General features: G+C 35.0%; 1 protein-coding gene across 1 annotated transcript; it reads left to right on the top strand.

The window, feature by feature from the left end:
- The first annotated feature begins 22,631 nt into the window (after positions 1–22,631).
- LOC124642895 (irregular chiasm C-roughest protein-like) lies at positions 22,632–64,665 on the top strand. Its single transcript, XM_047181642.1, has 5 exons — positions 22,632–22,824; positions 37,258–37,479; positions 58,514–58,663; positions 64,129–64,308; positions 64,637–64,665. Exons 2-5 carry the CDS (start codon positions 37,440–37,442, stop codon positions 64,663–64,665), a joined length of 399 nt encoding a protein of 132 aa, XP_047037598.1. The 5' UTR covers positions 22,632–22,824; positions 37,258–37,439.
- The last annotated feature ends 7,424 nt before the right edge of the window (positions 64,666–72,089 follow it).

Below are 72,089 nucleotides of genomic sequence, written 5' to 3'. Positions count from 1 at the left end.
AGGTTGGTTCTTTACCTAATAGGGCACTCATTAAATCTACATATCTATACTAATATTATAAAGCTGAAGAGTTTGTTTGTTTGAACGCGCTAATCTCAGGAACTACTGGTCCGATTTGAAAATTTCTTGCAGTGTTAGATAGCCTATTTATCGAGGAAGGCTATAGGCTACTTTTTATCCCGGTACGGGAAGTAGTTCCTACGGGATGCGGGTGAAACCGCTGGCAGAAGTTAGTTTACAAATAATTAATTAATTGATCATTGGGGTACATGTACTATATTTCAATCAATAGCAGCTTGACAACCAAGAGGTCAGATAGGCAGTCGCTCCTTGTAAAACTGTGCCTAGCTATCCAGTTACACAAGAAGAGACACAATTCTAGCTAGGAAAAGGCTAGGCAGATGATGATCATTCACCTTACACTTATTAAGTACAAAACTGAACCTGACCTCGAAAGATCAGAACCCTGTAATGGTAAGTAAGTAGAACTTAGTATTATGTGGTCATTTCCTCTCGGTCCGATCAACCGGATGTCCTATAACATAAACCTTTTTGTTGTTCTGTACGTTGAAGAGAAAATTAAAATGTAAGCAGATTTCATAATGTTGGTGTCGGGTTCTGTTTTCTGATTGCCAATGTTTTAGAGGTGAATTTAAGGGTTAAAAGTGGACGTCCTCAAGCTTTAAAATTGGCTTATTTGCTTGACGAATTTAATTTGATTGAGCTAACCACACAAACTATGTAGGTATATTAAGAAGTACATAACAGCTGAATATTATTTAAAATTATCGTAATAGTGCTTAATAGAACTCATTCAATAGTCAGCCATTTCATACCCCGCGTGGCGAAGTAGTGATTTGTTTATTTCGACTACCGTCAAGTCACTACAGCTAACTTAACAGACAAGAACTGGGTAGAATTTTCCCTTCTTACAGTTTTTTCTAATAAAATGCTACAAATAGCACTTAATTACTTTTATCAAGAAATCACGTACACATGACTAACACACCTTTCATTCAAGACAACCAAACAAAGCCTTCTACATAAGATTCTCACGCAACCCTAAAAAAGGCGCCAAAATAAAAAAACATGGCGGATTCTAGGAGCGCACTTACAACTCCCGCGCAAAGCGTGAGCGAGAGGCAGCTATATAGCCGCGCATGAGTGTAAAAGAGACAGAAGTAGGTCGTTTGGCTCCCACAGCGGATCTTAAAAAGAGGAAATTATGAATGAAACTAGTTTTGTGTAGGATTGGTTAATGACTTACGTGTCGATACAATCTTGTTTGAAATACTTGTAATATACTAGCCTTATTTTAATACTAATTAGTAGTTTAGTAATATAATACACGACCAGTTATGTTCACAGGCCTGACAGAAAATTGTGTTGAAGTAAAAATATTGAGTCCTACATCCTTTTTGAGAAGTTGGTTAAAAATTAAAATGTCATCAAGTTATTTACCAATCCATCATGCACAGTTTTACCTTGATGGTTTATGAATGGACCTACTTGTAAGACCTTAGGAATCCTGCCAGGGGCTGCGGGATTGTTCGTGCGAGTTACCGCTGCCCTGGTACATAAAGGGCTCCAGAAGAAACATGATGGGTTTTAGTCAGTAAGAGTCTGACACTCCCTCACGCTGCATCCACAGCGGGAGGGGTCATCTGATGATTTTCAAACTCAAAGCCAAGGTTTTTCAAAGGTTGCTATCCCTTGGTTGATAGAGGTTTCTATGTATAAACCTGTTATTAAACAAACCGTTGATTGAAATTCCTCGCTAATTAGAGTGTGTGGGCGCGTATTAATTGTTAAAAATCTATTTTTAGACCGGACTTGTCTCCTTATTGGACTTTTGCGTAGCTAATATTACAAATGGAAAAGTACTTAACTGGATAGAATACTGAATTTGTTCACATAAAGTTTAGTAGCTTCTGGGTGAAAACACAAGAGATGTGGTGGGCCATGTCTTCTGCAATCATTATAATTTCTACCAAACTATTATATTTATCTAAGTTGGCAATCACATTTACCTATCTACCTTTTTTATAATACGCTTAGGTACTGCGAGACTTCGTTAAAGCTATGGAAGAATACAAAATAAAATATTTTTACAATATAATCACTAAAAACATGCTGTTTTCATTAACAACTAATTAGCACAGGATTAAAACTAAGCTATCCCAATTTAAGGTCTTCAGTATGTGAGAAAATACAAGACAAATGAGGTGTGATCCAAACCAATAAGCTTATCACAGGAAACTGACAATTAGTCAACAAAAACACTATGATTAACACTCAATAGGTTCCCATTAACCTGGGAAGACGTGGAAGTCGGAAGTTCTTCCATGGGAATTGGGTTGTACAGTAATAGTCTTAGAGCGTTTAACTAACTGGAACCGCTCAGCACAAAGCGCTATGCGAAAGGCTGCCAATTTACATCGTTACGCACACACACAACTAAAAGTCTAAAACAGGTATAAACTTCACTCACACCTGTTTAGAGAACTGTAGTATAGTTTCCCGTGGAGTCAGAAGTGTCCCAAAGGATCTTCTTACCATACATCTTTCTTATGTAAGTAATATAGCCTTTGTCACTCAGGGACAGTACAGCTTCCTAAAAGAGTGAAAGAATTGGTCAAATCATCATCCTCCGAGCCTTTTTCCAACTATGTTGGGGTCGGCTTCCAGTCTAACCGGATTCAGCTGAGTACCAGTGCTTTACAAGAAGCGACTGCCTATCTGACCTCCTCAACCCAGTTACCCAGGCAACTCGATACCCCTTGGTTAGACTGGTGTCAGACTTACTGGCTTCTGACTACCCGTAACGACTGCCAAGGATGTTCAATGACAGCCGGGACCTACAGTTTAACGTGCCATCCGAAACACAGTCATTGGTGTCTAAGATATACTTAGAAAGTACATACAAACTTAGAAAAGTTGCATTGGTACTTGCCTGACCTGGAATCGAACCCGCGCCCTCATACTCGAGAGGTCGGTTCTTTGCCCACTAGGCCACCACGACTTTTTTGAAAGAATTGGTCAAATCGTCACAGTAATTTCAGAGCCTTTAGGGTACAAACAAACAGAACAATGTTTCCTCTTTCATCATCATTAATTTAAGAGCCCAGATCTTGTCGGTGCAGCTCCTTCCATTTACGCCAAACTAGCGCCAACTCCTGAACTTTCTTGTACGTTACAACGTTTCCTCTTTACTGCCTCTATATTAGAAGGTATAAATGAGAAGCGTTTTCATACCGTTAACAGAAGCGAATGCACGGTAAAGGCGTCTCCAGTTGTTTAAACTATCTAAGGTATATGATAATAGTATATGATAACGTAATCGGTTTCCGGCCTGCTCTGAACAAACTGGTTTGACCGACCACCTTGCCGCTTACACTTGACCGTTGTTTTTGGTATCAATAAAATTTAATTCAATTTCACAGATTTACTATGGATTTGCCTTTTATTGTTGATTGATGGAGTATGGGAGAAGGAAGTGAGAACAATTATTATTATATTTGTATGTCTCTAACTGACCACGGGACTACAGAGATCCCGGATTTTTGGAAGGCGAACGTGGGGCCGAAACCAACACGCTGAAGCCCTTTTGAGACAACTTTAATGAAATGGCGACACAAAACCGACGATTATCCCAGTATACACTATAGAAATGTACCCAAGGACAATCCCCGGTTCTGTGCTAAACTATTGCTAACTATGGATGAAAACTACTTAGGCTATTGTGATGGGATGCTAATGGACTAGGAATGGGGAAACTACGGGAACTATGGCACCTGCCGATGACAATGTATTAAATACATGTTAAAATGGCAGGTGGAGACTCGCCAACTCACTTACTGGGCCCCCGGGAATCAGTCACTGAAAAGCAACAAGAGGGCAACAGGGACATGAGCGGCTGAGAAGGGTGAGGATACCTCGGCGGACTTTAAACGCAGATCACGCGCTCCCTGTGGGTCCAGCATCACCGGCCCACTCGCCACTTACCACGAGGCACCTACCCTCCGAGTGGGCTGTTAACCCTGCTCTAGCGACTCCACTCTGACCAGCCGATGAAGGCAAGCCAAGAGGTGGGAGACCTATCCCCCGTCATGCTTCACTCCGGCAAGCCGAAGATGGGGGACAGTATACTCTCCCTGGAGCACTCGGATATATAGCCCCGCGGGGTCGCTACTCCCCGTCATCCGCCTCAGATGCCCTGCGGGGCCAATTATTATTACTATTTACGTCATAGAAATATAATGTATGAAATATGTATGTTTCCGGAGGACAGTGATGCGGAGGAATACTTTGACGCCTAATCAATGTTCTTTTATATATGTTTTTCTTTTTATATTGCATATAGTATTTTGTTTTTAGTATTGTATACAAGTAGTATTTTTATTTAGTAAGGTAGTTTAAGTATGTAAATATAGTGCACATTTTATTTTATTACAAAATATTAGGTACGTAAATAAATTCATGTATGGAATTAGTATAATATAATTTAGTATTGTTCTAGTTTTTTGTTTAAGTATGAGCAGCAAAAACTATGAGCACAATTCCATTGGAACAAAATAATTCGTGATGATAATGAACTTATTATCTGTCTAAACTCTTCATAACTATATTGGCATTAAGCATTGTTTAACCTTATGATCTATCGACTCCTATGGCTGTTACTTACTTATACATGAACTTTTCTACTAAGTTACTAATACAAAGAAAATGTATTTAACATGAAACCAATGCTTTAGTAAATAGTAATATTTTTAAGTAACAATCTTGGACAACGATGAGTCAAGGTGAAGGGAAACATCTTGAGGAAATCTGGACTTTAAAGTTTGAAATCACCAACCCGCATTGAGCAAGCGTGGTGATTAACGCTCATTCCTTCTCTGTATGAGAAGAGGCTCGTGTCCTACAGTTAAACTATGGTGATGAGAATATCCTAGCTGACCAATCATAATTAAGTATCTACCTACATATTTTTTTCTTACAGTCATTAATTAGCGGGTCTGTTGGAAGAGATTTCTTAAGAAATAAGTAGAGCCTTTGTACTTAAGTATTCTATATTTTTTGTCTTATCAACTGTGTACATAAACTGTGATAAATAACTAATTTCTACTTTAGGTATGATTTCTGACACTTACGCGAATATGAGACATTTAAGTAAAACTACTTTTATACAAGGTGTTGATTTGCATTTGTGCCATACTTCAGGAGGAGGACATAAAATACGTAAATAATCGATTGGAATTACAGTGGACGAGAAATAGCTAATATGCACTGCTTTTTTGTCATTGTAATGTCGTAGTATTTCAGAAGTAATCCAATTTTATGAATTAAATTAATGAATAATCGTTGCGTATGCTTGGTGTTTGCGTTTGTGTGAGGGAGCAGTACGGTTTTGAGGCCAGTAACATACGTGCCGAGTTTGAAAACGGGTAGGTGACATTGACGAATTTCCGAAAAAAAATTAAAATCAAAAATTTTCGTACCAATTTTTTTGTTGATTTGGGTTGAGAATCATTAGTATAATTACGTCCTTGACTATGGCACGCATGCAAATCAACAGCTTGTATATATAAAAAAAAACTATAAAAGTGTAATATAAAAGTAGTTTTATTTGAATTTCTACTTAATAAAAATAAAAAAAAAACAATTAAAATATCAATTAGTGAAGCAAAAAAACTCATACTTTTAGCAACATATCTTGGATATTTTACACATAATGGACGCTAAACATAGCATCTGCATTTATCTACTACTTATATTATAGTTAACTATAACTATACATTCGTCGTGCACCCGTCGGTAGCAGGTGGGAACAAGCGAACCTGTGTTAACAAAAAATGTATCGTTAAAATGGTCTGCCCGTCTGTTTTGAGCGTGGCTTGAAATGAGTTCGGCTGGAAGTTTTAGTAGTTTTTAAATGAATGATTTTTGAGATCGGTAGGAAAGGAAGGTAGGTGGTGTGAGATGACTTTGAAAGTATATTATTTAGTAGCAGTTTGATAATTAAGTCAAGTAGGACTTTTTTGAGATTTCTTTCTGGATTTCGGAAAACTGACAGCAGAATAGAATATTAAGATGAAGTCTACAAAATAAGGTGGATGCGTTTTTTTTTCTTAGTTTTTTGATCATAAATAAAGTTGTAAGTAGTTCGCGCTAAGTAACTTTGGAATTCTAAAGTTATTCATTTGATTTTTGGGCATTTGTTTTATACAGATCATGTCCAAAAGCTTTGCTTGCCCGAAGTCGGTTAGCAGCAACTTCACAATAGTCAAAAAAATTTGAACAAAACGCTATATCCTACATGGGCAAGCGAATAGCGTCAAATGGCTAACTTCATAAACGTAATTATACATGTGGTCGATATGTTATGGACCATGTGATTAATTCGGGCATTATAAATAATGCCCGAGCATTATGAATAATGTCTAGCTTTATCGGGCCAAGTGATTAATAACTATCTTAACTTCATTATTTATCACATTGCACGGGCATTATTATATTGCTACATGACAGTTGGGCAATTTGATAATAAAGCAAAAAATTGAAGTTAGTGACGAAAACGTATCCCACGTAACGGTTGCCCGGGTAACTGGGTTGAGGAGGTCAGATAGGGCAGTCGCTCCTTGTAAAGCACTGGTACTCAGCTACATCCGGTTAGACTGGAAGCCGACCCCAACATAGTTTGGGAAAAAGGCTCGGAGGATGATGTGACGAAAACGTATCGCTGCAAAACCGACTCCACGTAGTCTTGTCTGTCCTACCCCTAGAGTGCAATTCAAAACCGCGTAAGTGTGGAGGGGCGAGGCGGCCTGCGAGCTGAGGCGCAGGTAGTTTTAACGCTCGCCGACGCGGCTGAGGCTGGCCGGCTGAGCCGGCCAGCAAGCCGAAGCTGCGGCGGTGAGCGTGAAAACCATCTGCGACGATAAGCTCGCATGGGACCGCCGGAGCCCCGCAGCACCGGAGCCGTGACAGAAGCCATGCTTGCTGCATGTTGCTTGCTTACATTTTAAACGTACTGAGTTAAAAAATTAGAAGCTAAATAAATAAATTTTATGATGTCATTTAATAGTATTTTAGAAGTTTACTGTTAGAATGCATGCTACAAATTTAGATGCTAAAAAATAACCATCATGCGGAGTTGTATTTAGAGTGGTTTACTTAGAAGATAACGAGTGGCTGAGATAGTATTATTTAGATGCTCGTTAATTGTGGCTGACTTAGTAATTAAGAAGGCAACATACATTATTCGGGGCGAATAATTATATTAAAAAGGAGCCTGTTTAATAAGCACCCTTTAAATATGACTTTCCTTAACTTTTAAATGCAAAAACTAGTGGATTTTTAAGGCAGAAGTCCTTCATAATTAATCCAAATCATGAGGCTGATTATTTAAGTGGTTTAATGTTTAGTTAATTTTAAATTAAATGGCAATAACAATAAAAAATTGAATATAAATATGTTATTACGTTGCTTGTATTACTTTGCCCAAAAGGTCATGGGCAATATGTATAGTGCCCGGTCAATTTGATTATTTGAATAATTATTATCAAATTGCACTCTCATATTGGGCATTTTTCATAATGACCGGGCATTATGTATACTGCTCAATTTATCACTTGGTCCATAACAGATATAAGAATTAAGAACGAGTCAGAATCGCGCACGGAGGGTTCCGTACCATTTTTTAGAAACTGAACAAAAAAATCACGTTTGTTTTATGGGAGCCCCCCAAAATATTTATTTTATACTAGTTTTCAGTATTTGTTGCTATAGCGGCAATAGAAACAATCAAACATGTTATAAATTTTCTGATCACAGATGATGTATTTCTATACATCATCTGTGATCAGAAAATTTCAACTCTCTACGGTTCATGAGATACAGCCTGGTGACAGACGGACGGACGGACAGAGAAGCGAAAACAATAGGGTCCCGTGTTACCCTCTGGGTACGGAACCCTAAAAATGAAGATAGAAAACTTCTAATTACCAACCACAATTCTACAGCTTTAACTTCGCAAGACCAATGAAATCCTACACATCTCTTAGCAAATACTAAAGTACGCGCATTGCGTATATCAGACTGAGGATAAACATCTATTGACAAACAAAATAGGTAAAAGGAACGTCGTGAAGGACGAACAAACATTCACTAAACACCAATCTATTGAAATGTCATCTGTCGGTATTACTGTGAAGGGGTACCGCAGAAGTTTCATATATTTAATGCGTGAAAATCTAGCTATACTAATGAAATGAATCGTTTATTTTGCTAGTTGGACATTACATCACCGTTACATATCAAATTAAGAACGCTGGGGTCGGCATTTCCTAACTCACTGATTCCTGAGAAGAAACGCCGAAACAAACTCAAGGGTCATAGTCTCTTTTAAAGTCCAAACATGTTATAAATCAAATAATATTATGTGTCACCATGTACGCGGTCTGGAATTTTGTATGTCTCGACCAGACCACGGGACTACAGAGTCTCAGATTTTTGGAAGGCGAACGTGGGGCCGAAGCCAACACGCTGAAGCCCTTTTGACACAACTTTAATGAAATGGTGACACAATATTATTACAAAATTTTCTCCGACGTTAGGTACTTCCGCTTGCTAGCCTTCTGGTCGGTTTGAAAAACTAGATGACCTGTTTATCGAGACGTGCTTTAGCGTTCTTTTCCCTCAAACAGTTCCCTCTTGAAGGGGTGTAACCGCTAGTAGAACCTAGTTACAAATAAGTAGTTACATCGCTCTTTAGCCATTTCATCTGGGAGAAAAAACACGATAATTTAATATTTTCGGAAATAAATGTGCCCACTTGCTTTTCTGACAAATAGTCCCTACTGAAGGAGTAACAGAAGCCCCATCAGGGTCCCTATGTGAATCTTCAACTATTCTCTCATATTTTTATGACCAAAGCTACCACATTTTTGTATCTTTTCAACAATTACTACTCTAAACCTTCTGCAATGTATCAGCCTCTATAACCCTCTCACTTCACGCAACATAAGTACCACAGGTGTTGTCTGCCAAGGCTGAATCAAATAAATAGTCTAACAAACAAACTATTATCCTATTAGTGTTATTATCCATATCTATCAGGTATTGAGAGCAACGGAACTGACGGACAGCTGATAAACTGAGAGATCCGGGTGACCAAGATTTGAACGGCCTTGGGAGTGTGTTCGAAGGGATTTTATGTCATAGGTGTGTTACTGTTGGGTTTGTGAAAGGGTATTTTTATAACTGTTGGGTTAATCTATTACCTATATCATAGTCTGGGAAAAAAATCACTTCTGAGAAGACAGAGTTGTTGTTTCGTTAGACAGAGACGTATGGAAGAAGAACACCAAACAAAAATTGGGATATGAGAAGGTGATGATGATTGGGACATCTAATTGAATACTAACTGCCGCGTCCCGAAGGAACTATTTCTCGCACATGGATAAAAAGTTACCTACATATGTCCTTACTCGGGCTCTAACTACACTATCTGTTTACCAAATTGGAATCGGTTGAGTAGTTTTGGGGTGAAGCCGCAATGGACGAACAGACAGCTATATTAATATCTATCCATACTGAATTATGAGCCCGATCAAAGTATCAACCGTGGTATCAACCGACTAATAATTTGCAATAATAATATAATTGCTTCATACTTAGTTGCCGCTGGAATTCTCGCAAGACTTGACCTAATTTACTTCTATTTAATTTAGGATTACCTACAGGAAAAGCAGACCTATATGCCTTACCACTCTGGGAAATGTGTAATGATCACAATCATCAGCCTTTTTATCGTCCCACTGCTGGGCTGCGGCCTCCTCTCACACGGAGAAGGATTGAGCATGAATCAACACGCTTGCTCAATGCGGGTTGATAATTCCATATTTCCTAGTAAATACTAGACCGCCATGGCTTCTGTCACTTAATGTACCAACTCATCATCCTCCGAGCCTTTTCCCAACTATGTTGGGGTCGGCTTCCAGTCTAACCGGATTCAGCTGAGTACTAGTGCTTTACAAGGAACGACTGCCTATCTGACCTCCTCAACCTAGTTACCCGGGCAACCCTTAATGTATTATGATTAATATTATAATGATATTAAAAACCATGAGGTAATGCTTATATCAATTTAATTGAGTATCCTTTGCCATTCATGCTTAGACACTTTATTTGCATAGACCTATTAAATGAGGGCACTGACCTTTCAAACATCCATTTATCGTTGATCCCTCGATACAAACGCTATACTTGAAAGCAGAGGTCTTAGTACATTGGGGAGTTTTAAGACTAGTATATTAAGAGCTTTTTGCACAAATAATTTTAAGACGAAGATAGGTCAAATGGTTTTGGTTTTAAATACCATGCGTGGGAGTGAATGTTTAATGTTGGTAGCTAATTGTAATTTTTGGGCGTGGAATTAATGATAATTTTATTAGTTTTCGATTCAATATGTTTATTAATATGTATGATTTTCTTAAGACGAGTAACCTTTGTGAATGAAGATGGTATTTTTAGCAAACTCACTGTTAGTTTAGTGATCAAGTTTAATTGCATAATCAATGAAATCTTAGGTTTGTAATTATGTATCTGTCCGAGATTAAGGTACAAGGTAAATATGTATATCAATAAAAATATTAATAAGTATTAATATACAACATGTAACTTAATTAACGCACATCCTGAAATCTGAGGGCACGGCAGTGCCCCAGCCAAGACTCGAGCAAAGCGGGCACGGCCGTACCATCTTTTCTCGAAGCGTTTCGCGGCTACTTCAGCACCCTGTATCTTCCATGTGAACAAAGCTAGGAGTTTAGGTTTTCGATGACCAAGAGTAAGTATTAGAACAAGCTCAGTCTCAAAATTACAAGACATTTGAATAAATAGTTCACGAGTTATGAGCGATCAAAGTTACACCATTTTGTCACTGACTCACTCACTGACCGATCATCAAAAGTCTGAGGTACTTCTAGCAAACTTAGAACCTTCAAATTTGGCACCAAGATAGGTTATTAGCTACATATAAAGGGAAAATTATAAAAACCTTAAAACTTAATAAAAAAATAGGAAACAAATTTATATTTGCGGTTTTTCAAGAACATTGTGTATGAATTTTGACTGCATTGATAACTTTGTTATTTATTTATGTACAAAATGTTACTATTTGTTTTATTGTTACGTAGTGGTATATTGTTATTATGTATTAAATATACAACATATGAATAAAAAAGCTAAGTTTAAATGAAATGAATAATGATAAAATCTTTCATATTAATGCAGTGCGATAAACACTGCATGCTCGCTCGATAGATGGCGTTGTCCTGGTCTAAATCGCGCTATGGTTTCGTTACATAGCTTAGTATAAGTAGTACTTAAAAAAAAAAAAAATAATTTCATGTGATAGCGTCATCTACCTCTGAAATAAATCTCTTTTATTCTAAAAGATATTCGATTAAAAAATTCGACAATTTCGAATTTAGGTTAAAAAAATATTGTTTACGTGCTACTTTACGTGTACATATTTAGTTTGTTATATATTTAGTTAGTTTCATGTAAGTTAATTTAATTTGTTATACCTATACTTAGAGAAGAAAGAGACCTACAAAAAATAAATTAGATCCCACCAAAAACATTAAATGTAAAAAAAGCCAATCCTCTACGCAATTCCTCCACCGTAAAAAGTTTTGAGATCGCATAGAAGCCAAGTCCTGTTCTACTTTATTTGTAATAATAAATCAATATTTTGTGACTATATCAATAGTTTTGTTCACATTACAATAATACTGTCTTGGCCATGAGCACAAGTTAAAAGTCGCTCCTTGTAATAATGTGTAAATACCATTGAATTGATAAATTCTATATGGACATGATTTTACGATTGGACTGATTATGGACTGATTGGAATTTGAGATCACCATGGACTAAACATGCGCCATAGTACATGTGCAGTTCATTGATGTTGGATGATACTGACTGTCGGTCATTTAGTAACAATTGAATAAACTAAAAGTATTTAATTCTGTGATATTAAACTTCATGTTTGACTTTCACCTCTCCAAGATATGCTGTATTATATTTGTAGTTTATTGTGCTCATGGCCAAGTCAATATTATTATAAAGTGAACGAAACTATTGATATAGTCACAAAATATTGATTTATTATTACAAATAAAGTAGAACAGGACTTGGCTTCTATGCGATCTCAAAACTTTTTACGGTGGAGGAATTGCGTAGAGGATTGGCTTTTTTTTACATTTAATGTTTTTGGTGGGATTAGTTTGTTCAGAATCGTTTACTGAATCGATTTATATCATTTTTAATATAGGTAATTTTTTATCCCAAAAATAATTAAAACTACGGAAATTATTGTCATATTAACCCTGTACAGTCAAAACAAATTCAAATAGACCGTAACTCAAAGTAATAAGACTTCGTGTATTGTCGACTTTTTCCGTAGTTTCGTTATGTTGTGTCGAGTCGAGCAGCGCGCGGCGCGATATTTGCGTGCGTAGTAGTATGACCAAAAAGTTCTCCAAGAATTGGTATAACTAATTTAGTAAATAACAATGCATATACACGTTAAATTAAAAATTCAGTGTATGTATTATGATTATAACCAGTAGCGGCTTTAGGGTAGGGCGCGGTTGGGCGACGGCCCAGGGCGCCGGATATAAGGGGCGCCGCAGGCGCCCCCAACCAATCCTTGATCAGAATGTTACTCCTATTTTTGTTTTAAATTTCATCAAAGATCGCAGCTTACAAGAACTGTATCCAAATGTATGGATAGCATCAGGGCCGTCTTAATCTATGGTGCAGGGTGTGCGAATAACCCGGGCGCCGCGAGCTCAGGGGCGCCGCGGTACGCTCCTGGACCAAGAAATTTCAATTAAATTAATGTATTGTCGTATAATGCCGGGTGCGTTAGATACACTACTTTTATGTCCCAAAACTCAAAATTTTTCGCGCTCGCTTCGCTCGCGGTTTCTCTACTTTGCACTTACATTTTTTATCGCAAATAGCTACTTTAATGTCCCAATACTCAAAAAAACCTCAACTCACAGTAGCCTTTTATTATATATGTTTAGGACTTTTAGTGATCCAAAACTCAAAAAAGCTTTTTCGGGCTTGCTTCACTTTACAGTTGTTTGTATTTATCAACATTTTTTTGTCTACCCTAGCAAAAAGGTAGCGTCGTTTTTAAGTCCTTTTATTAATAAGTAGTAACTTCTAGTTTCCATATGAACTTTCTTATTTACGGTACTACTTTAAGTCCCAAAATTTTAATACATGCGCCAACACAAACAAAGAGTTTGGGCTACATTTTACGTCATTTCATGCTACGTTCAGACGCGCGCCGCGCAGCCCGGCGGGCTGCCTGGCGGGCAGCGCGGCGTGCAGCCCGTCGCGGGCAGGCGGACATTCAAGCTGTTCACACGCGCGCCGTCGTGTCAGTCAGTGCAAGAATGGCGAGCAGCGAGGATCTCGGTGTTGTTGCTGTCATAGCCTTTGGCCTAACTTATTTTTATTGGAAAAATAATCAAAATGATGAACGACGTTAACAATTCCGCCATGTTGTAATCTCCGATCGTAGCGACTTTCTTAGAACGTTTAATCGTCACGAAAGCGCAGGAGAGACTGACTGCCCGCGCGCGTGTAAACAGTCGCCGGGCGCCCGCACATTCATCCTTTGAACTTTGCCAAAAAATTTGGTTCGTGGCATTCACGGGCACGGGCGCGTTCACGGGCTCGGGCGTACCGTTTACACGCTCGTGAACGTTACTGTGCCCGTTGAATGTCGATTTGAACGCGCGCGTGTGAACGTACCATTAGCAGCCCCGGATCTTCAATTTTTTTTAGGCGGGGCAAAATCTGCAAACTGCCGCCCCGCCTACCTATTACCTACTTATGTTTATTTTCACCTTTATCATCCATATAATCTTAGCTATCAATATGTAGGCAGGCAGGGCCGTCTCTAGCTCTTGTAGCGCCTGGTTGCAATCATCACCCAAGCGCCATCTATGTACTGAAGTACTTAGAGTAGTTACAAGGAATATAAATAAGAACGTTCGAATGAAGTGCACTATTTGGTAGGTAAAGGACTTCAAAAAATTTGTCCACTTCATTGTAGGCTCAAACTGTTGGCGGTCTAAGTTATGAAAGTCGAGACAGAACGATGTAATTGTAAAAAGCAGCGCGAGCGAAGCGAGCGCGCAATTTTTTTAATTTGGGACACAAAAAGTTAATTCGTTTAAAAAAGCGCTGTAACAAGCGGCAAGCAAACTTTTTTGTTTTTGAAGACTCCATAAATATATATTTTTTACTACATTTGATTTGACTTATAAAAGTTAAGGTAGTGTGGACTTGACTTATGAAGTCATTGAGGCAATGCATGTATAATATTGCGCGAGCGAAGCGAGCGCGAAATTTTTTGAGCCCGCGACACAAAAGTACCTGATAAAGGACATTGTAAAGCAACAAGTAGCCGCGAGCGTAGCGAGCGCGAATTTTTTTAAATTATTTTTTTGAAGACTCACAAATTAAACTGGGAATTATGTACAAATAAAAAGAAAACGTGATTAGAGACTGAATCAATGATCGACGACCGAGTCAATAAAAATAATAAATAATCAGAAAAACAGCCGCGTTGTCATTTAGGCGCGAGCGTAGCGAGCAAGAATTTTTTCACTTAGTTGGAGGATGTTAAAAGTAAAAAATAATCAAAATGATCAATCAAACAAAGCGAAGGCGACTTTTTTAGAAACTTTGCTTGTCAGTATCGAAATGTAATTTCATCGAAATTTCCTGGTGGTGGGGCGTCCCGTGGCGCCCCTGAGACCGAGCAAGGCGCCCGGGTCATGCGCACACCCTGCACCATCGGTTAAGATGGCGCTGTAGGTACCTAACCATTACAGTAATCTGTGATGTAGGATTTAAAATAAAAATAAATATATGCGATAAGCGTTCCTGGCTCATAGATGATCGCAAATAATTTTTAATCAGTTTTAGTTTGCTAAAACTTCGCCTCGTGAATAATAAATGTTCGTGTAGTGGTGCAGGGTATCGGTCAAGTTGATATGGCCATGAAATTGCTGTACTTGTGCTATTATTTATTCCGTGGTCAAAGTTAAATAAATGATGAGTTATCCATCTATCTACTACTCTGAACCTACAACACGTTATCCATTGGTCTGTGAAGTGTGAATTTGGCAGCCGCCTGATTTTGCCGCCCCCTGAATTTGCCGCCCGGGGCACAGGCCCCGGCTTGCCCCCCCCCTAGATCCGGGGCTGACCATTAGCTTTGACTTGTTAACTATAAAACAAAATTCGCGCTTGCTTCGCTCGCGCAATCGGTAACTACACATATCACTGTTTTTCGTATGGGTTTGAATTGCAGTTGGGGGGCGCCGTAGAAATCTCGCCCAGGGCGCTCGTAGAGTTAAAGCCGGCACTGATTATAACATAATATTCTAATTGGGGTGTTTGAGGGTGTGCGTTAATTACGTTACATGTTGTATATTCCTCCAACAGGTATCTGTGGAGATCAAAGGGGGAGGTCTATGTTCAGCAGCGGACGTGCTATGGCTGAGATGATGATGATGATGATGATGAATATATTTCAAACACATTAAAATGAGGCTTAGAATCTAGGTCAAATTCATAGGTGCTGACCCACATTCATATCAATACTCAATACTCAATACTCAATACCTTTACTCAATATCATAATCTATGCTAAGTACATATTATTTATTTAAAAAATAATTTCTTCTCAAAAATTTTAAAATTCTAACCACCCTTTACATCAGCAAACTTTAATTAGATTTTCGGTACAAAAAAGTTAAAAATTAATATTAATTTTTAATCCATTTTCGTAACTTGGGTTGTTTTTAATCAATTTTTGATACGTAATAGATTTTAATCATAAAATTGAAAATGTACGTAAGTGACTAATTTTGATTGATGCGGCCGATTTTTCAAACTTAATAGCAAAATATTATTTCAAAAAACTTTTGGTAAAAATCATGTTTATTGAACGTATGATTTAGCAGCTTAACTAACTGTATGCCGTAGTTTTACTCGGAGATTAAGAGTAGGATAGTGATAGTTCGTCTGAATCAGTGTTTAGGTAGTTTTAAAACTTATACTTGTATATCTACTTATTTGTTATGTAGAGCAACCATAACTGATGACCTCGATGGCGCAATGGTCACCATGCCGGACTGCCGAACCTGAGGTCCCGGGTTCGATTCCCGGTTCGGTCGACATTTGTGTGATGAGCATGCTTGTTGGCCGTGGTCTGGGTGTTACAATATGTATTTATAAATATGTATATATGTAGCCATATGTAGTTTATCAGTTGGGTTAGCACCCATAACACAAGTTAATTAATAACTTAGCATGGGGCTAACCGTCCGTGTGTGAAAAGGAGTCCTGACATTATTTATTTAACTTTGAAATAAATCATTTTTTTATAGCTCATGAAGTTTTTTCACGTGAAGCCACAGTAAATAGCGCGTTAAATATAAGCAGGTACGAAACGAATAAATCGAACCTCTTTTTGATTTTTGTATGGCTGAATAAAACGTCTCATATTACATCATATTTAAAATATCTTTCTTTCTTTCGAGAAGAATGTTAAGAATAGTCACGCATGTTGTTCGCAGTCCATTTCAAAATGAAGAAACTACCAATTATATAATTATCTCCTACAAAAGCCACATATACGTAATACATAAACACAGTAAGGATATTATTACCTTCATAGTAGCACACAAAACACCTGTTCATCAAACATCAGAAAAAGAAAAAAAAAAGAAACCAAAATACCACTTGACATCAGTCGGAAACCAGCACCAAGATAATCACATCACTATTTAAAAAAAAAAATCGTTCGAAAACCAACTCTCACGCGCACCAAATAAGTCCTTCATTAGTGATGGGACGTGATCAAAACAATTTGGTATCCGATACTAAAAAAATGGGTATCGATAAAAAACCGAAAACGGGTTGTGTGTGAACAAAAAATCGGAGTAAGATGCTACCCGTTTTTTTGTCGACAAGATTGTTTATCGACTGTTTTTGGTAAATAAATCTTTTTTCGTACCGATACCTAATTTGTCAGTAGTTGTGATATGATTTGTATTAAGTGGTAAAAGTACTGAAGTAGCTGTTTTTTTCGTATTATGGAAATTAAACGGCTTCTGTTTGCCGAGGGATTTATTTAGTCTGCCGGTGTTAATTGATAGAAGTTACTGCTACAAAAAATATCAAGCAATTAAAACGTTTACGTAATAAAAAAAAACTTATTGGAATACTTTTCTTACTATAGCTACTTAAAACATAGGCACTTGCATATTTCAAAAAAATGTCTATGGAGTTTTTTGCCGGTTCTTCTACATGAGACCAACTGTTTGGAACAGTGCAACTAGTTAGACTTTTCATAAGAACCTGTAATAGGTCTATTTGAAATAAAAAAAATAAGTATTCTATTCTTAAAAGGAGCAAAGATATATGTCCAAAGCTTTAGGTTATTCTGTTGACCAAAAGAAATATGTTTTCAAAATTGATGCTTTATTAGAACAAAAAATCCGCTTGCACAGATGTTCTAACGAGGCCTGTGCAGGTAATCGAGCTATTAGGCGACCATATTATTATTTGACTGGAGGTGAGATAAAGGTTAAACTTGAACCTGTCAATTGGGAAATAAAAACAAAGTTAGTAAATAATAAGAAACATTAATCAAAGTAGCACGAAATATTGTTGGAAATGTTAGAATTATTTTTTTAGTTCTGAATATAGCTATTTGTATAAGAGCACACTGCAGTTGGCAAACCCTTGTTTTAAAGAAAGTGGGTCTGATGCTGCCATTCATCTTCATACTGATTTCTGAGCCCAAACAAGCTATTGGTCGACTAAAAGTTTGCAGTGTGCTACTCTAAAAGTATGACGCAATTATATATCTGTATAATAGTATTAACAATTAAAAGAATGTGGTTTGTTGATAAAACACTGAGAAAATTACCAATTATTATAGTAAACACATGACATAATATACTTACATAGGAGGTTATAGAAAAATGTAATGAATAGACATTATATTTGCCAGAATTTCGAAACAAACATCATACTATTATGTCCTATGTAATCAGAATTGAATAAAGATACGCTAAACACGAAACCTATGGAACAATAGTTCTAGTCATTAAAGTAAAGCGCACTGGAAACAGCAAACAGGCATACATTACAATCAGGCAAAACGTGGTAAATTGATGTTAGTAATGTACCAATTCATTGTTACTAATGAAATTGAATCGGTCGACTGGCTCATTGGTCGAAAATGCAACTACTCTGAATAATATATTCTGAATATATACAATTTGAGAACTCTGAAAACCTTACAAATGAAAATCTGACTTCTACGAGAGGGTTCTGTACCTACGTTCCTAAGTACAACAAAATAAAAAACTAACAAAATAATATTTAGCACTATGCACATTAAGACCTGATTTCAACACTACTTTCAAGAAAATTTAAAAAGTATTAATCTTTGTCCCAAATCAATTGCATCAGGCACTTTTAAGATGAAGTGACAGGTGTAGCCGCTATAATGAAGACTGCACCTAGTTCTTACCAAAGATAAGAGGATACAACTAAGCTCAGCCGCATATGGCCGGTTACACCTAGCTGCAGCCAGTTAAACCTAGATGTAGCCGCACTTCAAGCTTCGAGCTTTAGCCTTTAGAAGAAGATTTTGGAGACAGACTACTGACTCCAATCATGAAAACGATAACGACTGAAAGTCAGACTTCTGAATCAGGGTTCTGGACGTAAGATCACAATAAAACAAATATCTCAGAAATCAGAAACAAAAAATAAGAAGTAACAGGTCATACAATAAAGTTGCCACCAATTGGTCATATCGGCGATTTGTCGGCTGGTTATAGATTCATTTATCGTTATAGATACATAGTGCAACCAAGCCCTTAGATTTTTCGTTGCCAACAGTTCAGCAATATTTGAATATTGAAGCGAATTTAAATATTGACAGGTTGCTGAGACAGCCTTTGGGAATATCTTAGTCTTTAAGAGATTTCTTGAAAGTCTATGCGTAGAATGATACTGAGAGAATGAAATGAAATTTCTAAGAAATCTATTGATTTTATAGTTGAATAGACATGTATGGAGATATAGTTACCTTTATGCAGTGGTTTTAGCAATATTTTTGGAGATGTTTTATCCTTATGGTGAGACATCAAGAGTATCACTGAGACAAAGTTTCAGCTGTTCGCTTTAAACCTTTTGTATGTAAGAGTAATAAACACTAAACTAAAAGAACTCTATTGAAAGAAAAATGTTTCCTCGTGCTAAGTTTACAAGTTAATCAATATTATCTCTGCATCACACTAAGGACTTGACTTTAGAGAATTCCTGTGGCATTAAATTCGCCTGTGTAATGTTTTTTTGCATAAACTTAAATAAATAAATCAAAGGCATTTATGGAAAGTTTGCTGCAAAACAGCGCGTCAAATATTACAATGATATGAGACAGCCCCAAAATGCTCACTTTTACCACTTGTTATTAGTTGTTATGTGTTTTTGCTAGAAATAAGAAGTGGTGCAACAAACTCCCCAGCAATAAAAAATCTGAGAACATAAAAAACAATACCTTAGTATAAGCAAGTTCATAAGGAAACCAGCATCTACTAGAATTAAAAAAAAAATGTAAGACAGTAAACCCGCATAATTGAATACCACACTGTTCCTTTGCTCAAGATATCTGAGTCATGATAATCAGAATTGTGTTCTTTTGAGCAAATAGTACGTCAGTGGATCTATTACTCGGTTCTGACGAACCAACAGTGGCTTTCAATAACCTAGCTATCTATCTGTTGCTACTAGAAATACCTACATAGAATTTTGATACCAGCATCCTCCGAGCCTTTTTCCCAACTATGTTGGGGTCGGCTTCCAGTCTAACCGGATGTAGCTGGGTACCAGTGCTTTACTAGGAGCGACTGCCCTATCTGACCCCCTCAACCCAGTTACCCGGGAAACCCAATACCCTGTGGTGCGACTGGTGTCAGTCTTACTGGCTTCTGACTATTCGTAACGACTGCTAAGGATGAATCATTTTGAAGAATTTTGATATCAGCCCCATAAAATATAAGAATACCTTCTATCCGTAGTCAAATCATCAGCAGATAGGTAGGTTGCAATCAGCCGGTGGGTTATTGGATCCCAAAATATATGTCATAGATAGGACGATGAAATACTCTATTAATACTGATATGATTTTTGATTATTATGTGCAAATGTAATATTTATTTAAATGAGTATTTTAATAAAAATTGCACAGTCGTTCCACCGAAATTCTCGAATCTAAAAAACTAATAATCTCAAAGCTTCTATTTGATGTCTGTCTGTAAAATATTATATTTAAACTCCTTACATTATCATATTTTTAAATTAGAGCATATTTTCCTACAAACGTGGATAGAAAGTAGAAATAAGTTTTAAAATTAAATATGTCTGTGAGGAGGTTTTTAATTAAGGTTCGTTTATGCGCTTTTTTCTTCTTTTTCTCAGAAAACTTGGCGCTCGAAGTAATGTAAGGCGTATTATTGACAAAGGCTGTATAAATAATTGAGTGAACACTTAGAAAGGAATTAATACCGCTTTTGCTTGAAAAGTCTTAACTCGTATAAATTGAAGTCTCTTGAGGAAAATAATTCATACAAAGATTGGACGCCATTTTGACATATTCCAAATTTAGGATATTTGTGTTTGGGAATTGACAGTTATGTACAATGGCGTGTCTGGTAAATATTGATTTATTAATGAGAGTTAAAATCTCTAAAACATTAAATGATAACTATAAAAAGTAGCCTCAGTAGCCTTTGTCGTCAAGTGGGCCGCCTAACACCGAAAGTTTTTTTTTAAATCGAACCAGTAGTTCCTGAGAGTACGAGTAATCATAGAAGCTTGTAGCATGATACCAAATTTAGGTTAGCTATCTGATGGATTTGAGAAAACTTTTACATTTGGGCTTGAAAAGGTACAACAATAAGATATGGGTGATTATCCTAAGCCGAAAATCTATTTTTTTATTCTAGATCTACGTAGTTTAAGGAATACACAATGTATCCTCCTGCAGGAAACAAATAAAACACATTCGTTTTACCCACAATTCAGAAGAATTTTCTAGCTAACACCATCAAACATAGCGAACCCCTAACTTTACCATCAATTCTAGTTCGAGCCTCAACCCCATAGAATCCATCCAATAGTTTAAAACTCGGTTCAACTTCACGTTCAATCGATCCTGTTATTTTGACTGCTACTAGTAAATAACTAGTCCGTAGTTACTATGTTTATCTTTCAAACTGAGGTAGGTGAACTGAAATTATTCCGTCATTTCAAGTATTTTTAGGTATTATGAGTCATAACATAAGTGTTTAGTTAAAGAAGTCTGTTATGGTAAAGATGAGATATTTTTGATGATATAAAGGAATAAGTTAAATAAACCATGAAATTAAAGAATGGTATTTTTGACTATATTTTGTTCTTCAAATAACAGAAGGTAACTTTAGGTTCAGGGAATCAAATAGCTTCAAAAATTTCTGTCTGTATTTTGTTCCTATATACCTAAGCTAAAATACTGACATGTATCATTTGGTCTAAAATCTAAGTCTCAATCAATACAGTCCACGTTGTTTTACTAATTTCTACGATTTTCATTAATTAGGGTCTATAAAATGCCTACGAAATCAAGCATTTTTGGCTGGCAATAAAAACTGGGCTGTCAAAGTTTATGGTGAGCTAGCACGATCGTGAATCTCAATTAAATGACTGAACCTTAGTTTTATTTACGGCATTTTTCAGTGGCAGCAAAAAAATCCTTTTTTTATTCATATACCTATCGTTTTTACAATCATCATCTGCCTCCCTATAGCTATTTAAGTTAATTCAATCGCTGAGTAAATATATCAAACAGCGCAATATTTTTCCTACTACCCCATTGTCAATCAAAACAAAAAAAAAAAACAAATGAGTAGGTAAGTAGGTATCCAGGTACATAACAACACAAGTTACGTAGGTATGTACACGAGAAACATCAAAGTTGTTCGTAATCCATCATGACGCGATGAAAGGCGCAAACGGAACGATTTGTTCATGTACATGACCAACTGAAACCAGAAACTAGAACGATTCATACAGAAACCAGATACCACGAACAGATACCGAAACGAAAAACTGACGGTACCATCACTAATATAAATAAAAAGAACGCAATTCAAAATTTCGATTCGAAATTCGAACGCTCCATTTCTAAATGTCATTCAAGTTGAACCAACCTAAAAATTTTGAAATAAAAATCGAATGTTGAGTCGAAATGCGTAGTAATACAAGATTCCATATTCAAGTGATTGTTGATGATATGAAATCAGAACGCAATTGGAGGCTAAATTATCTGTGGAACAAAAACCGCCCCAGCGTGGTCGCGTCAGGCCGAACACGCAGGCTCTGGCATAGCCCGGGACGCTGTAGTGATCATCCCCTCCCCTCGCCCCGCTCGCACGGCGCACGCCCTGACCAGACCGCTGGCTGCGCTCGCCGAGAGCGCACGTATCTCTCCGTCGCGGACACCTGTGGCGCCGATACCAAGTGTTTACGGATTACAGTGAAAAATTGTGCCGAAGTGTGTGTTACCCTGTGTTTTTATGAATGAATGAATGAAAATCATCGTGCATAACCGGTCCCGGTTTGACTAGACCGGTTCCGATTTCCGCTGGTTCCAGTTTCGTGGGAGTAAGCCTATGTTTTATGTTCTTTTGCTTGGAACTGGATTTTGATAGTTAATTAATATTTTTTTAAGTGTGTTTAGGATGTGTTCGAAAGGCCTTTGTTTTGTTAGGTTTCATTTCTGTTCGAAATTCAAACGCAGTTGGTGACGTTATGAGCTTTCAGTGCGTATGTAATGTTCTTGGAAATGGCAAACAACCATTTTTATCAGTAACATGACTGAATTAAAAAAGTAATGATATTGACTCGTTCTACCTAATTGCTCAACTATGAAAACGTCAAAAACAAATGACGAAAAGAAATCCCTAAACAGATGTGACGCGAAAATTATTCCTTTCAAAACAGAAGATATGATTTCCAATAGTCATTTACCTTCAAACGGAATACTAGTACAATAAATACAAACTTAGTGATCATTTTAGTAGTTTATATACCAAGAAAACGTGCAAACAGTTATTATTATATAGTTAGGTGCACCCATTTGAAAAGCAACTTGATTTGAATTGACAATCTCTTTTTATGACCTGCCATTTTCAAATGTAAGTAGGTAGGTTTGTTTCGTAAAGGCAATCAGATACATAGATATTTAGCCATAGTTTTCAATAGTGAAATAGAGAAATTACTAAAGCTAGATCTTTGTATGATAAGTGTGATAATCATGAATGTATCTATGCTGGGTAGTTTCGGTGTGATTTTCAGTAGGGACGCGCTTAACTGTTACTAACTGAAATAATGTATTTTTTCTCACTGCTATGTTACTTGAAAGAATCAGATAGACAGATAAGTAATTAGTCTAGGGATTGTGTTTTAAAGGTACACCTACCTACTTACTTGAATAAGTTACAGTTTCTTGTATTTTTCCGCTCAAAATATTTTTGTTACCCACATCGGTACTTATCATCAGTCTTTTTATTGCCCCAGGCTTATTCAAGGCAGACTGAAATTCAGACTGAAAAGTTCAAGTTTTCCTTTACCGTTAGTCATTGATATCTAACTTACAATTATGTAGGTAACAACTAAGTTATTACTTACGTTTCTCGGTATCTCGGTTCGATATCCATTTCGGGCAATTGTAGCGTATATTAATAACGCTTTCCATGAATCCTGTAGGTAATAACATTATGATATGATTTACATAAAAATGTGCAAATTGCAGTTACGTGCATTCAGAACGCCATGTAGTGGTTTTTGAATTATGAATGTGCAATGTGCATTTTGTACTTGTCACGAAAGTGTCAAACTGGTTCAAGTCAAATGTAACCTTTTTGTGCCACAAAAACATTTAAACGTCTGTTAAACATTTGTCTAAAAAAATGACAGATTATGACGTTGAAATAACGTCCGATTTGTAGCCACACTTTTTTTAGACAAGTGTTCAACAGATGTTTAAGTTTTTGTAGTAAGGCTGTACATAAATGTTTTTATCTAAAACTTCGAAATTCGAAAGCTAACGAGTTTGTTTTGTTTGCATGAACAAACTAATCTCAGGATCTTTTAGAGCGATTTGGAAAAATACTGCGTCAAATAGGTAGTTCATTTATCTAGGAAGGCTGCTTTGAACAATCTGTTTAAGTAGTATTCTGACTTTCCCATCATCATCTTCAGCCATTTTTACCGGCCCACAGGCCTCTTCTCATACAGAGAAGGAATGAGTGTTCCGAGCTAAAGTTCTTATGGAAATAATACTAATATTTTATTTCCAAAGCTACTTAGGCAAAGGTTTATTTTAAGCTATTTCCAAGAGTTCAGGAAATGAACCATCACACATATGATGATATCATTTCACAAAAATCCGCCAAATATAAAAACATTACATATTTCCACGATGAACGAGTTTCCTGACGAAAATTATGAAAATATTTTGATTTCCATTTATACACAGAAATAAAAGAGAATCGTGTACGAGCGACATTTTTTCCAAGTTACGCCGATCCGAGTCCGATCGTGTGTCAACTGAAGAATTAAATTTAAAAATAGGACGTTTAAAAAACATGGCGGATTGGGAATTTGTCATCGAGTTTCGGGTTTCAGGAAATAGCTAAATACTTCAGTATTAGACTAGACTAGATTTGCTGTATGTTATGTTCCTTGAAAATCTTCAACATTACTTTTTATCCCACTTCCCAAAAGGAGGATCTTCTCAAGACAGATTTGGATATAATCTATTATGATATCCATAATAGACGAAACCTACCTTCAGTAAGGTTATAAAATTAACCGTTGGTCTAGTGGTCGCAAGCGCAGCTGCTGTGCCATCCCGGGTTAGATTTATAGACTGGGCAGACATTGGTTTAGGTTTTAGAAATTTTCAAAAAGCAGCCCAGAGTCTGGAAGTTGGTGGTGTTAAACTCCCGTGCCTGGGAGGGCAAGGAAAGTCATCTCCGAATGCTACTCAGTAACAGTCGTTGTTACAATTCCACGTCAGAGGCCATCTGGTGGATTTGAGAAAACTCTGACACCAGGGCTTGTTAGGTGATTAAACCTGCAGCTCACTCGATGACAAGGACATTCTATTTTGTGGTAATCTTTCGACTGCACTCTTATAGACTACCTCTTTACTCAATAAATTAATCGTGCAACTCAGGTTGAGGAGGTCAGATAGGCAGTCGCTTCTTGTAAAGCACTGGTACTCAGCTGAATCCGCTTATACAGGAAGCCGACCCCAACATAGTTGGGAAAAAGGCTAGGAGGATGATGATAAATCGTGCAACTCAAAATGATTACTTACACCACTGCATATTTTGACGAAAACGTCACACCAACCCAATTAATTTTCAAACTGTAATTAAATCCTAAATTCCTATTGAATTGATATTCGAAATCAATTGGACAGTCATGCATATAAGCCATTAATTTTAGGGGCGTCACCATATCGCCTATCAGTGGTTCTGTTATTTGTCAATTGGCCAGGATTAGAACATTATCGGATATATTACATGAGATTACAATTTGTGTACGAGTGTACCGAATTTGATGTTGTATTGTGGTGCAAATTATACATTATATTGTATTGGACTAGCTGTTTCTCGCAGTTTTCCAGGGAACTTCTTCCCGTATTTGAACAAAATATAGCCTATGTTATGATACATTAAAAGGTATGCTACATTAAAAGAATTTTACAAATCGAATTAGTAGCTTCAGAGCAACTAAATAAAAAATGTTATCTCTGTATTACTTGTATTAGTGTAGATTAACAAGACGCTGGTACCTACTCAGCTGCATCTGGCTAGACTGGAAGCCGACCCCAACTCACTTGGTAAAAGGCTAGGCAGATGATGAACTGAACTTACATTGATTACAAGCAAAAGGTTTCTGGTTTTAATTTTAATATTGCAAAGATGTTATTGGCGTGAACTTATAACTGTTTCCCACTATTTCACACGCAATCAATAAACTCCAAGTGAAACCGGGAAAATTCAATTATTAACACTTTGTCACATTAAAAACATAGTCTATAAACTCATGGTTGTAGGGTGTCTATAAAAATAAACCGGAGAGGACCGCTTCAAACCAGTTTCAGAAGACATACAAGTTTTGCGTCCGGTGCACCTCCCACTTAAAGATTAGTGCAGGTTCGGTTCCCATGTTGAGCTTTTTATTGTTACAGGATGCCGTTGTTTTGTTTGTTTGTAATTTGTTATTAAAGCTTTATATGTAAGGGTTGTTAATTGTTGAGTTTTGCGAATTAGTTGGTTGGTTAAGACAAAGTTACGTATGTATTGGTTGTATGGTTGTGTAAAGAAGTCCCATTAAGTTTGTAGATTTATTCATTACAAAAAAAACGTGTTACTCTCATATTCACTATTTAATTATTATCATCTGCACTCTCATCTTAGCATCTAAGTTTTGCATAAAATATGATGATACCGTTACTTAGATAAAAATGTACATCTCCGCCCAGAATACCTCTACGTCTCTGCAAAATTTTATCGCAGGCGTCTAAGTTATTTTAGCCTGAAAGCGTAACAAACACACTAAGCATAACATACCATTATTGTACCCTAAAACTCCCCATATTTTACCCAACAGCCGTAAAGAGGGCAATGTAAAATTTCCCTTGACACAATCAAGTTTTATGTGCACTACATAGTATAAACATATCTACTAACATATTGTCCTTACGTATGTAATTACATAACCAGTTTCTCTTAGCTCGGTCCTAGGACTAAGGACCACATTTTTTGTAGTTCACACTTTTCTATAAAGAGTAAGTTTGTTCTAGAATATTTTGTAGTTGTAAAATTTTAACTAATACTTAGTACAATTGCCTGTCTGTCTATCTGTAGCACTTTATGCCAGCCAAACTTTCTGAACCTATTTAAAAAGTTCTGGCACACAGATAGTGTAGGCTTATACTTTAACTTATTATCAGGGTTTGACAAGGAGTCCCTTCTTTCGGGACGTGGGTGAAACCGTAGGGAAAGTAGTAGTTAAAAAATCTTTAAACTAAGATTAACATCTATTAGAGGGAATGCAATCTCTCGATTTCCCACATAGTCTTGAAAGATCTGCATAGCCTTTTCCCAACTATGTTGGGGGCGAGTTCCAGTCTTACCGGACGCAGCTGAGTACTAGTGCTTTACAAGGAGCGACTGCCTATCTGACCTCCTCAACCCAGTTACCCGGGCAACCCGATACCCCTTGGTTATACTGGCGTCAGATTTACTGGCTTCTGACTACCCGCAACGACTGCCATGGATGTTTAATGACAGCCGGTTACAGTTTAACTAAGATTAATATGTACCACCTAGTGCAATTTTTATTCCCCGCAAAAACACAAAGGAAGGAAGAAATTTAGACTTTCCAAAAGTGCAGATTTGTCAGCCTAATTTGAAAACGTTTTTGTGTTTGAGTGACTGAACATATTATTATTAATATCTAATTAAACGCCAGTTACGTGTCACGTGCGGTTATATTTGCGTGATGTCGCGTTGGTCGGTGATGCTGTATTTTTATCTTGAGCTTCGAATATTATCTCGTTTTGGTATACAGGGGGTTTCTATTAGGCGATCGGTTTTGTGCTTTTTTGAAGAGTTTTTTATTTTTATTTTGGGTAAAATAAAAATAATTCAGAAGCTAAACTGTAACGTTTAATAGAAAAAAATAATATTTTTAATAAAAAAAATTAAGTATGTTTAAAAAAAACAGAATATATAAAAAAAAGCTATGAGAATGCTAGCATTGCACCATATCGTTTTAAAATTATATAATTTTAGAAAACATCAAACAAAAATCGACTTGGACATCGTTGGGCTAAGGCTAAGCAATAATCGACGCTATTTATTTACAAGTGTACAAAATCGAGACATATTTTGTGCAAAAAAGCCTTCAATATTATTATTATGTTGGTTTTATTAAAGTCTGTGTTTCTACTGATAACAAATTAAGCTGCAAACTGCGGTTTAAGTGTTCATCATATTTTATATTCTCGTTTAAAAGATAGCAATCATTATTATTACTAGTTAACAACCAGTTACTTATTTACAACTGAAAATAATAGAGAAAGATGATAGTAGTTTGCATGATTTAAAATTTTATGTTCTTTAAGTGTAGGTAGACTGCGCTAACCTTTTTAGTATTATTTAATGTTTTTTTTTTTTAAGATTATTATATTTTAAAGCAATTAAAAAATTAGTATTAAATACATTTAAAATAGCACGTTCAATACGTTTATAAAAAAACGATGACATCTAACATTATTTCATAAAATTACTTAAGACTATAGATCTCAAAAATAATTAATATCCATCTAAAAATCCAATAATTTGTAAAAGAAAAAAGTCCAATTAACTTTGACTTTGTCAAGTGCGAAGGTGTAGATTATTAAGACTATTATCATGACTTCGAACCTAATATATCGAAATTGGTGCTTAAGATAAAATATTTAAAGATTTTTCGGGCCTAACTTAATTATTGACCTTTCTATTTTATCTCTGATTAGAATCTACGTGATATATTATGTATTTTTTTATTATATAACTAGTTTTTTTTCTCTGGAATTGGTTAGGTGTATTTACTGGCAAAATAAGTGTTACTTAGTACATAATTATATATATTTTTTTACATAAAACTTATTGACAGAAAAGTGGTAAAAAGCAAATCATATTTTTTATGGAGATACGTAAAATACCTACATCTGTAATTCGGATAAATCAATTAATGCCTCAAGCTTATTAATGGCTGAATTAAGTAAGATTACTCAAAAATGCAAAGACAAATTGCGCTGTAACTAAATATGAACATAGAAACAAACTAATTAGCTAAGCAATGCATAGTGATGTGCTCAAACTAATTGTAATTAACTGGTTAATAGTTATATTCAGACGCCTCCAGCGTAATTGCGGAGCACACAATACATTTTAGCTTGCATCGCAATGATCTAGCTTTTCACCGTGGATTCACTTGCCATTTAATAAAAAAATAAAAAACTACATATTTTTCAGATCTACTAACGAGTAAAAAATGTACTTTAGTAACTATTTGAAAAATAATTAAGTAGGCAAGTTAATTCATACAATAAATATTCGGTTTTTAAATAATCTCTTAATAGAATAAATAGTTTGTTAATCTCATACTTTTCCACCAATTAATCTAAAAACATTTGAAATTGATCCCATCATCTACTAATCTATTGTTAGCTATAAACTTAATAAAAAACCAGCTTTATTCTTATAGATTTCCATTTCACACACTGACATTAAAAAATAGCCAACACTCTTTACTCATAAAAAATACCAAAATCATATCCCAATCCTTCAAAAAAAAAAAAAACAAAAAAATCATTAACTAAGCAAAAAAAAAACTATTGCTGACAAAAATCCCCCTGTAGGTAGGTACAGTCGACATCACTTCTCCCACGTAGCAATGTGGCGACCATATTTAGCGCACAGATGTGGCAGAATGTACCTACACTGTTTATGTTAAAAGGGTAAGCTGAGTTGCAGGTTGATAGAAAAAAGTATGGTGATTTTAGCAGGGTTTTTAACGTTTTTTTTTTGGATATGGATAGATAGAGTGTTACTTGTGAGATGACGGCAGATAGAAGAGTGTGCAAGGAGAAAACATGCTGCGCCGACCCCAAAAAGTTGCTTGGTGATTTTTAAATAGCTAGTAGTTAGCGGAGTTTTTTAATGTATTTTTTTAAAGTTGTAGGTAGGTATATGCCTAGAAAGAATGTTGCTTGTGAGATGATGCCAGATAAAAGTGTATGGAAGAAACATGCTGTGCCGACGACAAATAAATACTTATTTTTTTATTTTTTTTGCAGTTTTGGTAAACAACTGGTGAAATAATTGAAAAATATCTTTGACTAATGCCAAAAACACAAACAACAGTTTTTTTGTAGAATTTGAATATTTTGACAAAGTTAACTCGTACCTAGGTGCCCAACGATATTCATAAAATAAGTAACAATAGCAATTGCGTCACTCAAATTGTCACTTGCACGAATAATAGTTTGGTTTCTAAAACAGAATGACGTATCCTAAGCATGTCAATAGTATACACAACATAATGTATTGACAAACATCCATATATTCATTACATGGCATCATGTAATACAATTGTCAATACCTTCTAACAAAAGAAATGATTTGTCTATTGTCTGTTATGTAAACAGTTTATGTGACAGTATATGGAACAGTAAAACAGTATATGGAATATTGTTTTTTTTCTAGATATTTATAAGTTAATAGGTATCGATGTACTAATCAAGTCTTGTGCCTAGCCTTTTCTCAAATATGTTGGGGTCAGCTTCCAGTCTACCTGGATGCAACTGAGTACCAGTGTATTACATGGAACGACTGCTCTATCTGACCTCTGACCTTACATAAGCTTTTTTTTTATTTGTGTAAAGTCCGTTTTTGCTTGTCCCTAGGATTTGACCGTATAGATTTTATGAAATTAATTGACGATTTAACGATCTGGTCAAATTAACATGAACATTTCACGAAACGCAACCATTTCATGAAATGCTCAAACTTTTCATGAAGTGGTCAAATCTACGATATGGCTACGACATATATATTTCCTGAAATAAAGTCATAGGTCAGTCAAACAGTGTATTTTTCAACCTGCAAAAAAAAAGTGTGAACAAAGTAAACACCCTTAAAGCAAGTAATAAAAATAATTTAAAAAGCATCGATAGGAAACATTATTAAAAACTTTTCTAACGTCGAAATCATAAAAAGTAGAACAGTTTTTTTTTATAAGTTCGATCATAAAAGAAAGTTTGGCGCTCCTACAATAATAATTAGGCAAGATATTATGTGTCTCAAAAACTTTTGAGGACGTAAAAATACCTATATATTTCCTTCCCGTTTTCCTTGCGAACATTTTGGCTTTTCTATCTTGTTATTTCAACAAATTCTTTGCAAATAATACACGCTGCCGCCAACGGTTTCAACCATGTACCGTGGAAACTGTTTCGCACATCTGTATAAAAAATAGTCTATAGCCTACCTTGATAAACTATCTAACATAGAAATGATTTTGCAAATCGGGGTCGGCTTCCAGTCTAACCGGATGCAGCTGAGCACTAGTGTTTTACAAGAAACGATTACCTATCTGACCTCCTAAACTCAGTTACCCAGCCAATTCAATACACCTTGCTAAGACTGTTTGTCAGACTTTCTGGCTTATTGATATACATAATGACTGCCAAAGATGTTCAAATAACTGCTTGACTCAACCCGGATCATCAAACAAACTAAAATATTTTCTCTGTATAATATTAATTGAGATAAAAGCTTCAAGAATATTCCACGACTAAACCAGTCCCATAGAATACCCCATAGAGACAAGCCCACATGTATGTGTAGTCTATTATTCTCCTATCAAAGCTTAAGACAATAATAAGCCTTAGAGCACACTGCAAACTTTTAGTCGGCCGATAATTTGTTTGGGCTCATAAATCAGTAAAAAGATGAATTACAAAGATCAGGTATTTGACCGGCGTCTGGAACTAAAAGTTTGATTGGTACCAAGATTCTCTTTAAAAAAACCGGCCAAGTGCGAGTCGGACTCGCGCACGAAGGGTTCCGTACCAGAGCAAAAATGAGCAAGAAAAATCACGTTTGTTGTATGGGAGTCCCCAAAAATATTTATTTTATTCTAGTTTTCAGTATTTGTTGTTATAGCAGCAACAGAAATACATCATCTGTGAAGATTTCAACACTCTAACTATCACGGTTCATGAGATACAGCCTGGTGACAGACGGACGGACGGACGGACGGAGGAGCGAAAACAATAGGGTCCCGTTTTACCCTTTGAGTACGTAACCCTAAATATATTATTGCTAACTGTCAAGGCAACTGTCGCCCGACTATTTAGTCTGCAGTGAGTGTACACTTAGCTCTCTATAAAGCCTATAGGCATAGGACACATGAAGTCGTGTGAACGTCTCGACATGTGTGAAACGAATGTGTCTGAAAGTTTTTTTGTACTAACTTTTAAATACTTGTATCAGTATGTTTATTGACCCATCCTTTTTGAGAGATCGGCTTTTTGCTTAAACGTCTTTTATTTTTTATGTAGTGAGACTCTATAATTATGTTTTAAGTTGGTAGATTCTTGTAAGTTTATTTTTGTATCGTTAGTAACAATTTACAATTTCAAAAAAATATGGCCCTGGTGTCGTTGCTTTCGTTTCATCCACGTTTTGAGACAACTTTTCACGCATCTACTTGTAGATGTTACTTCCAAGGTTCTAAGTTATTTCCTTACCGAGTTTCATGCAAATTGATCAAGCCTTTCACGTGAAAGTTTGCATTTTTCGCAGATTTTTCAAAACAGACGTGAACTATCCTTTTGTTCTTCCCTCTAAAATAACTTTATAGCAGCATACAATGTAAGCTTTAACGCCTATCCTTGTAATATTACAGCATCCCAAAACAAAATTAAATCTCCAATTTTATATAGACGACTGTATGCCAACTTACAAGACATTTCTTCCACATCACAGTGACACATTTACACAAGTACTCTAAGCTTGCAAGATACTAGTGTACACCCACGGATCCGCCTACTATCGGACAGTGTTGCCCAACTTCCGACCACCGCGTTAAAGACTACTCAAAATGCTAATTTCGGATAGTATTTTGTGTTTAAGTTATCCTACTAATCATGTGAATGTTGGTGTGTTTATTATGTGCTATGTTCCTTATTGATAAAATTTGGCATTCATATAGCTTTATATCAGAATAACATATACTTCTGCTATTATTTATCCACGTGCGGGAAGAAGTCCCATAGCGCGTTTGTGAAACCCAACTTATTGGAGATATATTTCAGTCTACATACAGCTGAGTACCAGTGTTTTACATGCCTATCTGACCTCCTCAATCCAGTTACCAGGACAACCCGATGTCCCTTGGTAAGACTAGCTGTCAGAATTTCCGACTTTTATACCTGAAACAACTGTCAAAGATGTCCAAATGACAGCCGAGACCTAAAGGTTTAACATGCTTTTTGATTTACGCAGTGGTGCAGTGATACAAAATTACTGTACCAAGCACAGAAATAAAAATCATTTCAGACCCATATATATTTCACCACGAGCTCAAAAAAAAAATACAAAAAATCGAACATTCAAAAAACCGAAAACCTCAAAATTTAACAAGTATTTGCCCCGTTGAAAACTGCTGACTTTCACGCATAAACGTATTGAATAACTGACTGAAATATTAATAAATATAAAAAAGTATTTTTACATATTTCGACAGAAACAACGAAATACCTATGTATGCATTGTTTTTATATTCTTCTCTCTTTCTTTCAATCGTGAACTGTATAAAAGTATACTTTCTCTCGGAAAACATAATTTTATGTTTTATTTTTTTTTTATTCAGTTCTTCTTTTGTTGTAATTCGATATTGCACAATAACATTTTATTTCGTTCTTGAAATAGGTACATTGTAAAACAGCTTGGAGAAGAATTGCTAAGGAGACTCTTGCCCGTTCTTCTCCATATGAATGTAAGCTCTGGACATGGGCAAAGTAATTATGTTTCAACATTTTTCATTGACAGTCAAAAATTACATGTGCTGTTATAAAGGAAAATATCGGATATCTATGGATTTAGGACCTAGTCTTGCCAAGGGGTATCGGGTTGCCCGGGTAACTGGGTTGAGGAGGTCAGATAGGCAGTCGCTCCATGAAACACGGGTACTTAGCTGCATCTGATTAGATTTTAATATCTTACAACACCAACATAGTTAGGCAAAGCTCAGGCAGATGACGATGATGGATAATTAGTATTAATATATTATCAGAAATTAAACCTTACCGTTAAACTAACTTAAATCAAATTATATTGAACATAAAACTATGAAGATTACACAAAGCTATAATTTACCACTAAAATGGTACGTTATATAAACACTTTAACTGTTAATAAAATTATTATATGTTGCACTAAAAATGTCATTTTGGTACGTTAAATTTATTGCTCCGTTTTGTATCCGAAATATTTTAATATCGAAGTTTGAGCTTGTGTGTTTCAATAACTATTTATGGTAAGTATATGGTAATCACCACCGTAGTTAATAGACTGGTTATCAGTAGATAAATAGTGTAACAAATAAAGGTTCTAAAAAGTTAAGCTACTGTTCACGCGGCTAAGTAATAGATGGGTGACCGTTTCAAACCACCTAAGACAATAATAAATGTACACTAAAAGTGCAGTTTTAACATAAATTGTGTTGTAACAATGACATTATTCAAATAGGAACGATACCGAAGTTACTAAAAATACTTGGAAAGGTTAGATAATAGCGGGTAAACTTCAAATTCACGTCAAATTGGCAGTCATCATGTCCACGCAGTGTACTAACAAAGCCAATACAAACAGACAGACAGACAAAATAATTGTCTCCACCAAACATTATGCCGCCTACATCTCACTTGAGGAAAGTGGGGCAAGTTATAAGCGGTAGCGATTAAATTATACCTACTAATATTATAAATGCGAAAGTAACTCTGTCTGTCTGTTACGCTTTCACGTCTAAACCACTGAACTGTTTTAGTAAAATTGGTACAGAGATAGAGTGCACCTTGAGAAAGAACATAGGATAGTTTCTATCAAGGACTTTTGAAGAATTCTCTTGGAAACCCGATATAACCGAAAACTATACCGGCGAAGCTGCTGGCGGAAGTTAGTAGTATAAAAAAATGCGTTTTTATCAAACCTGATTTGTAAAACATGTTACAGATGTTAAAGATACATTAGTAGGTAGGTATGTAAGATACATTAGTTATATATTAGTGTTGCTATAGATTTTTATATTTAGCACAAAAAAAAATGAATTGTCAAGTGACTGTATGAAAAAAATAACTTAAAGACAGTACTAAAATGATATTAAAACGGAATCGCTAATTTAAAAAAAGAAAACGATTCATTTCTGACTTGGATGAAAAGCATATTTTCTTCAACCTTATTAAAAATACAATTATATGTATGTAATTGAATTCATACAGTATTAATCGGTTTTCATAAATAAAATATAATGTTGAGCGATCAATCAGGACTGATTCATAATGAGACAAAAACTTAAGCTTCAAGTTATAATAAGTTATACAATTAAGTAAATCCTTTCAAGTTATCAAGATTGCAATCAATCACATACAAGTTATTAGCGAAACATTATACGCGTTTTAATTAAGATAATAAAAGCCACACTACTATACAGAAAAATCATCATCCATCTGTCTTTTCGTGATAAACTCAAAAACTATAGAACAGATTTTCATTTGAGTTTCACCAACAAACAAAAAGGATTCATGAGAAAGGATGAAGTTGTTTTTAATCCTGAAAATATGGCGGTAATAAAATTAGATAATGTTTCAAAAAAGCCAGTTAAATCACCAGTTACAACGTTAGGGGTCAACAGTCATCAGTTAGTAACTTGAACCGCCCGTCAAAATTAAACTGGGCTAAGCGTGGGTTAAGTTGTGTCGTAAGCAGAATCAAGTTTTTTTATTTAACGATTTTTTTTCGAGTGGGCACCGGCTACCGTCCTTTTTCTTATGGCCAGATGATTTCATTCATGTAGCTTAGAAAGTAGATTTAGACATTTTTGCATGTAGGCATAATAACATTTATTTTTTTCAAAAAATTTTTTTACTACGTGGGTATTTTTTATTAAAAATATAACTTTGAATAAAAGAGGATCTAAATTCCACGAAATAATACTTATTTCTAAATGTAAAGAAAACCATGCGAAATATTTCATTTCATCTAAAACCATTTTTAATAAAAAGCAGAAAATAAATGTAAGAAAATCTTTAATTTTAAATCAGCCATTACTCGAAATGAGATCCAATCAAAACTAATAAATCCTAAAGAAATACAAATCAATAGATATTACTTTTTAAATTGATGAAAAAAAAACTAATAAGCAGTTTTTTTAAGCTTCTAGAAAAATATTGTGAGTTCGACGTATCTTCGAAACGGTTTTTATTACTTAGAATAAATTCAATACCTATAGATCTAGGTTATTATTAATTTTTGCGCACGTGCCGTATTAAAATTTATGCGTTTTTTTTTTTTCAATATGATACACTCACTTAATTATAAATAATGATGTCACCACAGGTTTTTAAACTTGTATTGCAGACAGACAAAAAATATTAATGACATTCGGTTATTCGCACGACATTTATTTTAGGTTTTTAGTCTATGAATTTGCATTTTTTCTTGTTGAACTATCTACTTTATTGCCTATTTGCAAATATTATCTATGTTTTTCAGAAAAACAAAACTTTAAAAATCTGATCGTAAATTCTTTCTTGAAATTGATCTTTTTACGGGTTTAATTTTGCTAACAATATTTGTTATTTTTCCGGTATTTTTTAATTAAACATCTATCACTGTTACTAACTCAAAATATCATATTTTTAGACCCCTGAAAACAGCTGAAGTTATTCAGCAAAAATATATTTTACGACCTTGCTGAGACCCGAAACATATGATGTCAAATTTTACAACTATGACCCGCAACGTGACCCAACCTTTTATCTCCAAAATTAATGTGTCATTAATGTTTTTATAGGCCATTTAAAAATACGACTTTTCGAAATAAAAATGCCTTTCAAGCATGTCTAAATAAACTGTCAAAGTTTTTCGTTTTCACATTCCTGTAATCAACAAAAAATGTATGCGTTTTTGTTGATATTGCAGAAAAAATGACAGCCTTTATTTTTGTGGTAGTTAATTTTTTTCTGAAGTTAGCAAAAAAAGTGTTTTGTTTTTGTTTATTTAGGATTTTAGGCTACAATATTTATTACTATTCCGAGAATTTCTTCAAAAAATCTACAGTATTTAAACTTTTATGTTAGTTTCTATCACATAATGCTCCTTTACTGCATTTCAAACGTTCGTTCGTTAACAAATAATAGATCTGAAGCTGTATGCGTAACTAACATTATTTTTTTAATTTCAGAATCACCGTGGACTGAGTAAAATCGGGAAAAAATGACCAAGTGACGTAAAAGTGACAGTGTAGTGACATTTAATGACAGATTAGTGATGTGCTAGTGTCGACATTTTGTGACAAAATGTGGAGGTGATTCTCGCGACTGTATAGAAAATTATGTGCTGTGTTGTTGTATTAAAAAAATCAAAATGTGTGCCAAAATTAGAAATCTTGTCGTCGTGTTTTGTGGTAAGTTTTTTCCTATTTTTTTTTTTATGTATGTGATAAAAACTCTTTTTGCAATAATTATCAAAAAAATATTCAGACTGATAACATCAAGTATAGAATTTAGACTCCAAAGCGTTGGGAGTAACGATCATGAAAAAAAAAAATTGTTTGCCAACTTATACCAAAATACGTTCAGTACTGTTACTAAAGAGAGTGACAACATTCATCTAACACATTTTTCAAGTTTAATACAGTTTCTACGAATACAGTGAAAAGTATTCGAATAAATCTACCCCACTGTTTATTATTCCATCAGTATAAAACTACTTACTTATGAAAACGGAATTATTTTCAATGGTACTCACTTAAGTTCTATATCAACGTTTTCATTTCCAACATTTTTAAGTACATACTTAGCGTTTATATCTGCTAAATGTTCAGTGAGTTAATGGATGAGAAATTAATAAAAGAATGTTAGCCTGATGACGCCTTTGTTATTAACGGGGTCAGCGAGAATTTAGGTCTACATAAGGACCAATACCTTGGGCTGCGAGAATGTTCGAAAGAGTTACCGCGGCTCTGGTACATAAAAGGCCCACGGCGGAACACGACGGTTTTTAGTCGGTAAGAGTCTGACACTCCCTCACCGCTGCTAACCCACAGCGGGAGGGGTCATTTGATGATTTTTGACGTCGTTAAGAAAAAGGACCAATACCTTATAGTCCATTATAAAGCACGAAGGAACTTGCTAATATACCCACGAAATAACATGACAAGCGCAGTTTAATCTATGATCGGTTGAATCTTGCAGTTTCTTGGCCATGAACTCATCCACCTATTTGCATAAATCTGAAACTCAAAGAAGAAAGATATAACTATTGATAAATTAAAAACAAGAAGAGCAGATACTATGAGTATACGGGATACTAAGAGTAGATACTTTAGGTACCTGCAAAATGTCGGTTAAATCTTTGCTTGCGTTAAGTACACCTTCTGTTACTGAGCAAATCCCCATTTACCATCGAACACTTTCAAATATACTAAAAAGATTGTAATCTATTTTGATATTTTCAAAACGAAAAAAAAAAAATATAATACAACACATGTCATAAAACCGCCGAAATATCATGTACCTAACCTAACATTGTAAAATGGAAAAATAATTGTAAAGCTATATTTTTTTGTAAATAAAACTTTGCCATATGAATCGCTATTGGTACTGAGTTAAAAAGAGTTTTCAAATAAAATGAAAACATATACACACACTCGTTAAATAAAAGTTCTATTGTAAAGTTAGTATTTATTGGGTTGGCCTTTGTAGGGTTTGTTTGGGCTGACGGCGCGGATATTGTATCCGACAAATGTTTTTTTCGAATATTTTTGTTTTTCAGTTGCAGTTATCATGTCGAGTTTTGAATTATTTGAAATGATTCATTTTTCATGATCATTCTCTCCATGACAGGTTATCAAAAAGATATTTTTTTATCTATACTTTTTTATATACAAAAGCAGAGATCAGATTCTGTGTCCGATAGCCCATAATACTATATCATTTTTTGTCCGGGTGCACATAGTAGTTATTATAGGAAACTAATTAGTAACAGTTGCCATGGCGACAACAAGAGACTTAAAACAAACACCTACTATTATCACAAATAATGGCCGACCCGAATAACAAGGACAATATATATCAATTTCATAGCTTAATAGACAACACAAATCAATATTTCCTAGAACGTCCCGATATGAAATTAATAATAACTATCCATGACGCCTAAAGTAATTAATATGACAAACAACTATAGATATACAAATAAATATGTATGTATGTATCAATACCATGGAGGAAGGAGAGATGAACAGAGATGCTATAAGACAGGTAGGTCAGGCGCCTTCTTTTCGGTCACATAATATACGGTGGGCATGACCAAAACGCTCAAGTTTCGTGTGAACTAACGAGGCGTTGGGGTTCCTTGACACATCTGTCGAAGATTTTTGGTTTGAAATAAATGAGTGGGTTCCAAAAAAGGCTTGTTTAAGTAAAATTCCTCGTCCCCTGCATTTTGGTGATGCAACTTTCTTAGGAGATTTTCGGTTATGACATCTCTGCTTATAATTTTGTTTTCCGTGTTCAATACATAGTGTTTGCTATGGCTTTGTTCCGCCTTCATGCTTCTTAGATGAGTATTACAAACATTAGTATACTTAATTACAAACAAACAACCTGTATGTTATGTTTGTTGTAATATGTTCGGGTGTTAATGTAAGCGGGTATATTGTGATATGAACTATGTTTTGCAGGCTTGAACATAAAGTGAGGTATCAAATAATCCCAAAATATGTAGGTGCGTTTAAGGTAGGATAGACTAGAGAACTGGAGATAAAACGAGCATTCTTCAGTTTTCGCATCAAAAGGCATTCATTCGCTATCAAATTATTTTATTGCGAACAGTTTTCGTCGAATCAGCATAATGTGCTGTTATCTTTTAATATATAAGTAGATGAAATATATGGTGTTCCTTTGTTTTAAACGCATTCTGAGCTGTTTACTATCACAGTTTGATTTTATATGATTTTGGTGAGACAGTCGTTCTTCTTAGGATACATTTGAAAGGTTAAAAAGCCATAAATCCCTTTAAATAAATGCCAGAAGTATTTATTATTCTTTCAAATGCTACACAAGTAGATCTATCGTATCTAAAAAAATGTTTCAAAATAACTTTTTGCAACAAAAATATCCGAATATCCGCGCGCAAAATATCCGCGTTTCCCATCCCTAACGTAACAAGGTAGGCCGCCATTATTTATAGGGCTGGCCGGCCACCAATTAAACTTTAATTAAAATACTACGTCTGTTACCTTAATAATTTGTATTGTTAGTTATTATTTTTATCCTCTCAACTGGTTTTGTTTTGTATTAGATTTTTTGAAATGTTTCAATTTTTTTTGTGACTAGGGTTGGGACATTGTCGATGTAAAAGGTCGAGTGTTGAGTATTTTGTTGTTTTCGTGACTTTTATTATTATTGTTGTGAAATTAAAAGGTTTGGTTTTATTTGTCGGCTGTTTGTACAATCATGATTAATTGGGTAATGTGTTGTATTTTAATGTATGACTTCAATGTTTTTGGTGTAAAATATCCATCACGATGTAATACAATATGTTTATTAGTCATTAATTCGTTATGAATCATTATGTATATCACGCCAATTTAGTCAGAGACGGCAAGCAGACAAGAGTCTCTTTTCCGAAGTAATCTTTCATTTAACACCCAAACCTTTTAATTCGCAATGGACCAGTAAACGAATTACCAATTCAGTAAAGTTTTTATAGATATTGATACCAAAAAGTAATAAAAAGATTTATTTATTAAAGCTCACATGCAATTTTCTAATTCAAATATTTGATGAATTTTGTCTTTTGTTACGGTAAGTTTATCTTTGCAAATTTAATCATCGGCAAACCTTAACCAATAATTAATCTAGACATGAGTTTAAATTAGAAATTTGTGTAAAAAATAATACATTTATTGAGTCGAATAACTAATCCTTTGTTCGCTAGGTTAATTTTAATTTAAATATTAACACCATTGACTGAGATTAGATTAGTTGTTTTTAAACTAATTTAATATCAATACCACAAAAATCAAATAAAAAAGCTTATAACATACCTATGTTCATACAAAAAATTACGCGATTTTTCTATTTAGATTTTGTAAGAAGAAATAATATCGTTTGCATTCCTTTCTTCTATTTCAGTACTTTTTCTACAAAAAAGCTTTCTAAAAGGTCAAAATTTTCACGTAAAGTACTCGTAAAGGTCATCTGAATCCATTCATTTGTTAAAACGTAATTGATTAACTAACAACGCGATTGTCACAAATTCATTTACTTTCACGTAACTAAAGGATGTTCGTTTGTGTGTTTTCACTGAATAATTATCCATTACCTGGAAAAGGACACCTTTTATCTTGTGATACTACAAATAACTGTTATATGCCTATAACTTTGACTGTCTCGTTGGTATAGTAGTCGCATAGTGCTACTGTTGTGCACGGGGTCTCGGTTCATATCCCGGGGTGGTGCCGAAATTGCTTTTTGGGCTTGAAGTAACTTTCAAATAGCAGCCCCGGAATCTGGCAGTTGGTATTTGATAAACCCGTGCATCGGAAAGCACGTAGGTTAATATCGTTCCTGCACCTGATCTTACTCCAATTGAGTCGGACTACCGTTTCATCGGGTTATGAGAGTGAAGGAATAGAGAGTGCACATGTGTCCAAGCAAATTCTAGTGCACTATCTATAACATGTTCTGCGCAGGTGGCTGATGTACTTAGGGAAAACACCTGCCATGCCGTCTTGGTGCTATTAAATTGAAACCAAGAAGGTACCTAAGTATTCTTATTTTAACTGATGACACAGCAAAAACAAAAGCTAAAAATTCATACAAAAATAGCTGGCCTGTAACAAAAAATCTAGATGACAATATTCCAAAAAGCCTTCAGAAACCCGATCGGCATGAAAATAGCATGAAATCGAAGCAATAGCGAGAGTCCGGGATCAGTGATGGTAATAAAATCGTCCCGGACCTCTATATGGGAAGGGCACGACCTTATTCTCAAATACTTTGATCCCAGAACAGCGAATCAAATCCCGGGTAGGGATGGGACATGTATCGATGTTGCGTATCGATCTTTTGATTGGCATGTGCGGAAATTGCGTTTAGTAATTTGGTTTTTGTGATGGTTTTTTTTGTTTTTATTTAATATGTGTTGGAACAGGTAAATTAATGACTATGTCGTTATATTATCATTCATTAATTAGAAGTACCTATTGAAAAGCTTGATTCATGTCACTCGTAATTCTGTAAGTCCTAAAGAGATAAAACCTTCTGATGTTAAAATATTTTGATGAATACGCTTTCTAAAGAAAATAGGTCTAATATGAATAATTAGTTAGTTAGTTTTCAATATTCTAGGAGGATAAAATCTCGATTATAATAAACACCGTTACCCAGCTTATCGACTATCGATATTTTACCTCAACCCTTAAATTATTCTATTAGCCTTCAGAAATTAATTTAATATATTTTAAACTGAGGCTTATCACGACCAAAATACACTCTACCCGGGTAATACGGATATTTGCCGGTCAAAAAGGTTCGTACACTAATTTTAATAAAGTGACTTTGCTTCTGGGTATCAAAATGTAAATTCGGTATTAAAAGTTCCTTAGTTAATTATACATTTTGGTTTTGAAACTTTGCTGAAAAAGGGCATTGTTATTGGACATTACTCGCGTTTTTTTTCCACGGAATTTTCGAGAAATTGCTACGATTTTTATGATGATATTATTATTTATTTTTTATATTTTGTTACGTATCGGAAAAAAGTCATTGGTCTCTAGTCTCTACGGGAGAGACCCTGTGGTTGTGTTGACGAGACCGTTTCTCCGAAAAGGTTCAGATACTTATGCGAACACATTTATTTCCATAATCTAGGATTAAAAAATATTTAATTAACTTCAGTGTACCGGATTTATCTATCGACTGCAAAATACTTTTTAAAAAATCTTACTAGATCAGTGTACATCTGGCGCGTAGTTATTTTAACACTACCCGCGCAAAAGAACCTAAAAATCTTGAAAACCTCGGTATGTCGGTGCTTTCCGTAACAAATACCCAACTAATTGCACATTACACAACCTCCTTCCGTTTAAAAAGATAAAATAACGTGCTTTAAATTTCCTCTTTACAACGAAACAGCGCTACTCTTAAGCTGCAGGTATAGGTATCTACAAATTTTAAAAGATCCGTTATATGTCAAAGATTTTACACAGTAATCAGAACATTGTAATATCAACATCATTTACATATTCCTCTCAATCATCTGCATCATACGCCCTTTTTTCCACTCAACAGCCACGTAAGCCAGCTATCATTCATCGATAAAACAGCTCTAAAAGATTCCAGGCTATACACATTCTGTTTGATTGAATACAGAGATGGAACAATTAATAATAACAGGAAAAATAATGTGATCAATTATGGTGGCTGGCGAACGGTAGTGATGGATAGGGAGCAGGCTGTACCATCTGTTACGACGAGCGTGGGGTGAGAAGTTCTCGAAGAGATGTCGATACTTTTTATCGATATTTTTTTTTAGTTTTTCCCCACACTATTTTTTATTGGCTGTTGCATAAGATTACAAAAAATCTTTACAGTGAAAGTAGTTTTTGTTTGCAATTCTGTCGCAATTATACATTCTATAAATGGCCAATTTCTGATTTACAATGTACAGGTAAAAAAGTATTATGCAATCACAGCATTTGAATTGATTATATCCGTATAAAAAACAATACGTTTTTTCATACTATTGGTACTGATAAATCACAAATTACTCGACAACTACTGATACAAAGATCACCACGCATAATAAAAGAATTATACTTTTTACCAATAGCTCTATAGTCTATGGTTCATTGTCGGCTGTTCCCATTCTCATGACAGAACTGTTTCTTGTCTCTGGTGGGATTTAATGGCGTCTGGTTACTGTTAGTGTTTTACTGAGTTTAATATTCAAGTATTAGAAATGTAGCTTGCAGAAATAGCTTTTCTGCAAATGCATATTTTTTGCTTAGAAAGATCTTTATCGAATACTATAGTAGGTAGTAATTAAAATTGAAAACTTCCTCCATTTTTCAATCGAATAAAAAACAATATTCCATACATAAAACTTGTAGGCTTAATTCCGCTTTTAATTTATTTTATTTGAATTTCAAAAGAAATTATTGTTTTCGTTTTACATAGAAGAAATTACGATAATTTTAATTAAAATACAATACAAATTCTACCTTAAAAGTTTAAAATGCCTGCCTACCACAGAAAACAAATGGTAAGGGCCCAAAACGAGTTCACCGTATACCTACAGGCTGTAACATTAATACAGGAATTAGGACCGAACGAACGAACGAACGAATGATAAATAATACACCCTGTATCGCTGTCAAGTGACGTCAATGATCGAATGGCAGCCATCTTGCTTTTCGGAGGGACCACGGAGTCAGGAAAGATGAGTGGATATGCCCAATACAGGTAGGTCAGGCGTCTTCTTCTAGGTCTTATTCGTATGATCAGTTACGAGTGAAATAACTAGGCGTTTGGGTTCCTTGAGACATCTGTCAACGAATTTTGGTTTTACAAAAAATGGTCGTGTCCTAAGAAGGAGTATAAGAGCGAAGACAGTAACGTTCTTCGTACACCGCTCACTCAGATTTTGGCGCGCTACTTTCTTAAGCGATTTTCTGTTATGGCACTTCCGCTAGTCATTTTGTTCTTCGTGGGAGGGACATTTGCACTGAACTGGGATAATGAGTAAAATATATGTATTCAGTTCATGTTTTGGTCGTAAGTTCAGTTTTATTACTTACCCATCTTTATTTATATTTTACACGACTGACAAAAAATATGACCCTTTTCAGCAGTCGGGTGAAAAGGAGTGATATGTTAAAGTTCATGTTTTTGATGTGAGTTTCTATGTTCAGTGATAATTACTGGATTTGTGGACTGATTTGGATGTATCTTCAGATTTCTAGGATCATCTCAGGTGCTTTAACACTAGAAAATAATCACTTTAGGTAATAGGCATCCTCGAAAAATTATTTACTTTCAACAGTGTTATCTACCTACGCTAATATTTAAATGCTGAAAAGTTTGTTTGCTTGAACGGGCTAATCTCTGGAAACACTGACTTGAAAAATGTGTTAGGTTAGGTAGCCCACGTATCGAAGAATTCTACTTTTTTATCCAGGATATCAAGGACGAAGCCAGGATACAAGGGACGCGGGTAGGACCTTTAGCTAGCATTTAATACATGTAAGCTCCTATTAACACAGGCCCTTACTAAAATTAGTTGACACGCGCCATTTTGGTTACAACAAACACATAGCAAGAAGAACTTAATCTAACTGTCGTTAAACCATCCCGATCGATCAAAGTTAACTTAAACTTGCCTATTATAATATGGTAACTTAGAATTATTCGCCCCATCCCCTTGTCTAAGTTGCGCCAATATGTATTAATTAATTAAGTTTAATATTGTTCAAAACTTCCTATTATTGATATGGTGTTCGGAAATTATTCATTGTTTCAAGGTTGAAAAGTTCAACGACCTTTGGTTATTAAATGTCATTTGTCTATCTATGTTGGGGCCGGCTTCCAGTCTAACTGAAGGCAGCTGAGTACCAGTGTTTTACAAGGAGCGACTGCCTATCTGAGCTCCTCAACCCAGTTAGTCAGACAACCCAATACCTCTAGGTAACACTGATTGTCAAACTATTTTCCTAAAATGCACCTATAATTAAGTATTAGATATAGTTCGGCCATTCAGAGAATGCGTTCCTGACACGTCGCGATTGAACTGACGACGTAACTTTGCAATGGCGTTGCAGTTACGATAAAAATATTTTTGCTGGTTGTTTACCGTTTTAACAATTGAGGAGCATTAAAACAACATTATTATATCAATAATCAATGAATGTTATAATTTTGTGCCAAACTGAGTGTCAAATAACTTGGTAAACAATATTTTTCTAAATCTATACTGCGCTATTACAAGGTTATGTCAGCGGTTTATATTTTGTAGTGCTGTGCTAAAAATAACAGGCAAGTATCGTAATCTGTTCTTATACAGTTATAATATAAAATAATACGTTTTGATTTTCTTTTTAAGAATTGGAAAATAATGGACTATAAGACTTAATTATAACGTTTATGAAATATAAAAATAAAACTATGACCAAACCGCATTTTTATACTTAGATTAAAAATGGTAACCCCAAATGGCGTTATGGGCCGCCATTTTGTGACGCTAAAACAGTCGTCCGTTGTCGTTTCGTGCGCATAGACCACGTTTTTCAAGTGTTTTCGATCTGTTTTTATTTGATTACCCGGCTTTTGTTAGACCGAGATATCAGGATTGATTCTGTTATTGATAATAATATAATTATACATGTAGGCGAAGATGATGATGAAGACACCACCTCCTCAAGCAAATCGGAGTCTGATTAATATTCTGTTCGCACATTCAATTCAATGTACTTGTAACAAAGAATAAATAAAACAATTTTATTATATGAATATTACCTTTTTTTGGTTTCCACTTAAATAACTAAAATATAAAACAAATGATTCCGCCAATTTAAAACGAAAATAATCTTAAAATAATGCGGCGGTTCATTTTGAAGGAACGGTAACGAACTCAGTGTTATGTTGTGCCCATCACTAGTCGTGACTAACTGATAGGTGTCAGGAACGCATTCTCTGAACGGCCGAAGTATAGTAATAGGTATTTAACCTTTTAATAAGTATTAGTGACTAGTAACTGGACACTTTTGGTAATTCAGTAGTTTAACTCATTCGCTTGTCAATTGTGAGTCATATTCTGTGTTGTAGAACAAATCTTGTTCAGTAAAAAAACAGACCTCTTATCTATACTAATATTATAAAGCTTAAGAGTTTGTTTGTTTGTTTGAACGCGCTAATCTCAGGAACTACTGGTCCGATTTGAAAAATTGTTTCAGTGTTAGATAGCCCATTTATCGAGGAAAGCTATAGGCTACTTTTTATCCGGGTTCGTGCAGAGGTTTCCACGGGATGCGGGTGAAACCGCTGGCAGAAGCTAGTTTATAATAAATACTTAAGGGGTATACTTTCGCTTTAAGTAGGTAGGTATACTTATTTAGACAAGCGACAACTTAAATAGGTGTCTCCTTACATCATACCAGTCTTATCGCATGATTAATTAAACCTCAAAAACAGAAACGTTTTTCAAAAACACATCAGGTAATCAGTAAAAATTCTTTCGGTAAAAGCATTCCTTATACCCTTTAAAGTACGCCGCACACTACAGACTAAACAGTTGTGCGATAGTTGACGTGTATTTAGCATTTTTTTTTTTTAAGAAAATCTTGATTCCAATCAAAGTCTTCAGTCGGTCTGATACCGGCTAAATACCTGATCTTTGTAATGTGCGTACTACCATTCGTCTTCATGCTGATTTATGAGCCTACAAACTATCGGCCGACTAAAAGTTTTTAGTGTGTGGGTGGGCACTCTTAGGCTAATCTTTGAGACAGTATATTTAGAAAGTGACCCTTATTTCGTGATGGTCCTTGAAATACTGTTGGTGTCAGAATTCAATGGTTTCTGATAAAAATGCTCATTATCTTCGAGTGTACTTTTTGGAGTTAGGGATCTGTAGGAATATTGATTAATTTTGGTTTGTTTTTAAGCTTAAACATTTTACTGACTTAGGAGGACTACGTATTTATTTTAAGTTGAGAAATGACATTTGCTAGTATTTTGTGAATAAATACTGAAATACATTTAAATCTATGGTACATCTTTGACCCTTGTTTTTCTTTGATAAAACATTTATTAACATCATAAAATAAGAAAATGATTCCTACTTTCTTACTTTTTGTAAAATCTCCACAATATTTATGAGTAAATTCTATACAACCTATCATTTTCTAACCATTTGCATCATTCAAATTAAATGGACAAAATCGTGTTTTTTTCGCATCCCTAATAAAGGACGCTTGGTCTTGCCACACGAAAAAATCAATATACCCCGGATGTCACCATAATTGAGTTAAAAACTTCTCCGAGCTAAATACTTGAGTTTTTCTTCAGATATTATCAAGTTTTGCTTCGGGGAGAATTTTTTGAGGTTCTCTTTACCATTCTTTGAAGTTTAACTTTTTGACCTTTATTGAACACCCTGTGTATTGTTGTGTATAGAATAGAATATGTTACAAAGATATTTATGAAAAATATATATTGGCATATTAACAAGTTTCTGCTGATATATATAGTAGGTTCGATTCCCGTACAAGGTAAAAAAATGTGTCTTAGATAAGTTATTGCATAATTTAGTTGTTGCTTTCTTATATTACCTAAGTGCTCATTTATGTTCTAGTTTGTATACTATCATTTATTTTGTGAATGTTGGTTAACCTACAATTGTCGACTGCGTAAGTCCTAGTCATAACCAAAACTTTAAGCTTTTTCTACACAGAAGCTGTTGGTAAACCTTCAATAAATAAAATAAAAGTAATTAGGTACTTACTTTGAGATTTAAATATCAGATTAAAAACTTGTTGAGATCAATATCCCAAAGAAACAGTGATAACTTTTTCATTAACACAATCAAACAAAAAAGAGAATAAAATAGCAAATAGTTTCAAACGACCCCTCATATAGGACTTTTAGAAAAAACCTAACTTCCCAACTTTTCGAGTAGAAAACTTTAATGAAGTTTCTGTGTTCAATGAAAAACTAATTAAAGCTAAGTAATTGACCAGTTGCTTAGTTAGAAATAATAAATACGATTTCGTGGTCGTATCATGTCAAATGAATTGATGAAACAACTGAGACTTTTAATTGATTTAGTGTTTCTTATGATTAAATTATTGGTTTTATATAGTTGTATTATCCCACTGTGTTCATGTATGTTTTCTTGAATGCGTTAGTCTCAGGATCTAGCAGTCTCATGTGAGAAAATATTTAAGTGTTAGTTGGCTATCACTTCGTCATCAACATGATGCCTATTTATCGAGAAAGGTTAATTGGTATTTTTTATCCGAATGCGGGTCGTAGTTACTCCATTACACAGGTGGTTTGTTAGGGTCCAGCTAAAATAAGCACCAAATCGATTCAATAGTTTTAGCGTGAAGGAGCGACAGACATATTTTCGCATTTATAACATTAGTTAAAAATATATTTCTATTGTCACGTATTATTTGCCCCAACACAACAAATAACATACAATATTCTTCACTTTTACGTAAGTACCTACACTATTGTCCTAATTCTAGTGTCCCAAATATAGGCCTCCCGCGTAGACCAAGGCGAATATCTCTCTTGGGGGCATTTCCTATGAATATTAACTTGTATGAGTTTCAGGCTGAAAATAGGCAGCATATTTTTGATAGTCTTAGAAAGCTTTCGTATATGTGACCCATTTTTAAGCACGTGTCTCGTGGAATAGTAAAATTGTTTGTATGTAGTCGATGTTTTGGTCGTACTTCCGAGTATTATAGGTACTTTGTGTTTTTACATGTTTAGAAATACCTGTGGGAAATCTATACTTACTTGTGTTATAGAGTTGAAACACCTAAGGCGACGAATTGGTCAACAATAATTCCATAACCGGCACGCGCATCTAAGGCGCCAAAAGGGGTCGGAGCGTCTGAGCGGGGCGAGGATAACAATACGCGCTCTAGCTTATAACTAAAAGTCGTAAGCGACAAAATTGTTTTGTAATTTTATTATTTAGAAATGATAATTTGATAAAAATTCCTTCTACAATTTTAAAGAGTATGTATATACTCTACTACTAAAAAAGTTAAGAGGCTTAAATCGGTCCCGTTTGCCCATAATATGTGAATCTCTTTTTAAAAAGAGGTATGTTTGATATATTTTTCTCTGTTATAAAAGTTACCTAATCATGTTTCTACGTCTAACAAAATAAGGTTTATATCATGAACTTTCAGGTAACCAAGTTGTATTTTGATCCGTTTTGTATTTACTGAGAAAAATTGAGATCCTTGGCGCCAAAAATTCCAATTCGTCCTCTTAATTGTTTGTTTGGACGCGCTATCTCAGGATCTACCAGTCCAATTTGAATACATATTTTAGTGTTAGATAGCACATTAAATGGTGAAGGCTATTGATCTTAATCTGATATTTTCAGTATCCCAATACTTATCTTATTAGGCTACTTTACACTTACCTACTTTCAATAATACAAAGTAAAATTAAAATCATCTATCTGGCCTCACTTAAACACTTACCTACTAGCTCGTGATAAGAAAATCAATTAACATTCAGTGTACCTAAGTAAGTCGTGGTGGCCTAGTGGGCAAAGAACCAACCTCTCGAGGATGAGGGCGCGGGTTCGATTCCAGGTCAGGCAAGTACCAATGCAACTTTTCTAAGTTTGTGTGTACTTTCTAAGTATATCTTAGACACCAATGACTGTGTTTCGGATGGCACGTTAAACTGTAGGTCCCGGCTGTCATTGAACATCCTTGGCAGTCGTTACGGGTAGTCAGAAGCCAGAAAGTCTGACACCAGTCTAACCAAGGGGTATCGGGTTGCCCGGGTAACTGGGTTGAGGAGGTCAGATAGGCAGTCGCTTCTTGTAAAGCACTGGTACTCAGCTGAATCCGGTTAGACTGGAAGCCGACCCCAACATAGTTGGGAAAAGGCTCGGAGGATGATGTACCTAAGTAAGTTTTCCACTTCTACGATTCCTACTTAATAAAGCAAATAATGCACTTAAATATGCTTACATGCAAGTAATTTTCCTTGCATGAAAGCCTCCAGTCTAACCAGATAGGAAAATCTATAATAACGTTAAAGAGGGTAGGGTATGTTTGTGTGTAACGTATTTTCTCAGGAAGAAATGAAATCATATTTGAAGAAATCAACGTTAGAGATTATTAGATTTTGGAAACAGTTTGAACCTTTACTGGTCTTTTACAAATAAAATCTAGCCCTTATCAATCATTCTACCTAATTATCTGATATAATCCAGATTTTGGTAGGTATTTAATTTTTTTTTATAACATTCAGCAGTTCTCGAGAACCATACAAAACAGACTGGACAAGCAGACAAAGTTCTGTAAACTTTTGTTTTACCAATTGATATGAAATCGACAAGCATCTCCACCGGCCCAAGCTAGTCCTTCTATAATTTATGCCTGCGTCCTAGGATTAAATTGTCTATGCTAATCTATATTCTAGGAAGTGTATAGGATTATACAGTATTTAGTACCCGCTATATGGGGGATCAGAACCGGTTCTAACCAGTTTAAACTCCTTATATTTAGTAAGAACTCATTATGTAGATTTTGTAAGCGTTCTTATGTGGTGTGTGAGCTATTTAATGAGTGTCGTATCGCGAAAATGATTGCTTATCATCTGCCTAGCTTTTTTTTAGCTAAGTGTTAGTGTTACAGCCTTTTATCGTCCCACTGCTGGGCACAGGCCTCCTCTCACACGGAGAAGGAATGAGCATTAATCATCAAGAAGGATTAGCATTAGCTAGAATATTACAAAAATAATCTTCTATTATAGCTTTATTTTTACTTGTCTTGTTTTACCAAGGGGTATTTGGTTGCCCGGGTAACTGGGTTGAGGAGGTCAGATAGGCAGGCGCTTTGTAAAGCACTGGTACTCAGCTGCAACCGGTGAGACTGGAAGCCGAACCCAACATACATAGTTGGGAAAAGGCTCGGGAGAGGTTAAATTGGCAGTCACTCCTTGAAAAATACTGGTACTCTGCTGCAACCGCTGAGACTGGAAACCGACCCCAATATAGTTGGGATAAGGCTCGGAAGACGATGATTTGCCTAGCTCTATTCCGACTGTTAAAGGATTACCTATTACCAGTTATAACCAGTCTTTTAAGAAGTGACTACCTAAGGAGAAGAACTCCTGGCTAAGTAACAACCGTAAGGATCAATTGATCATAAGGTTAAGCAACGCCTGGCGCGGTTGGTCTGTGGATGGGTGGCCATCTTATCATGACGAATTCTTTCTTGTTTCGGAAGGCACGTTAAATTAGTGTCTACCGGCTGTCATTTGAATATTCATTCATCATCCATTTGGCAGTCGTGGGTAGACCAGAAAGTCTTAACGACTACTTTTGCGAAGTGGTTTGAGTTGTGTAGATAACCTATCAAAAGATTATAATGGTAAACCCTATCTTTTATCTGTGTAAATATACCTAATTTCAAAAGGTTTACGAACAAAATTAAAATTTTAATTTGTCTACCGTACAACTACAACCTTACTTCCCTAATAATTTTTGTACTACCTTATATTCAGTTAACTGATCTATAAAATTCAACTTTATGTCGAAGTAGTAAAGCACAAAATAGTTTGCTAACAGATTGACTGTATCTCAACATGAAAATATTAGTTGCTATAATAAACTTTAATGCTATACATTACAGTCTAAAATGCTGTTTTAATGTCTTCCGTGTATTCCTAGCCGTAGTTCATACGAATTTATACTTAAACGTTAAAGGAATAAAGGTGAATATTGCTTGTGTGTGGGTTTTCATAGATGGGAGGAAAATTATTTTGAATCAGCAATAATAGCGATAGAAGTGGTACTGTATTGATAATTTCCTACTTGTGGTGTAAATTCCTTAAAAATACCTGTAGTTTTATAATGAGGGCTACCGCGTATGAAATCGCCGCTAGAGGCGCTTGTGTAGCGCGAGGTCTTCGAAACGTCAAATGCCGCTGTTTGTTTACCGCGCGAGGGTTTATATTTCTAATTAAATTAATATTGTGAATATTTATTTATTCACAATATACATATTTACATTAATTGAAAATAAAATAAAATAAACTTATATATATATACAACTTAAAACTAAAATGTGAATATTTAACAATACTTTAGATTAATTATGGCAAATACAGATCAGGTTTCTATAAATGTCACTGCTTTGACACACTTTAATCTTTCGGAAACTTATGTTCGCATTTCTTTTTCGAGCAAAACGGCACTGCGCAACACTATGGCATCGCCAATACGTTCACACTATAGTTATATTGTATTACATATGATCTAATATAATCAACTAATGTATATATAAGTTTTGGCGCTCATAATACGAACTTTGATTGCCATAGTTTTAGACCTCACGCTACAGTTGCGCCATCTGGTGAAACAAAAAACGGTAGCCCCATTGAATAGCGGTTCAGTTTCAATCTTGTGAAGATAGATGAAATATTTTCTAAAATAAACAACTTATAAAATTGTAAATAAATAAAATAACTGCAGACTTATTTTTTAAACGTAACCTATACCACATATTAATAGTCATATATTATAGTGAATAACTTTCGTCGGCAGTTATACTTGCGTCCTGGTCCCTACAACTTCGGGCACGTGGATAAAAATGTCCTACAGTCTTTTAATATTAGTGTGGTTAATCCACACATTAGTACCTATATGCTTTGGGTTTGGTCACGATATCGTGGTGACGATTAGAATGATTTAAAGTGGGCGTCATAACACGCACGATTTGAACTAATAATATAAGCATAAGCTAAATCGTTTAATTAGAATAATGAAGAGAATTATCATTTATTACAATGTCGGTAAGGACAGTTATTTTTTATTTTATTTAATAACAGTACTTCATCCTTCATTTTTTAATAATTAATGATATTATGATTTTGATTGATTAATGCTCAATCCTTTTCCTTGTGAGAGGAGGCCTGTGCCCAGCAGTGGGACGATAAAAAGGCTGTAACAGTACTTCATCCAAAAACGAGTCCTTCAATAACTGCACTAACAATTTAAGTCATCAACAATCTAATAAAATTGACACTTATATTTCCAAAAAAAACTCGCCTATTCGACCACCCAAAAATGGAGAATTGTCTTTACCCAACTTTCCAATTGTTTTAACACTACCCATCGTCATTCACAAATACACAAATGACATTACCATCTAAGGAACTTGTCAAACTTTCGACCAAATATCGGAAATATCAAATTTTATCATTTTTAGGGTTCTGTGCCCAAAGTATCGAACCCTATTGTTTTCGCTCCTCTGTCCGTCCGTCCAACTGTCACCAGGCTGTATCTCATGGACCGTGATAGTGAGGCCGCGAACGCACAGGCAGGTGGCTTGCTTAGCGCCTAGTGCCTAGCGGCTTTCATCCTGTCTATTCGACTAGCTAGGCGCTAAGCGCGCAGTGCAGCCGGTCGCGTTCATTTTAGAACGTTCGTTTTACTGGGCTACTCGCTAGGTGACGCGCTAGACACTAGGCGCTAAGCAAGCCACCTGCCTGTGCGTTCGCGGCCTTCGAGAGTTGAAATTTTCACAGATGATGTATTTCTGTTGCCGCTATAACAACAAATACTGAAAACTAGAATAAAATAAATATTTTGGGGCGCTCCTATACAACAAACGTGATTTTTTTTACTCAATTTCTAAATAATGGTACGGAACTACTCACTTGGCTGGTTTTTGAAAACTACGGTGTCGTGTTAGTGACACCCTAATATGGAAGTCGCAAATGGAAGTCAGACATGTCGTAAGTCGTGTTAATTCACGCACTTGTCGCGGTCGCTAGTGTGGAGTGACCCTTAAGTGGTGACGCGCAGCCACTTGCGTGTTTAAGGCATAGGAGGTAGCGATTTCTTGAAAACTATTGTTTTTTATTTTGTTGTTGAAAATATATCAAAAATCATTATACTTACTCAGAATATAAATCATTATCATATTATACCTATGACGTAATATTGTGGTAGCTCATACTTAAATTTTGGAGTCCATTAGCCGGATTGAATTTGACAAAAAAAAAAATCCGCTTTGAATAAATGTCTTATCTATCTTATCTATCCATCATATAAAATGTTATTATGTGAAAATCTTATATATTTCTAACGTTGTAAACATTCTCTGCCGAGCCTTTCCCAGCTATGTTAGGGTCAGTTTCTAGTCTAACCGGATGCAGTTAAGATCTAGTGCTGAACATTTTAAGCAAAGACCATTATAATATGTACATTCCAACTTATTTTTCTGGGCCCTTAAAACCGCTAATCGCTTATAGTACTACCTACAAAGAACATTGAACTCTTTTATTTTATCGGCAATGAATCGACACCCACTTCAGACAGTAACAAATTACCGATTGATTACCGACAATCAGACATTCAACGCTAAATAACTTGTTAACAAATAAATTAACTTTTATTTACTTTATCTTTCATAACTATTCAGCATTTATTGATTGAGTAGCTTTTGCTAGTTGTTTTATCCGCGTCCCATGGGATCTACTCTGCTCAACCGGATAAAAGTTACCAATAGCCTTCCTCGATAAGAAAATGCGAAGGGCTGTCTGACACTGAAATGTTTTATCAAATCAGTCTTCAGTTGTCTGAAATTTCTGGTATCAACGCGTTTAAACAATTTACTTTCCACGTTATTATTTTTATTTTCCTCTTTTTTTATATTCAATGCAATTTAATTACATTGGATGAAAATCACCAACATTAATCATTAATTTTTGACACCCGTAAACCGCGTATAATCAATTGTCAAAAATACTTACATAGAAGACCTTATTATAACTTTACACATCCTACTTAATATTATAAATGTGAAAGTTTCTAAGAAAGTATGGATGTATGTTTGTTATTCTTTTGCGCAAAAACGGCTGGACCGATTTGGTTGAAATTTGGTATGTAGATAGGTGATACCCTGGATTAACACATAGGCTGTTTTTTATCAACATAGCTGCAGGCGGAAGCTAGTTAGATATATAAATTATCTTTGTACCACACACCAAATCGCTGTCCGCTCTCAGTGTAACCTACCGAGTACATTCACCTCGCCTCGCTAACACGACACCCACTTCAGACAGTCTCGTATTAGCAGCCGATATAACGCCATTTTGTTTCTTTGTTTTCAGCCCAATTATAATTACTAATTATAACTTTGTTGACGTTGTTACAAGTTGCGGAGGATAGTTTTGTAGAAGGAAAATTGGTGGCTCCTAGTTTTGTGATTAGGTTCTAGTATAAATGGTAATAAATCTAAGGTTAGCCAGGATCATTATAAGGAAAGAAAAATTTACCAAAAAAAATAGAATTATTAAACAAAAAAATATTTTCATCATCATAATATTCTTACAAAAATAAATAAACTTTAACCTAAAAAATCACTTAAACATGCCAAAACTGAAATGTACTGAACGGATTTTTTCATGTAATTTGCACTGAGAACATAACTGCATATAATTTGTAAAGTGTAAGTACCTGTTCGACGCCCTGGCGCTTATTTTTTACAAAAATTAACTACCCAAATCAATTGTCACATATGGCCCTGAAAAAAACACTTAACGACATACACGCTGAATCTTCGCACATGTCCATCAAAAAACTAAATGTAATGACATATAAAAAATACCAATTAAACATGTGCTAACTTTAATATCTGTATTCTGTATCTATGCGAGATTATAATCTGTGACCATGGACGCAAAAATTATTATTCTTCTAAAGACGGCTTTTCACTATAGGATATAATATAATATATATTACATCTTGAGACGTAATATTTTATGGGTATAATTTAGGCGATCACCAAAAATATTTTTAAGACTCTAAGCTGAGGCACCAAATAAAATAAACAACTCCAAAAAAAATAAATTGACTTTATTAAAAGGGCACTAAAGTATATAATATTATGATCCAAAAAAAATAAAATAACATCAGAAAAATCGCAAATCTCGCACAAATATTATTTTTGGTTCCCAAAATGGATTAATGGTCACCAAATTCTATCCAACTAAAAGATTAATATTACTACCAAAATCAAAGTTAGTGACTGCAAAACCGACTCCACGTAGTCTTGTCTGCCCTACCCCTAGAGTGCAATTCAAATCCGCGTGGGCGCAGAGGGGCGAGGCGGCCTGCGAGCTGAGGCGCAGGTAGTTTTTAAGGCTCGCCGCCGCGGCTGAGGCTGGCCGGCCCGCCGGCCAGCAAGCCGAAGCTGCGGTGGTGAGCGTGAAAACCATCTGCGACGATAAGCTCGCATGGGACCGCCGGAGCCCCGCAGTGCCGGAGCCGTGACAGAAGCCATGCTTGCTGCATGTTTCGTGCTTACATTTTACTACTGAGTTACACACAAATTCATATAACAATAAATAAGCGACGTACGTTTGGGAACCCCAGTATATTAATTGGTATTTGGGAAATATTCTAGCGATCGTTAGCTTTTTTAGTCTAACAAAAATGACCAAATTAGGAGTCATGGTATTACATAATTGGTAACATCTAAGTAGTGACAATATATAATATTTGGTCTAAAGTGTATTTTAAAGGCGTCCATATATTTTTTTAGTAGTCAATAATACGAAAAAATGGTTTTACCTAACAATATTTTTGGAAACGTTATTTGGTGACCATTTATCCATTTTGGTAACCGTTTAGAATTTTTTTGGTAGTAACATAGGTACTTTTTTGGGTGGTGTTTAAACACAAGCCATATTTTATCGCACGTCATACATTTTGAAAAGTCGTTACGGGTAGTCAGAAGCCATTAAGTCTGACACCAGTCTAACCAAGGGGTATTGGGTTGCCCGGGTAACTGGGTTGAGGGGGTCAGATATGGCAGTCACTCCTTGTAAAGCACTGGTACTCAGCTACATCCGGTTAGACTGGAAGCCGACCCCAACATAGTTGGGAAAAAGGCTCAGAGAATGAGAATGATGGCATTTTGAAAAAATATTTATAGTTTGGGACGTAATACATATTATAGCACAGTGTCAAATGTATGACGAGCGATAAAATATGTATTAAATCTCATAGTGTAAAGCCGGCTTAACTACGTAATGGACTTAATGACAGTCACACTGGCAGGCAAGAAATACACGTGGGATGTTTGAATTTAGAATTCGATAGTAAACATGCTTAAGTTTTAGGATAAGGTAAATCACTTTTAAACATCGGCTGAAAGTTGTAAGTTTGTCTTTGTATTTATTTCGACATCAGGATTTTTTGTAGTATCCTGAAGTTTCGATTTGCAGTCGACTGGTAGCAATGAACTAGTTTACATAGAACTACAACTTTCAAAATAATATTTAAAATAGGAAAATCACCGTTATATCAGTGTTATTTTATGTATCATCATTCATCAACCACATGTAAAAGCTGTTTTTGTGAACTTATGAGTACCAATATTAATTTTAGAACTTAACGGCCTTACTTCAAGTACTTAAACATTTGTTGAACACTTGACTAATAAAAGTATGGCTGCAAAACGGACCTTATTTCAACATCATAATCTTACATTTTTTTGATAAGTGTTCAACTGACGTTCAAAAGTTTTTGTGGTACGACGGGAAATATTTATCGAATTTAGCCTAATATTCTTTATTTCTTTGCCTAATATTCTTTATTTCTTTGCCTAATATTCTTTATTTCTTTGCCTAATATTATTTATTTCTTTGTTACAGTACTGGTATGCGCAACCGGCTTTCAGCAGCAATACTTCAGAGTAGTTCCTCGAAGTTTGAGGGTGCAGGAAGGTGCAGAAGCCGTGCTAGAATGTGCAGTTGCCAACCTTGCGGGACAAGTGCAATGGGCCAAGGATGGATTTGCACTTGGTAAGTTGTTCTTTTAACAAGTTATATTAGCTTCACTTGTAACTATGTATGTAAGAAAATCTTGGAATTAAATTTGACCCAGTGCCCGCCCTTCGATTAGGATGAAATTTTGCACACGCTCCGAGTTCTGATGACGATACATGACTAGCTAAGAAACGTTACAAAAAGCGTGTTTTTAGTTTTTTTTTACTATTTTTTTTTTGTTGTTATTTACCACGTTATTGTACATACCAAGATCGAGTCTCTGAGTAGAAATTATGGTTGTGAGCTATAGCAATGTTATCGCACTATGGTTATTAAATGGATGTTAAAAATGTCACGAAACTAAACTAGACAGCAGTCAAATTTTATCAACAGCTTATTTCCATGATACGCGAAATATTCTGATTAACTTAATTACATACACAAAATTCGGATAAACCCGTTTAATTTCAGACTTAATTAGATCCTTTTATCGCGGCTAATCGACAATATAAACTCCTAGATAAGACCGTATATCTATAAATCCCTTGCTTTCATAAACATCGTATAATAATTAACATAAAGCAAGTTAATGATAATTATTTTGTATATAAACTTACCCTCCTATTGTTTTGGATTAAATACGCTACGCGGAAGGTTTATAGTCCCAATTATTTTTGGTCCTAGAATAATCCTAGATTACGCGGAATTTAGATACGGGCTTTAATTAAAGAGTTTTTATTTAGGTACCAGGTTTTTGTGTTGAACAGTCGTAAATACTTTTCCGATGACTGTTAGATTAATCTGAAATGGTACATACAATTTTTTTTTCGTGGAATGAAAAGTCATGACAATAAAATTTTATTGATTTTACGATTGAATGTCAGTTACTGCAAGATATCAAAATGTAGTAAAACTTTGTGGAAAATCTGGTAATTATATGACATGTATGTACCTATAAAAGAAAGTCGTGTCAGTTACACATTTTATAACTCAAAAATGGCTGAACCGTTTAAGTTGAAAATTAGAGGAGAGGTAGCCTAGACCTGGGAGAAGGTCATAGGATAGTTTTTGTGATCATCCAGGACGCGAGTGAAACCGCGGACAGAAGCTAGTAGTTTTATAAATATTACGATAACTACAAATCTATTTTTACTAACAATTAAACCAGCCTATTATCTGTCATTCAATGACTTCGCACCAACCATTCACAACATCAGCAGCGATAGATCTTGCTCAATTCTAATCCATGACTCGGAATCATTCGGTCCCACTGAGTGAATGTATCGGATCTGAATGAACATTCATCGTCAATTGATTGTGAACTACTAGGTGACAGGATTTGCAGTTTAGACTCATTATTTTGGGGTAAGACATAAGATGTAGCGATTTTAGAATGTTGTTGTAATTTTTCCGGATCTATTGTTTTTTTTTTTGCAATCAATTGCTGAAAATAGTAGAATACTACCACCAATCAACCTAGGTATAATAACCCCAACCTTGGCAAAATAGATGATTATACTCCATCAGTTTAATAATCATGATCTATTAAAACACCCTAAAGTATATTCATTGACCAATTCTTTGCTAAAAGTAAAAATAGTAGAATTGCTTGATGCCCGTACGTTGTTATGCACAAAAATCTAATGCACAATATGCTCAACGCAGTAAAATATCAAAGAAGCTTTCACATTTTTACCACCCAGAAAAAGTAGCTTCTTGCTAACCCATTTATTTGTTTTGCGTCTAAAAAACGTACATATTTTAAATTACAAACAAAGCAAGCACATGCACAATATTTAATCCAGAATAATACTATACCTATATAATCCATATAAACTGACTTATGAACCATTAAACCTTTCCAATTCGCAGAACTGCCGTGAATGAACACACGGCTTGTATCATAGTTGTAGCTGAGCATTCACAGTTGCCGCCAATTGATAGGGACGCTGAGGTGACAGTGCAGAGCGCTGCTAATTACTGTAGTGCAAGTTATATGCGAAAGCGATTTGTGATAGCGATTTTGGGATAGGTTTTTGTGTGGTTATATATTATTCAGTGTTAAAAGCCTTCTTTTTTGGAGAAAGATTACCATATAAAGACTCCTCACCGGCAGGGATTTCCAGACGTTTACTGATTTAAACAGGTCTATGTTCTTTCTGTAAGCCCTTTGTTCCAAAGCCGCTGTACCTCTTTCGAACAATGTCGCAGTTTCAGTGTGTGTTCTAACTGCTCTACAGTACCTACTACACCTATTTATAGATTCGAGTGTGTAGTCTGTTTCTTAAAAGAACAAAAGCTGAGTACTAGCAGTAAGAACAGAGTTGTTTTGAAACTTTAAAAATCACAAATATACAATGAGTTTTGTTTCGTTTCGGGTCAGACTTTCTTATCAGAATACCATCAATTTTCACAGCTCGAAGCTTGTTGCAACATAGGAACGGAGCGTTAATTTTCAAATCGCGTACTCTTCTAACAAACACCGCCTCACATTGTGGTAGTCGCATGGGTCACAAGCTCTCTTGTTCTATAGCATTGGATTCAACGGCAAATCCTATTGAAAATCAGCGTTATGTCGGCATCTGCAGTAGTCTGTACTCACAGCACAGAGGAACAATGTTACAATGATTAGATAGCTGAGTTTACTGATTGCTAGGCCTTATGGGGTTCAGCCGAAATTTCTAGCTTCATTAATGGTTAAGAACATATTTTTTTCTTCACCATCTTGAATAAGTTAATTTTGAAATGAGAAAGGTCTAGTGTCATTTACTCATTATTATTATCAGTAAAGCCTAGATGTACACCCTGATTGCTGGGTCTTACAGGGGACAGACAAAATCGTTTCCTCATTATTACCTACTAGCTTCTGCGGTTTCACCCGCGTCCCAAATGGTGACAAAAACGAGCCTATATCCTTTTCCCGGGTCTAAGCTAACTCCCCTAATTTTCAGCTTAAACGGTTCAGCCATTCTTGAGTTATAAAATGTATATAGTCGAGAAAAGCCATGAGCCTAATTTTTAACAAGACTATTTTATTGTGAAACAGCTATATGTGTCACTACGCTCTAGAATCACAGTTAATTTTTTATTCCCCAACAAGCAAAACTTCACTGCACAATAATGCAATGTAACACAGAATATTAAGGCAGAAAGAGATGCAAAAATTCTAATATTATTTACAAAGAGATTACTTAGTCACTCAAGCGTCGGGTGCAACAGAAAATCTCATATTGCTAATGCATTGTGGTCCAGTGACGCTGATGCACTTATTGGTTACAATGTTAGTGCATGTGCAGTGAGAGTGTGATTTCAATGAGGGTACGATCTGGGTTATGAATTTAAGCTGGAGAAAATTGGTAGTGTTGTTAAATCGATACTGATTTTGTAAAGCTGAAGAGATTGTTTGCTCAAGAACTACTGGACCTCTTTGAAATATTCTTTTAGTGTTACATACACCATGTATAAGGAAGTTTGTATTTGGGCTACTTTTTATCTGGGTGCGTGTAGTCACCACCGTACGGGGGGTGAGACCGCTGATGGAAGCTAGTTAATAATTCTATGAGGTGTTCTAACCTTTTGAAACTGTAGTTTTCGGTAATTGCTGTCAAATTCAAATAACGTCTATGTTCATACAATAAATATATGTATATACTAAATACTATTCAGCTAATCCATCTTAAGTCTTAATTTCACAAAGATATTCCCCACATTTTCAACAGTTGACACTACCGTATTCTCAAATCGCTGTCGCCTATGACTTGTTCCCCAAACTGCGACAGACGTACGGGTCAGGGAGTGTGTGTACCATGACAACGGACTCTATAGGATTTATCAGATTCATCTAGACGTTCTACGTACGTTGTATGACCTAGATAGATGGTAAGCAGAGACTAAGGGGTTCAAATGTAACTAGAATTTAATTCGGCTAATTTATTTTGATGGAGTGTATATGTATAGTTAAGTGTATAATATTGTCAGTTGTGAAGGACTTACATGGAATAAAATTAAATCGCTGCTTGTTTGAGTAAGTCATCATCTCGCGAGCCTTTTCCCAACTGTGTTGGGGTCGGCTTTCAGTCTAAATAATAAGTAAGTGTAATGATAAATCGGGAATATGATAAAAAGTAGTATATAACTTCCCTCCAAGATTAGCCCATTTAACACTAAAATAATTTTACAAATTGGACCAGTATTTGTTAAGATCACTGCCATCAACGTGAGAAATAAACTTTTCAGCTTTATGCGAGTAATATTAGGTATAGATCTGTTACAAAACATACACTTCCGGTTTCATAAAAACAATTGTTTACTTTACAACTTCAAAATTCATAGTATACAGTTGTAAGTAAACTGACGTTTTGTCGGTGAACTTGGACCAAAATAATAATAGTGGGTCTTCAAGTCCCAGTTTAAAAACCGTGTCTTCATATGGGAATATTTCGAAAACCATATCGCGTGACCATAGGTGTAACGTTTCGATCAATTAACAATTCGATCGCGAATAACGATCGTCTGTCCGTCTGTGTCCAAATGATTTGTACGGTTATAAGCATTTTAGGGTCATTTAGAATTTTTTATATTTCTTTTTTTTTGAGGTACGTTTGTCATCTGGAATATTTTAAGTACATCAGTTCTTAGAAATGTAGGTGCTTAATCAGGGATAGTTCTAATTCAGGTACCAATTTAAGAAGCCGGTTAGATTACCGATTCTTTAGTGTTTAAGTACCTAAGTTATTTCACAATATTTAATTAAGTTGGTCTTGTGGTAATTGAGCTTTTTAAGCTGGTGATGTATTATCAGATTTTGCCATCCTTAAAACAATTTAAAGAATCCGTAGTTCGGCCAAAAATACAAGGTGTTGATTTGCATTTGTGCCATACGTCAGGAGGAGGACATGAAATACGTAAATAATCGATTGTAATTACAGTAGACGGGAAATAGCTAATACGCACGGCTTTTTTTGTCATTGTAATGTCGTAGCATTTCAGAAGTAATCCAATTTTATGAATGAAATTTATGAATGATCGTTACGTATGCTTTCTGTTTGGGTTTGTGTGAGGGCGCAGCACGGTTTTAAGGCCAGTAACACACGCGCCAAGTTTAAATACGGCTAGATAACATTGACGGATTTCCGAAAAAAAATTAAAATCAAAAATTTTCCTGCCGATTTTTTTGTTGATTTGGGTTGAGAATCATTAGTATAATTACGTCCTTGACTATGGCACGGATGCAAATCAACAGCTTGTATAAGTACTTAACGATTTTCCTGTTCCGTTTTTTCTCGATAGGAAAATAATATTAAGAGAATCTATGACAATTTTAAGTCATAAACAGGCATGTGCAATGTGCATAGGTATTTATTTTTAAATAACGTGGATCTGATGTAGATGGTCTAGTTAGAAAGTGCATAAAAATCCATTGATTGACTTTATCACAAACAGAGATAAACCGACTATGTTTTAAATAATATCACAACTAACCTATACTTTCTTGTTCCCAGGTTTCTCCTCAGTAATACCCGGCTACCCTCGCTACACAATGTTCGGAGATAGACGCCACGGCGTTTACAACCTTCGTATAGTGAACTCAACGCTGGAAGACGATGCTGAGTACCAGTGCCAGGTCGGCCCAGCTCAGATGCATAAAGTCATAAGAGCCAATGCGTCCCTCACTGTTATATGTAAGTAAAAATGAGCTTTATTTCTTTAGTGGGAGAGTTGGTTATCGTTTGCAGGGTTTAAGGTTATGAGACTTCTTTTTTGGAAAATTTGTTCTATATTTTTTAAAGAGAGAGTTGATTGTTTTCTGTCATAAGAGCCAATGCGTCCCTCACTTTTATATGTAACTTGTAGAAATGAGCTTTATTTAGTTGGTGTGAAAGTTAATTATCGTATGCAGGGTTTAAGATCATGTATATACTATGTTATTTTATATATTTGAAAATGAGTTCTATGTTTCTAGCGATAAGTTTGATTGTCCTTTGAATTCTAGTGATGCGTTTTGTTCAGGTTTCGACTTGTTTAGGAAATTCTATTAATTTCATTTTGATTACTGAAACGGTTAGTATAGTTTTTTGTGCAATTTTTTTGTTGATAGTTCGTTACGTGTATCAACAACATTTTAGTTAAAACAAAAAAGGCCTAGGTAAGTACGTACCTACTTTCAATATTATCCCATTATTAAGCACTTTTTTCTATGAACATTTTTGTATTTAATACCTGAAAACCCTTTTAATGAGTCACTCAAAGATTGTTCTAGAAAAATCATAATCCCTAACTCGAATTGTTCTACAATATTGAGTTTCATTTTATCGCCTAAAATCTGAAACTAATCTAAAAGTAATTAAGCCTACAAAAGTATTTTCAGTAATCTCTCGAAGCAATTAAAGTGACTTAATTAGTATTATAATAAATATTTTAATAAAAGAAAATATTGAAAAGAACGTTTATTTATTAAAACGAAAGGGTTTTTGACTTTTAATAAAAACTGTGCTTGACAGTACTTTATTAAAAATTTATGCTTAAAAGCGATGTGTAAAAAATTGTGAAATGTTTTTTTTTTCGCAAAAAGGTATATGAAGCTTTTAGAGTGGAAATTCATAATATTCTTGTTTTTTTTTTTTTATATAAAATCTTTTTTCAATTAAATTAGAGAAACAAAAAAGAACAAGTTATAAATTAAAAATTTGAAAAAAAATACATTGTATATTCTTATGTACTTTTTTGTGTAAGTAAATATAGATTCAGGTTTCTTTAAAATAATGTACTTACATATTAAAAAATAAACCACTTAGGTACCTGCCTACTTTAACATGTAATAAAACTTTAAAACGACAAGAAGACATATAAACATACATAACTGTCATGGCCGATTTTCAACCCTCGCCTAACAGGCTAGAAATTCCTGCAGCTCAAAATTCCGGGACATACCATTTCAACCCTTATTACGAACAATTACAGCAAAATGTGACGTTTCAATCTTTTTAACCCTACACTGCTTACATAATATATTTTATAGGTACCATATAACCCACAATGACAGGGAGGTTATAAAACATAATATGGTACTCGGCTTCGCTCGTAAATTTCCTAATAACATCCCTTTCTAAGGTTGACATTCAATTTGATGTGAATTTTTTATTATTTTCACCCCGCTTAGTTTATAGGTTTCAACCCAGAGGTTGCAGGTTCCAAATATGTGTGAAATATTTTCAGGTGTATATGAGAATTGGGACGTTTATGAAGGTCCGTTGGTCTGATTTTCAGGGAAATTTCAAAGGGTATTCAGCAGATATTATGGGGTTCTTTGAATCGCTTGTTTGGCGGTTTCATGATTGATTCGAACAAATCATTGTACGTTGGTATTGAAATTGGTATTCATTAATATGGCAGATGCGTATCGTCAATTATATTCCTGCGAATAGTGCTATTTAGGCCTAAGTTCACGGACAATATCAATGTCAGTTTTCTTAAGAAAACTGCTCACTATAAATTTTCACGTACAATTTTCAAAGTAAATAGATGTTTTAATCATTTTGTGTTCCTGGGTCCTGGGCCAGTGTCCAGGGCTAGGTATATAATAGTGGGTAAATGTTCAAAAACATCGAAATCTTAATATTAAACTATGTATCTTTTTTGTAACCGAAAGTTAAGGCCAGACAATAACAAAATTGTTTATTTTGAAACAAAATCCATATCGGAGAGAAAGTATCCTGAATAAAACAAAAGTTCTAAGAAAATCCAGTCATCTTTGAACAGTCTTGATCAATACTCCAGATTTCTAAGTATTATAACAATGAACGATCTCAACAGAAAAATAAATAGGCCTATGAAATGAATATCATTTTCATACAGCCTCCAAAATGTATGAAATGTTATTTCTACCCATTGAAACGTCTACCCTCAGAAACAACATTATCTGTTGTTACAATTCTAATTACTAACCCTACCCTGCGCCCCCAAAAAAACAAAGCAAAAATCTCGTATAACTCAAAAGCCAAATAACCGGTAAGCGCAAACTCTTGTAACATGTAAGGATAGCAAAAATTTCGCTTAAAGATACGTCATGTAAGAACGGTTTAACCCGGACGGGGTCAGATAGACCCCACTCGCTTTATGGAACGTTACGATGATAGGCCCGGGTTACGAAAGGGTTAGATGTCGAAGCTTTTTAAGGCTGATTGTTGTGTATTGTTTTTTTATGGTTCGGAAGCTTAAATTTTGGCGCCGTGAGTTCTTTTTTGTTTGGAAGGTGTTAACTTATTATGCAGAAATATTTAGGGCTTTCTACGGCATCATAATATTAGGGTATAGTTTTTGTCACATCGACTAAAAGGGTTTTATTTTCTCTACGATTTTTATTAACATGCTTATAATTAGCTTCACTTGTAACTATGTATGTAAGAAATCTTGGACTCTTAATTTGACTCACTTCCCGGTCTTCGATTAGTATGAAATTTTGCACGGGTTCCGAGTTCTGATAACAATACATGATTAACTAAGAAAGGTCATTTTAGTATGTACTAAAAGCGTGTTTTTTAAACTATTTTTCTACAATAACCAACAACTTTTGACAGATTGCTATAGTTAAATTTTAAACTTTTTTCTGAAAAACTGTGTTGAAAAAACCCCACCATTGCTACCAGGGGTATCCTTATACCCCATTCACAATAATATAGCACGCCTATTTTATGGCGTCCTTTTATTCAAATTCTCCATTTCTCTTCAATATCCAATCGTAGGACCTGCGATATTTCTTCGACCCTACATGCATGACGGGCCCCAAAAATATAATTATGTAAAGTAACGTTTTATTGCGGACCTTTAGTGAAAAAAGGTGAGAATTATACGTAATTTTAGTGCTTATGGGGGGTCGTTTTAAATGTGTAAGTAGGGTTTGCTGATTATTTTTAGGTTTAGTCTCTGAGTCTCTGTGCGGGATATTATGACTGTGTGAATAGAAGTATCAGATTCGACTGTAATAATGGGTATATGAATGTTTTACCCGAATGGTAGGGTACTTAGTAATATAAGTTTTAGACCTGAAGTATTGGTAAGGTCTTTTCCTATTTAAAACTATTTTTATGTTTATATCCTATTTAAATTTAGAGTTTTCCTCCAAAGTCTGAAAGTAAACGGTGTCTTTTAACAACAATGCTTCTGAATTTACTTTAAAAAATGCCTTTTTTACACTCAACAGAGAAAATCCTTTATTCAAACAAGCGTCCCAAGCATCTAGTTAACACTACCAATCCTCACGTACACCAAAAAACTGCGTGACACGTACAACTAGGAAATTACGCTTAATGTTACGGATTCGGGGTCATTCAGACCCCGGGGTCGTACGGACCCCAGCGTCATTCGTAGGGTTATGACATCGTTAATTGATCGTTAAAGCGAAGTAAGATAAGAATTTTATATTACGACTTGTCCTTTTCGTAAGATACCTTTAAGGAACGTGATTCTGATAAGGCTCGTAATAAAATGTTATAATTACAACCAATGGTTGAATTTATACGTATTTTGTACTACTGAAATTTTATAATATTTCTTGTGAATTTATTATAGTAGGCATCGTATATTTTGGTAACTCTTTCGAACAATCCCGCCCTGCGGGCCCTAATACATAAAAGGCCTATGACGGAACACGATGGTTTTTAGTCAGTAAGAGTCTCTCCCTCACCGCTGTTAACCCACAGCGGGATTATTTGATGATGTTTGACGTGATTTTTAATGTATCGATGTAGGTGACTTTTCAAATGTGTATTCATTCGTATCCAGTTTTTTATGCGTCTGAATACATGATTAAGTAATTCACAAAAAATAAAGTGCATTGACATCGGATTTTGAAGTTGTGTTAATTTAAATAAATTAAAAATCAAAACAGATTTATAGTATCACTTAATACATTAAATAGTAATGAATAATACATGAATTAAAATTATTAAAAAAATGTTGTTTTTCGAAAATATAAATAAAATTCAAAATAAAATAAAAAAATCACTTAGCAATATTCTTTTGAAATTTACGCTTAATATAATACTAGAGGGTTATCTTTTGATAAAGTGAAAAGGTGAAAGGATAACAGCCTGGCTTTGAGTCCATAGGAAATTAGTCTAGCAGAAAGTCGTTTCCCTCCTCAAATCATGTTGGGGTGAAAAAAAAAACTGTAGTTATATTTATAGGTATTTGATGCTCAAGCTTAGATACATGTTTAATTAATATAATTATAATGCTAGTTTTATCTATTCTACCTATATGAACGAAAAAAATATTTTGATTTGTTCATTTGTTTGTACCCTAATGGCTGCCAAACCACTGAACTAATTTGAAAAAATCTTTAGACTATTCCCAGATAACTACGTTTAATCTGGGTATGGTCAGTTATAGTTCTCAAAAGGAACTAGTGAAACTGTGAGAAAATAGCCAGTAGTTTTACATCAGCTAGGTGATCAAAAAAATATATAATGGCTCCGAAACTACTGAATCAGTTTGAAAAATCCTTTTAGTGTTAGAAACTTGTATTAACACAGGATAAGTTTTATCCGGGTACGAGCAGTATTACTTACGGAGATGAGTGAAACCGCGAGAAAAAGGGTTTTATATTAGCCAAGTAAACAAAAAGCAAATTTTCTTTCGTCTAAAATACCTACATATTTTTACATTATGACAAGATTGTCACAAATACGCCATTCCTGTCTCCACACATACTATCACTGACAGGTGTCAAAGGCTCAAAATATCCGGATTAGGTTAGGATACCCGGGTGCCTACCCGGTTAAGCTGTTGGCACTTCGACTTTGACATTTCAGCGTATTTTGTTCGATTCCTATTCGGTTTGAGTCGGAATAAATGTTGAAGACATTTTTTGCATGCTATTTTTTTTTTACTTTTAAGATTTGCATTTTACTTATTCTTATTTATGGTTGCTATATAGATATACGAAAAAAAAATCCCATATTTTTTCACAAAAAATATAAATAACAAAAAATATAAATAATATTTTATGTGAAAAAATAACCCTCAAATGTGAACTTGTTTTACAAAACAGAAAAAAATACAAATTAAAAAAAAATACAAATACAAAAATTGGCGACACAATTTCTATCCAAAGATTAATACTAGTAATTCCTTTGGGTTTTATGTTTTAAAAGAAACATGTCCCAGTAATGCTTTTTGGCATATAGCTGTATAGTTTTTATTGTGGTTCTTGGCATGGTTTCCACTATGGAATGGCCTTGCAAAACCCATTGAGCGTCGGGAAGGACACAGTTTCAATATTTTTTTATACTTATTCGTTCTGCAGTATGTTTTTGAGAGTTAAAGGAGATGGCCAAATTTTCATAGAAAAAAAACCCAGAATCGACAGCAATGAAATGGTTACCAATAGGTTCTTTATGATAGACCTTTGATGGTGCCAAAAAATCCAGACTGAAATCCATGGGGTATAGGAGCTATATCATATTATCGCAAAAATAGGTTATGTTGAATATATGTTGATTTTAAAGATTATTAACATCAAGGGACATAAAAAAGCAAAGTAAACTAACATTATACAAGCCACTAGTAACAACCCCATAGTTTCAGAGTTGGCCTGGTGATTAAAAGGTCTTGTATTTAACCACTCCAGATACGATTAAGCACCGACCTTACCTACTTGGAGAGGTTTCGCAGTTACATGCAACCTTCACAACTGGCTATGAAATGTTTTTGGAGAAATTGTCTTTGAAAATCGCGCCATGTGACATTGTCAAATATAACAAATGACTTAGCAATGTAAAACGGTCCAATCACGAGTCTGCATTCAACTTCTAACGAACATCAAACAGTAAAAGTAAACTTTTTTGTGAACTAAAATCTTGATCGAAAAAACGTTATAAAAAGAGAACCCCATGGTTTTTAGATGTTTTGAAATACTTTTTAAAATCCACAAATTATACTGAATCCAATCATACATATGAAGTTCCTGTCGACTCTGGGTTTTTTTTTGGCCATCTCCTTTGTGTGTAGAATATTGTAAGATGCAGTAAATATCTTGGAATAGTTTTCGTTTTAAAGTCGAGATTTTTGTCTTTTACGTTTTTTTCTTTTCAATATTAGATAAGTGTGGGAAAAGGCTCAGAAGATGAGATGACGTACGTATGTTTGTTCCTTGTACTTAATTTAAAGATGATACCTACTTATATTCATGTAATTATATCTGATTTCTAAATGAACCATTTTTATTCCGAAACTTGTTTTCGGATGACAACTGATAATCTAGGTAAAACAAAGCATATGACAGGTACGGAAAAGCGTAACCAAAATAAATTAAAACCCGCAATACACTGTAATAATTAATATAATCAAAAACACAATTTTCAAAGCTTACACATCAAAAACTTAATACACAAACGTTAAAAACAGATTTAACCTTATCAAAATTAAATAAAAATTCAAAAATACGACTTCAAAGTCTAACCCTCGTCGCGCTGGGCCAATAAACATGCCATATTATATTAAAACGACATTCAACCCTGTCAACGTTCATTTTTATTGCATTTGACCCCGTGTTGTGTATTTAATTATTTATTTTTTGTTTGTCATATTATTTTTTTATTTGTATTTTTCACGGACTGCTTTTTTTTGTGTTGCTCGTTTGAATTAAGGACCAATTTTAGAGTATGTACAGGTAGCCATATTTTAATGTGTAGAAATGTTCCTAGGTTTAACACATAAATGATACAGTTTATTGAGAGGAAGATTTACCTACGTTACTATGACAAAACTATTTGAAGTTGTACCACGTAAAAAGAGCCTTAAACCAACTCGCTTACAGAGAACTCAAAGCAAAAATGTCCATACCATACCGCAATACATAAACAATCTTTGTGGACACTCTCTATAAAAATACACACAGGACAAACACATCTTTTATCTAGAAATTCTTTCAAATCTCTGAGAAAACTCCCGTTTCCACCCGTTGCCATGGCAACCCCCGCAAATCCAAACCAGCTTAGTACTACAGAACAATTGTACCGCAGACATATATCTACCTCTTTCACTCTAGATACGTTTGTCTTGCTTTAACGCGTGAGTACATTTTAGTGGTAGAATCTCGTAGAGGCATAAAATTTGCAATTGGAGGGAGTTTCTCATAAGCTGAGTAAAATATTGATAAGCCGGTTGTTGTGTTATAAAAATGTATGTATTATGGCCTTTTTTGTAATAAGATTGTAAAGAATTGGTTGTAAAAATACTGTGAGGATTACTTAAAAATATTCTTAACTAACATTAAGACAGCGTAGACAAACCGATTATAGCATTAGTCATAGAAAAAAGCCACCTTGTGTAGCATTTCTATATTTCAAATCATTCTTGCGTTCATCATCTCCCGAGCCTTTTCCCAACTATGTTGGGGTCGACTTCCAGTCTAACCGGATGCAGCTGAGTACCAGTGTTTTACAAGAAGCGACTGCCTATC

The sequence above is a fragment of the Helicoverpa zea genome, chromosome 26 (assembly GCF_022581195.2).
Source record: "Helicoverpa zea isolate HzStark_Cry1AcR chromosome 26, ilHelZeax1.1, whole genome shotgun sequence".
NCBI lineage: Eukaryota > Metazoa > Arthropoda > Insecta > Lepidoptera > Noctuidae > Helicoverpa > Helicoverpa zea.
The sequence above is the reverse complement of the archived record's forward strand: the minus strand, read 5'-3'. Positions and strand labels throughout refer to the sequence as shown.

Coding starts and splice junctions, on each gene's coding strand:
- LOC124642895 (XM_047181642.1), top strand. CDS start 37,440: ATGTGTGCCAAAATTAGAAATCTTGTCGTCGTGTTTTGTG. Junction 58,664..64,128: donor CAAGGATGGATTTGCACTTG/GTAAGTTGTTCT, acceptor TCTTGTTCCCAG/GTTTCTCCTCAGTAATACCC. Junction 64,309..64,636: donor TGCGTCCCTCACTGTTATAT/GTAAGTAAAAAT, acceptor CGTTTTGTTCAG/GTTTCGACTTGTTTAGGAAA.